This window comes from Maylandia zebra, linkage group LG22 (genome assembly GCF_041146795.1).
Source record: "Maylandia zebra isolate NMK-2024a linkage group LG22, Mzebra_GT3a, whole genome shotgun sequence".
Taxonomy (NCBI): Eukaryota; Metazoa; Chordata; class Actinopteri; order Cichliformes; family Cichlidae; genus Maylandia; species Maylandia zebra.
This window is the reverse complement of record NC_135187.1, coordinates 22,264,921-22,337,009: the sequence shown is the minus strand read 5'-3', so window position 1 is coordinate 22,337,009 and position 72,089 is coordinate 22,264,921. Positions and strand designations below refer to the sequence as shown.

Sequence of the window (72,089 nt, the reverse complement as noted above, 5' to 3'; positions counted from 1 at the left end):
AAATGTCTGTCTTCTTGGAAGACCAAATTGCAAGCACTTAATAAGGGTGGTATTTAATGTTTTTTTTTCTTTTCTTTTTTTTAAATAATTTCCAATGCACTCTCCCATTTTCCAGTCATGGAGCAATTTTCTCACTGCAGTCAGGAATGCAAACTACCATCCAGCTTTTAGTGGCAAACATTTGCTCCAGCCAGCTCGCTTCCTTTCAGGTTTCCTCTCTGAACTGGATTATGCTGTGAGCATTTATGCTGCCTACAAAATGACACGTGATTCTTTTTGTGTGTGTGTGTCTGTTTGTCGCTGTTAGTTGGTTTTATTTACGTATTTATCCTATTTTGCTTTGTGGTGCAGCTTTTATTCACCATTAACTATCAGGTAGAAAGCTAAAAGGACTCTTTTGTCAGTTTCTCATTTTTGTTATTCATATGAAACAAAGAATAAAAATCATCGTCATTTACTTTTGAAAATCCCAAAATACACAGACCTGGAACAAGGAGGGAAAAAGTGGATTTTTTTTTTCCGTTTAAACATCATCAGGTTCACGTAAACATTTAGTCCCTGTCATCTCTCAGCAATTTCAGATTGCACCCAGTGTTAAATGCTAGTTACCATAGAGATGGCTTTGAGGCCCATTCTGCATGCAGGCGGCATCTTGATTAATCTTGACGATGACAGTGCGACTCTTGATGGGGACAGCTCCACATTGATCCATAATGAAGCCATTGAGCCGCATGACGAATGGAGGGGAAGGAAATTTGTGAGCCCGTGATTAATGAAATAATTAATTAAGTAATTGGGCTGAATTAATTATTTATTTCTCAACCCTTGAAGTCGGAGAAAAGTTTGATTACATTTTGAAATTGGGGGCCGAGGAAGTGGGGGGGGTGTCGGTGATGAGGTGAGCTGTGTTTTCATTCTCAGTCAGTGCGAACTGGAGCAGGCATCCCAGTACGAGTGAGAAATTATCTCTCATCCAGATCATATAAACTGATAATTTACTTCTTTTTGGCACATTTCATGGAAGCTTTTTCCAGTCACAGAAAGAAAATCTCTCCATGTGATGAAATGAAAGTGCGGGATGATTTGTTATTTAGATGATCAGATTTATGACCATCTGGGTGGCATGTCTAAGAGCTCTAAGAGAACCAAACACAATTGTTTCTGTTTTTCATTTTGTTAATAACAATATAGATGATTAACTATCTTAATGGCGAGTTAAGCCTGTGATCCTATTCCCACATATGACTCCCAGAACATCTGGGAATTTAAAAATTTCTGATTCCACATTGTCCTATCCATCTGCTGCCTTCTGTAAAGAGGGTGTGTGGGAGGTTTCCTGGACCTGCTGGAAGGAATGGGAGCTTGTCCAGGTAAAACATGCAGCAATTTTGGATTTTCTCTCACAAAGCTGTCACCCTTCACAAGCTCCTGCATATGTTATACGGAAAACCTGTTCAGACTTCCCATAACTTTACAGAAAGAATAATATGTTGGTTCTTTTTGGCCAGCTTTTTAAGCAAAACCTTAAATTTGTAGTTATTGGAAATCACTGGAGATCATTCTGCTAATGATGTATAGCACTCGCGAACATGTCTGCAAATCCCAGTCCGAGGTCTCCTGCTACATATCATCACTTTATCTAGGTCTGCTGAAACACTAATAAAATAAGTCACAACCTTTTATTTCTTTGTGTGTTTTTTTCACCACCATACTTACACCTGGGAGCTACAGGCTGCCATAACAGTATTTCACAACTGGCCATTATTGTGGCAGAAATAACACAGAGTCACTGTCTCCCATTTCTGCAGACAGTGTGCAAGAGTTAAAACATTTTCCTGTGAAATCAGTAGCTGTTAAAATCGCTCCAGTCTGTCTTCTGTCTGTCGCTGTGTTGACTTTTGGACCTAATTAGTGCAAACTGGATCACATCAAAATACACAACGTCAAGGACAAGTTACATAAACTAATGTACAAAATAACTACTGCCACTCCAAAACATTGATACCAGAAGATTCTGCACAGTGGAAACATGTCCACACCTAAATGCCTCAGTGTTACATTTGACCAGGCTTCTAATTTTGATAAACATATTTATAGCCCTGAGCAATCCTGTGTTTTTTAACTAAAAAATCTAGAAGCCCAGTAGCTGCGAAGATTTACTAAGTCCTCTAACTGGTCTCGTGTGACGCTTATTTTTTCATCTTTGCACTGCACTGGCTCCAGATGAAGTTCAGACTTCAGTTTAAGATTCTGGTGATCACTTTCAGAGCTCTCCACGGTCAAATGCCTGCTTACTTTAGCAAACTCCTGCATTCACGTATACCATGCAGGTCATTGAGATCTTCTGATCACACCTGTTGGTGGTTCCTCATTCAAGACTAAAAACTAAAGTAGGCATTAAAGGTTGTGTTGCTCCTAAAACTATGGAAACACTGCATTTGCATTTTGAGATCTGAGCACTCCACTTAAAGTAACAAAAATCAACTCAAGACTGATTTGAATAGGCTTGCTTTGAACTAGTGGATATTATTGTTTTGATTTATTATTTGTATTTTTATTTGTTGATTATTGTTGTCAAGCACTTAGAAAAGTGCTATATAAATACATTTTACTTGCATGCAGTTCATATTCAGATTCTGCTTTTCATTGCATTATCTTTGCACTGCAGTTACACAACAATTAACATTAGGAATTATGCAAAATAAACTCTGATTATCTTCAGGCATCTTGAACACCTGGTTAAAGTTTGGGAAACACTTACAATAAACAAATTAGTGAAAGGAAATGGAATTCAAACTCCTACGGGAAAGTGAGACTTGTTGGATACTCACCTTAATATTTTATACTTACTACATGAAGGCACACTGCCTTCCAATACTAATAAACGCCTTGTAGTGGGAAAGGAAATCAAAGAAAGTAGTGGTATGCCACATTTGTGTTTGATGATGAATGTGCAGAATCCACTGAATGCGTAACTTTTAAATTAGTCTTTTAAAAGGTTAAGAGTTGTAAACACATCATGTAATGTGCATTTATTCTTCATCAAGTGTCCCGCTAGTTTTGCCCTCCTATCATTTTTTCCTAGAATGATTTTATCCCCATAATTGCCACGCAAATAAAATAATATTACAAATTTTTATAATGAAGGTAATGGCAAAAATGGATCCTCTAATGTCTGTGCATTACAGCATGACCATGCATACATCTTGTGTGTGTATTAGCCAGTGTGTGTTTGACTATGAGTATGTGTGACTGTGTCTGTATGCAACGTGCGCAGGTCTCCCTGTTGCGTCGTATCGGAGATCATTGTGCATCCATCAGTATGCCGTTAAGCATTGGCCAGTGAGGATATGAAATGGCTCTCACTTTGGGGCTATCGCTGATCAATGCTCATAAACATTTAATGTCATAATCAGCCATCAGGCGGCACAATAACACATCAGCAGCTTTGGGCAGCGACAGCAGGATGGCAACGCACACGTTCGTCCACTAATGCATGCACAGAGTGCACAGCTTTAGTGTTACATCTCTGGTACATTGAGTATGTATATTTTATGTAACAAAGCCACGGAGGTGGAACGAACTGCCGCTCTGCGCCATACCCACACACACACACATTAAATGTCTTGCCTCACACACCATTAAACAAACACACACCATCAACCATTTAGGCACTAAAATAATGTACGCGTGCTCAGCGTGTGTATGATGGTATGCTATGGTCTGAGTGAGAGACGAAAGAGAGAGAGAGAGAGAGAGAGAAGGTGGGAGAGGGTGGGTTGAGGAGGTGAGGTATTATCAGGGGAGGGCTTTACAAAGTAAGCCAATTTATACAAGGTATCCCTGCACGAATTAGCGGCTAATGACTCTATTAGCTTTCATTTTTGCACCGAGGAGATTTGCCTGCATAAATTAGGACCCGATCATTGGCAAAGTGTCACGGCCAAAGGACAGTTTATAAATACAACAGCCAGGCCCTGTCAGCCGCACCAAGCGCTGATATAGACGTCTCTGCAGACTTTGTCGTTGAGCGCAACAGACTTGTGCCAGTCAGACTGTGACAGGGGACCGTGTGGGTCCCGGGGGGAGCTCTCTCACCATCGTCCCTGAAAAGGTCAACTTGACGCGGGCACAGCCCATTGACCTGCCCCTCTGTCAGCTCCGCTGATAAAAATCAGATAAACTTAAGACCACTTATTGATCCAGCCTGCAGAGCCTTAGGCAAATGTTGGCCGAGCTCTCCTCCTTCCTCCTCTTCCTTGTTCTCCTCCTTGCCCTCCTCTTTTCTGCATATGATTAAACACTAGCAAATTAAAATATAGGGCTGAATCAGTGAGGAGGAAGAGGGAGAAGCAGAGACGAAAAGCAAGAGGAGGGACGGCGGGCAGGAATCCGTGACTCTCTGTGGAGAGGAGGGGAAGGAGTGTTATTAAGAGGTGAGAGGATGAAAAGTGGAAGAAGGGACAGTAAGATTAATAGCAGAAATTTGAGCAGAGACAGGGAAATTTCATTAACTATGAGAGCACTTGTTAGAGCTAAATGGTCAGAGAGAGGTGGGAGGTGGAGACTGGAGAGCAAGACAAGCTCTAAAAGGTGTAAGAAGTAGTAAAAAGAGCAACAAAGACGTAGTAGATGCTCATGCAGCTTACAGCTTCTCTTTACAGTTAAAGAAAAACGGATGTGAACACAGCAGATGAGTGAGAGCAGCTCTGGTCGGGAATGAAGAAATGAGGGGCCCTGCGGCAGGAAGGATACAGGCGAGCAAAGGGCTCAGAGTCAAAGCTAGGGAGAGGAGTAGAGACGGCTGTGGGGAGACAGAATTGGAGCAAAACTGCAGGAGAAACGAGCGAGAGCAACAGAGGTGTAGCACATCTGGCTGGCAACACTTTCACCTCAGTAATCAGAGCACACATCCTCCTCACTCACACCAACTCTTTTGCCAGGCTGGGTGTCTGTCTGCTGCCCTCTGCACCCGTGCTATCTTTACACATTTCCTCCATCCAGTGAAACTATACTTTTTTCAACACACACATACTGTATGCACACTCACACAGACACACACATATCCACACACTCCCGGTGTCTCACTGTCTCCGTGTTTCCCTCAGGAGAATGAGCATTACAGCTCAGGGCAAAGAAGTGCCGATAAGGCGACAGGAGTGTGACGCGAGCGGGGGGCCGATGACCACAGATAACACACTCGCTCGTGTGGCTGTGTGGGTACGTGTGCGTGTGAGGCCCACGGTCGTCAGGGTGTAAGTGGGAATGATGAGGGTAACCCCGTTATCAGCTCTGTCTGTATCAGCACCTCCATCTGGCGTTGGCTCTCTTAGCAGTGGGTGTGTGTCTGTGTGTGTGGGTGCATTTGTCTGTGCAGGTCGATAGTTGTCTGGTGAGAAGGAAGTGCAGTCTGGGTAAAACTGGTGACACATGCAGAGCAGCCTTTAGTGTCTTTCCAGTTCTCTTTTGCATTTGATTTGGATGTGTGTGTATGTGTGACAGAACAGTCGTGCAGTCAGCACAGAAGCAGAAAAACAGACTTTGTATTTAAAATATTCAAGTTGCAATTAGTCCCTATCAGTCTGCTCACAGCAAGGCTTTTGAGCCTTTCACACAGTAGAGTATTAGTCTTTTATATCTTCAGTTTGAACAATTGGTTAAGTGATGAAGCAGTACAATTGCAGCAAGTTGTCAGAATAAAAATGTTGCCCTGTATCTCGATTAAATTAGTTAGAGAAAAATTATACGCTGCATAGTTGCAGGTAGGATGCACTTAAAGAAGTGAGGACGCAGCAGCAGAGGTGTTATAAGTGAGTGCTGGGATAAGAACATGAATCACAGCTTTAGTCCTCTGCTGCCAACAACTGGAGAAAATGAGGAACAGCAGAAACTCACAGTGAATATGAAAGATCCTCCTTTCATGATCTTCTCACTTGTGGGACCTCTCCATTTTGCTCTTTTCTTAGCCACTGTGGAGAGAAAATAAGCACGTTGTTCCAATGCGTTCATATTGCCAGAAAACCTCTGTGCTTCCAGTCAAATATTAATTTAAAAAGGCAAAGCATCACATTTAATAGTGGAGGGCTTTGTCAAGGACTTCTAGGGGTCAGTCATTGTAAGTCGTTGATTGTAATGTTTTCCTTTAAATTCCCCGACGGTTCAAAGATTTTTGTTTTAAATTCCAAACAGTCTTTACTGTATAGCGCAGTTTAACATCCAGAAAGTGATTTGTTATAAATGCAGCATGGCTCAGCTGTATATTATAGTGATTCTGTCCATCATATTTTCAAAGAATAGAAATATTTTCTTTTGACAATAGGAGAATCCAACATATTAAATGCCACTAAATATCCCCCTGACCAGCAATTCTTCAGTTTATTGTTCTTTGTCTCTACCAAATTATATTTACCCAAAGCATATCCAAGATACAGCTTGTTTATATGCACAGTTTGCTGGTGGAAATAAAACTTTTACAAACACAGTTACTAGTGCAACTCATATCAGAGGCAATTTCATCTCTCGCTACTGCACAACAAGATATCCCACACAAAAAAACCACCTCGGTGGCAACACAAAGAGTAAACTTTATCATTCTAAATGTATGTATATGATGTCGAAACATGATTCATATGGACCAATGCTGATATAACTCATTGAAGATGGGTCGTTATGATTACACAGAGTGCTCCCTGCTGGCCATTATCATTCAAGTGCATCTTTACACTGAAGGACACAGCAAAGCCTGTTTGGGCACTGTGGGACAATTTGTGGCTTTTTGTATGCGCGTGTGTATGTGTGTGTGTCTGTGCGAAATTGAGGAATATTCAAGCTTTTTTCGCTCGCTCTCTCTCAGAAGACACGGGGAACAGGTGCACTCAACACTGCAGAATAAGTTCTGGACTGTCTGATCAGTGCCATTAACCGTGAAACAATTCGGTGCACTTCAACGTTTGCACGGGTCTGTATACGCGTGCGTGTTTGCGTGCAGTCACAGGGTGAGCACGTCTATTTCATCATAGGTCGCAGTGGACAGTAAAAAGATGCAAATACGCCCAATAAAATATCTGTTATTCCTCAAATCTAATACTGATGATTCAGTAGCTAGCCTCTCAATAAAACGCGGCAGTAAATGGCAACTGGATTTATTTATAATCATAACTCGACCATAAAGTTAAGTGTTCCTAATAGTTATAAATGACAGGCTGCCCGCTACTTTTGCTTATTGGCATGCCTTCTTTGGGTATCCCTCCTGATTCCCAGTAATATAACATGTCGCTCGCTCTCACCGCGCTGCGAAATGAGATTAAACTCTGACATGAGCTCCGCATCATCCAGCGACAAGCCCGCACCGTGAACTCTTCACCGGGGAACGGCACGGCGGCGAGAAGACGCGAGGATCCAAACAGGAAGGAGGCGTGCGGGCCGCGCGCTCCCTGGAGCGACAGGGCGCGCGCCTCCTTTCCTGAAAGAATTACACATTCAAGCCTGCCATCTACCGACGGGAAAGCGCAATGGCGAATTCAGAAAACGTTGGCGTACGCCCTCTTTGGTACAATACGTGTCAATATAATATTCATATGAAACCGGTTATAATGATGCTGCCTGACGTTTTTATGTATAGTTGCAGGCCTACAATTATGCTGAATATTAACTGATAGCTTGTAAATATGTTGTATTTGGAGTCTGTAACGTTCATGTTCACATTGTGAGTCATAAAGTGCCCTCTTTAAAAAGAAAAACTCCCTAAAAGGGGTATTCAAAAGCTTAGGTCTTTTTCATGACTGTATAATCCAGCAGTACCCAAGCTGCTTTAAGGCATGAGGTCTGAAATCATTTAGCTAAATGAAAGAGAAAAAAAAAGCACCAAAAAAAACCCCCTGAAATCTTTTGTCACCTCCTTGGCCACTAGTTTCATTACAAACCCTTCAGCTATAATATCTGCATGTAGGTGAGCAGTGAGTATACTTACATTCTGGTACAATAACACAGCTAATAAACTGAAAGTGAACTAATATTCCCATAATGTGGTTATCTCAGTAATTTTTACACCATTTACAAGTCATAGCCTGGTCATAAAAAGTGCCCAGTACATAAGAATGGGCATACAGTACACATGCATACAACAGAAGAGAAGGAGCAGCGGGAAAAAGGAAGAAACAGAAGGGTGTTTTATTAGACCAGTTTTATTGCTCTCACTCAGGTCTCTTATCCTGACTTTAAAAGGGCTAAAGGCAAAAGGGTTTAAGTGTATGTATGTGAGAGAGAGAGTGTGTGTGTTTGAGAGAGAGAGAGACAGATTGAAAGAGAAGGGAGCAGAGGAGGTGGGGGTTACTGCCCATTACTGATGGTTGTACATGTAGGCCAAGGCCACATTATGTTGGACTGAGTTGAACACAGTAATTTTGGCCAAAGGCTGTGTTACTGTCTACTTAATGCGAAAAGAGGTGGGCAGTTACAGTTTAATCTGCGGTGGTAGTATTTCATCTTGCACTGAAGGATTTAACCATTATATGTAATTCACTCTTAATGTTGCGTGAAGCACTTTCTGACTTTAATATCAGAATGGAAGAGCAGAAGACTGAAGCTTTCAGAGCAAACAGAGAAGCAGGGTTGGGGTTATCACTTCCTTCTGTTGAGCTCAACAAAAGGTTTGACATGAGCTTTTTCCTCACGCTCCAACTTCACAATATTTACACACCTTTTTAACACGAGTGTTACTGTAACGCACTCACTTGTGTGTCTTTTGGAGTTTATTTGCAGTTCTGTGGATCAGCAGCTCGCACGCACACTCCATAAAGTCTCCTGAGAGATCCCCAGGTGGCCTGAGATGCATTTTATGCTGGAATATTTATGTAATTTGTTTATGATGCAGCCAAACAAAGACTTAATCCTCGTTATTGGACCCAAGTCAAAATCTTTGAAAGGACATCTGAACATCACCGCATTGTTTCATCCTGATATCACGTTGCAGTAATGAAGGTTATGTAAGCAGTGTGTGTTGTGTTGTGTTCTGTGATGAGTTATAATGCTCTTTGATGGTCAAACGTTATCTCTTATCTTGCAACTTAATGGTTTCAAACTCTTTGCACTTCTGAAAATTTATATTCAGGTTTGAACAGGTCAGTCCCTTTGCCGTATTTTCTCTGAATTTCCCCACTTGCATGAGGTCAAAGTGCACAGACAACACAGAAGAATACTTTTTGCCCAGAACCTAACTAAGAAGGCTTGTAAATTTTTACAGAAAATGTGTCAGTCGTTTTTGCCTTTGGCTTTTTTCTTCTATTTGTGGCACTGAAAACCAAAAACACGCATTCTCAAGTTGAAAACGGGACGGCTATGTGAAGTGTTTCCTTCGGAAGTTAAGGCAAAAGGAGACGCAGAATGTCAATTAACAATAATGGCACTGCTAAAATAAAATGAAACAGAAGAAAGGGCAACAGGTGTGCTTTGAGAAACTTATGGCTGGCAAGTAAAGGACGAGAGGAAGTTAAAAGCGTGGTGGACAGATCATGATCTATAGTATAAGATCATGTGGATAGGGGTAAAGGGAAAAGATGAAACTAATTTTTTTTCTTCTTTTTTCCTACTGTTTAGTGAAGGATTTGACTATTCTGATCACCCGCCTCTAGATGGCAGTAGAAGACAAACAGTGGCTGCTGGTCACATCCAACTGGCAGGAAGGTATGTGTGCGTGTGTTGTGGCCAAAGTTCCACGCGCATTAACCATGCCTTAATGTCACTTTTAGGAACCTAAACTTGGTAATAACATTTAGCACAACAAATGAACAAGTCAGATTAGACTACACAGCGATAGCAAAGATAAAATGATGATTAGAGCTGTGTTAATAGGCATGCATCAGTGAACGCTGATAGCCTATAGCCTGCCTTATCATCAACACACACACTCACACGCTCCCACACACAGGATGCACTGCAGCCTATATAAAAGTGTCACACACACACACACACACACACACACACACACACACACACACACACACACACACACACACACACACACATACAAAGGTCCTCTGAAGGCAGTCTCTGAAGTGTATAAAGTGTTTACACGGAGCAAATGTACCTCGTTGGTTTGATGATGAAATTAGGCTACGTGGGCCATCTTGTGTATCAATTCATAACTGTCTAGCTTTGTGTTCCAAATTGATTCCATCTAATTCTATTATACAATCTGCTAAAACCTGCATCCGTGATCACTTACACATAAACCCATAATTGACAATCTTCTTGGCTGTCGTCATATTAGGGGCGGATTAAATGCAACGTGGAGGCGCGTATACCGGCCAGGCTATAATTAATATGAACTGTTTACGGCGTCGACGGGGCCGTGTTGGTTAATGGCGTTGTTTATTGTGTTGAAGGAACCCTGCGTTTCCGGTGCATCAATCCTCGTGTCAGTGGCTGGGCCTCGGTGTCGCCGAGGACTGATGGTCGTGCGGTGATTATAACGGAATAAAAGGACGTAATGAAGTGCTTTCCGCCCCGTTATTCTCGTGCGCCCGGCTGCTGTCAGCCACCTCCACGTTGCCTTGATGCTCCACCACTCCTCCCACACCCCCTCTCCATCTCACCATCATTTCACTGTGCTGCACAGCCGGCTGCCTGATTTGTCTCTTGAATTATTATTATTATTATTATTATTATTATTATTATTATTATTATTATTATTATTATTATTATTATTATTATTATTATTATTTGCAAGGTTGATATCGGCAAAAAAATAAAAAGTAAAAGTAAAAATCGTTGACATACGGAGGTGAGCAGTGCTGTGTGCATGTCTGCTTAGTATTTGTGCGCATACTGCTATTATTTCATATCTGTGCACATATAGTGCCTTTGTGCCTTTGTGTCGTGTGTGCACGAGTAAGGGAGAGAGAAAGAGAGAGAAACTAATGGAACAGGTTGGTAGTGATTAATTGAAGAAATAGAGAGTTGATTGTAGTAATTAAACAAAACAAGGTAAAGCAAACGACTGGGCCGCCATCTGGGCCCGCAGGCAGAGAGCGCATGCATTTACCCACTGCCAAGCACACCATTTATTTACCCATATAAAGATGCTAGGGGACCGGCTGGGGCTTACTGTGCTTGTTTGTGCATGTGTGTACATAAGCAGATTTGTCACAGACAAAGAGAATTTTATTCGTCATACAGCAATGTGTAGCTTGTGCGGCGTGGGCAAACTAATGTTTTGTTTTCAAATAACTTACTTGGTTTCTCGGATGGGGATGTTGGATGTGCCTGTTTGGGCAACAGTGTTGTGTGTGTGTGCGTCGTAGCCTGTGTTTCAGCATATTTGCATCTGTGATGGTAAAGACATCTATCCCCGTGTCACTCTGTTGATCATCCTTTCTGCTCTGGTAGATAAACAACACAAACAAGTGATGCAGCGATGGAGAGTGGATGTGCAGAGGTGCATATCAGAGTTGCTGATGGGACCAGATTAATTAACGGACACACACACACACACACACACACACACACACACACACACACACACACACACACACACACACACACACAGATACAGACAGGGGCCTGCGTATACACACATTGCCGTGTAATTTCAAATGCAAATGCTTTTTTACGCAGGCACACACGAAACTAAGCAGACATCTATACTCGCACACATTCACTGGCTCTGTTATTTTTGAAGCCAGTCAACCATCAGCTAAATCTGGCCTCTTCATTTTGCCGAGCGCTTCAGAGAGAAAGCTGTGAGGAGTGGTGTGCGCATATGAAATTGCTTACATTATATGCTGCAATGTTTTTCCAATGGGCTGGAACATATTAAGCTGAAAATGAATAGCAGGTCTTCTCGACACCGTGTTGTGCGGTGGCTAAGCCTTCACTTCCCCTTCTCCGAGTGCTCCATCATGACGACAGTTGTCACTTTTATAGTTTGCGTATGTGTCTGTGTGTGTGTGTGCGTGTGCGCGCATACTGTGTTGGCGCCATATGTTTGAATAGATCTGCATGTGTGTGTATGTTTATGTCTGCGCCTGTATGCACTGGCCCTCCATAACGGGTCATATGTTGAGACAAAGGATCGCATCTGCCTGACTCCTGCTAGAAGGCAAGTCATGCATATCTATTTGCTCTAGCGTCAGTCGTACAAATCAGGAAGATGTTAAAATAATGTGCATACAGCTGATTATCATAAATATGACATCTTTTATATATCCCAGCAGGTACGCAGTGTGCGCAACTGAGCACGTGCGCGTGTTAGGGTCTGTGCCTATGGGTTCGTCTGTGATCTACGTGTTCACATATGCATATTTATTCCTGCGTATCCATGCTATGTGTGTGTATGTGTGTGTCAGACGGTAGCTCATTGGTATGCTGAGTGTCTCCGGTTCCCCTGTGGTGCTGGGTGGGATAGGAAGCATCTGTCACCTCTGCAGAGATCCAGCACGCTGCCGACTTAACCCTTAAATCGCTGCTTCACCTGAGGGCTGCTATAAAAGAGAAAGAGTGATCGGGAGGGGACGAGAGATAGCGGGGGAGAGAAAGAGAGATTTCTATTGGCAGAGTCACCCATGTGGGTGGGTCTCCTGCCAAGATTTTCCCTTGATTGATAAATTTAAGGGAGGAGCAAAAGCAGACAGGCTGTCCCGGTAGGAGGTGGAGCTTCGTCTCTGCTGTAACCGAACAACTTGACAGGCAATTGGACAACCAAGAAAATTGCTGACATACGACTCTATGTCTTCTACAATTTCTTCTCTTCTCTCTTTTTGTGCCAGCCTGCAGGTGTGTGTGTGTGTGTGTGTGTGTGTGTGTGTGTGTGTGTGTGTGTGTGTGTGTGTGTGTGTGAGAGAGAGAGAGAGAGAGAGAGAGAGAGAGAGAGAGAGAGAGAGATGAGAAGTCAGAGAAAAATGGGTGACAGCAAAGAAATAGTACTTTTTTGGCCTTGAAAAACTAAGTTTAGATAAGTTTATATAGATGCTCAAAAAGACCAGTTTCAGGACTCAATGACATATCAAAGCAGTAAAACCTACAGGTTTTAGCATTAGCACTGTCTGGAATGTATGCATGCCCTGCTGTCCCTGAGGTCTGGACCTTACTAACATTTTGGAGCTCAAAATCAAATTTGTGGGGAAAATACACCAAAAAAATCAGATTGTGCTTGAGAAGTTCTTAGTGTCCACTGAGTTTTTAGTGCTGAGAGATAAAGCTAAGCAAGTCAGTGCAGTTCCTTGGATCATCCGCACTTCCACGAATTTCTCTAAATACCTGTGTGTTGGTTGCACCACGTGTTTGAGATGCTGGCGCACTTGTGTGGCTTACAGAGGTTCAGAATTTCACTTATTGCACCTTTAACACCTACAAACTTTTCCTAATGTAGAAAACTATAAAGTATGGGAAGGTTAAATAAAAGTGAATGATGCAATGTAGCTCATGTCAGAAGCTTTCAGTTCCTTCAAAGGTTTGTGCTGGCAAGAAGCTAGTCAGTGGCGTACATCTGTGGATCAAAGCCAAAGAATTTGTGACCTTAAGAAAAGTCAAAATTTCAGATTTTTGAAGCATTTTATTGTTAGCACTTGTTATCTATGTTTTTGTGGCTTTGTGCCCTATTACACAGTTAAACACGGGGTTAAGACCGTATGTAACATTTTGTAAACAGTCAGCAGAAGAAAGAAATGCAGGAAACACAGAGAGTGTGCGTCTATTTGAGTTTTAATGCGGAGTGCATTTGTGTGTGAATAAGTATGTCCTCTGGGTGTCATCGAGCTGTGGTATAAATCAGCTGGGTGTGTGAGCGTTGAGCTGCAGTAAATTAGCCAGGTTTTAATTGTGTCTGTTATAGATGACTATAATTAGTCAAGGCTCTTCTCAGCCTCCACTGCCCTGACATAATCATCTTCTAGCCAAACTACACATCCTTTCGTATCTCCATTTCTTCATTCTTCATTTCTCTGTAGCCTGGAGGGACAGGAGGATCTTCTGCTCCTCCTCCTAGGTTCCCCCTGTCTGACAGCTTCTCAGAGAAACCCACCAGAGAAAGCCTCCCTCTCTTTCTCTCCACTCCAAGGCTTGATGCGATCTGGCTGAATGTAGTCGTGTTTTGTTTCTCCCTGCTTGCGGGATAACACAACTTTCAAATGATCCCTGTAGTGTTGCTATGGACAGAATTTAATCTGAAATGAGATCATCAGCGCTACACCTGCACTCACACGGTTATACAAACTCAACAGCCCAGCATTAATTCAGTTTTTGTAATGCAATGTTCAAGTTATTCTTAACTTTATGGTCTGGAGGAACGTAATACCCACTCCGACCCTCGCCTTTGTTGGCAGCATAGTGTGGTGAAAGGAAAGGAAAGAATCTTCTTATCTGTGACTCAGACATTTCGTAGCTATTTTGATTTAAGGAACCAAAAACTCTGTCTTTTTTTTTTCTTTTGCTTTAAGAAAATGGGCTACGTTGTTCCATCATGTGGAAATGCATTCTGTGATTACTTCCTCCTCTTATGATGCAGAATCTCTGCTCTTCAAAAATGTTAAATGGGTAGATTAAAGGGAAAAAAACATTATACAGTATCTTAAAGGGGTCATTAAGCTTGAATTGTCTAACAGCATGGAGTTGGAGCGGCTGGCTGACAGTTTCTGTAACTTTTCCAAAACAGACAATCCAACAAGCAAACTTTATGAAAGTGATAGGATGGATGCAACAAGTGCAAAACTGCGAATGATTTCAAGGGGAAATAGTCTGAGCATGTCCACATTTAGTGCATCTGACTCATTCAGCCTATTCATTCTGATTTTGAGCTTTGCATTTTGGAACGTTTGACTTCAAATATGCTTCGAGCACACACCAGCGTTTAGTGCAAAAGCTTAAATCCATATTAGTGCAGAATTCACAAATCTCTTCAAGTCTGTTTCAGAAACTATTGCTTTTCTTCCAAATTATATTTACTCATTTGCTCTCACTTTTTAATACATTGGTTCAATATTGGTGTCTCGGAGGGCAATGTGATTCACATTATTTTCTTACTCCTTAATCTATTCAATGATCCCTGATATTTGTGACATTTCTCCCGTCTATGCATGATTGTTCTTTAATTTGACACTCTTCAGCAGTTTCACGCTAGGTTCGCTGTCGTTTGCATAATATGTTCGTGATTTTTTAAAGCATATGTTCACGATCGGTGCAAAAGAAATTAATTTCCAGTGTTTATGAAAGTGACCAGTAACAATTGATCTGTATATAGTCACAGTCATGCAATTGCATCCACCTGAAGACAGAAATCACAACCTCTCCTTGCTCATCTCTAATGCACCTAATCACCAACGGGTGTGAGTGACAGAGGGGCTGGGCCAAGGAGACCTGACATAGCTGATGGCCTTTACCTGATAAGGCAGGACAAAACTGAAAAATGCTGCATGCACTGATTAGGCTTGTGTTCGATTCCTGCGAGTGACGATTCATCAGTGTCGACCAGCAACCGTTTACTGGGTTCTCGGGTGTCAGTGTGGTCACATTGCTGCTGGGACCTCGCCAATCTCTGTCACACAGAATCAACATCTGAGAGAGCTGGAGCTCACCCCTGCCCCGTTTAAAACACGAACACACAACTGCAACAAAGCCCTGCCTCTTATCACGGCAACAAACATGATAAACTATGTACACTAACACTACCTGTACACATAAAGACCACACAAAGGGTTGGCTGGCTACACACACAAAGACAAACACACACACCGAAATAAGTGCACACTAGTCTATGCTGAGATATGACCCCCCCATGAAGTGCCTTGGTCACCCATCAGGACCACTTTGTCAAGGCACAGGTAACCGTGACGACTCTAATCCCTCGGCAATCGGTCGGCCATTCATCACCGCAGAGGGAAGGCGCACGAGAGGAAAGAGGTAGAGAGAGAGAAGGAAGGAGGAAAGGGGGGGAGAGAAGAGGGTGGGTGTCACAGACAGGGGCAACGGTGCAGACAAATGGCCCCAAAAATTCAGTATTAATCAACAACTGATTTGCTGCCCCTTTAAAGCCAATACCACTTAAAGACAGGAGACACAGAGAGAGGGATGGAGGGAAGAGAGGCATGTGAGCTAGAAAACAGAGACAAAACAAGAGAAGGGGAAAAAAGATGAAAAACAAATGAAGGAATGAGGGAGAGAAAGATTGAAAAAGAGCGTAAAGAAACAGGAAAGCACCTTATTGGAGTCTACTGTTGCATTACGTGTTGGGGTTGTGACATAGTAAAATGCTGTGTAAGGTGCTCTCCACACACACACACACACACACACACACACACACACACACACACACACACACACACACACACACACACACACACACAAATACATGTAGCCCCCTGTTGATTTGTCACTGGAGTTGATCAATAGCTGTGATGGAAACAGAATCAGCTCAGATGGATTAAACGTCCCAGTGGCTCTGACGTTATTTTCCCATTAAGAGAAGGCTAATCATTACACACACACATGCCGACACACACATACACACACAACACTTACAGCTACTCACACAGACACAACTGAAACACATACATATGCAAATTTCTTACTGCACTGTGCAGTCTTATATCATTTTAAGCAGCTACCAACATAGGAATGACTTTACACACATAGTGCCTTAAAAAAACTACATCATCACACTGTTATCAGTCCTAGAACATAAAGTAAAGCGCTAACACTACGACTGTATTGATCTGTGCTGGTTTTCCCAAAGAACAAACACTATGGTATTGAACAAAATAACCCACTTATCACTTCAATTGCCAAGAAACACATTTGTTTCTATATATATATTATTTTTACATAAACTGCCTTGTTATGTAATGACAGTCAACTTTGATTCCAAGTTCAGGCCTCTAATTTCTGGGGGGTTTTTTGTTTCTTTGGTTTTCTTTTTTTCTTTTTTCTTTTTTTTTGCTTTATTCGTGTATAGCGTGCCTTTAAACCAAGCTTTTAAATAGTGTTGTGCAGCCCCTGAGTGCACAGCATTCCAGCATTTTTAGAATTGAAAGAATTTGTGACTTTTTGGCAGCAAAACGATTCAAAGCCCAACCACACAACAAAATATCACAAACCTTATTGTGGATGAGACTTGGTTGGGTGCATTTATATTCATTTTCGTTATCGTCATCTTGCTGTAGGATGCCACAGCTAGACCCTGTGCCTCCAAGGAGGCTCAATTTGTCACACAATTTGTACTTTCATCCAGAACACAACAAAACTGTCATTAGCCTAGCAATAGCTCAGCTGTTAGCAAAAAGGCTGCAAATTATTTATTATAAGTCATCGAGTGTAACTTAGATTCTTCGGTGGCATTTAGTTTATCAGTTTTCAGTCATAGTAGGCCCTTTGTGTTTTATCTTTACCTCAGCCATTGTAAATTCGTTAGCCATTGTCCTGCTAATTTTGACCGCTTTTCATTCTCCTAAATTCTCTTTTTCATTAATACCTGGATGCTTGACTCTTATATAATACCGCATATTAAACATACTGATTACATGTCTTAATGAACCTATCTATATTAAGAGTGAATAGTAATAATATCTTAAGCACTAGCTTGCAGCTTACTAGCATAAACCCATGTTATGGCAAGGTTGCTCTAATTTGAATTCGAATTACAAGTAAATCAAAATACATGTGAATATTTCCAGATACTGGCAATTCATTTTTATAATTTTTTTTAAATGAAACTATGAATTTTTCATGGAAGTTGTTTAGTCAGTACTGTCACCAGTTAGATGCTACTTACTGCGCTACACTCTCAGGTGCTATGAATGAATCAGAAAAATAGAAGCAAAAATATGTGTACTTACCAGAGTGGGCGGACACCTATAGGACTCTGTTCACTCAATGCTAACATGTTCCAGGGGTTTTGCAGGGGCATTTGTCTTTCAGAGCACAAGGAAACCACGTAGAAATAGTCAGAGAAAAAAAAATCTGTTCTTTTAAAAACAACGATCACATTGGCATCAAAACACACCATAAGGAACACACTGCTACTGTTAAGCAGGGTGCTATATCCAGTCCTCAAAAGGACAGTTTGAAGTGCTCTGTGTGAGACCTGCAACTGTGAGGGCACGCATTTGAATAGAGAAGGAAAACAAAATTAAATCGCATTTGCAGATCTGTAGATGAGTAATCGATGAGAATTTTCTACTTTGCACACAGTTTCTTGCATTTGTGTTGTGGATAGCATGCTTTGTAGTCTGCGCAAACTGAATCTAGGTGAGCAAGTAAAAAAAAAAATATTGCTTTATATCTTCATATAAGTTCCTAAGAGTTATTACCATCACCATGGTAATCCAGACCTCATCTGAGATAACAAAATAATTATTTAAAGAATACTACTACGCCTTTCATTTCAAGACTGAACAGACAATCCATTTAAATAAAGGAGCAGTTTTCAAAGTTTTTCTTTAGAAACTAAGGCTCTTTTCACAGTTGTCCATTCTTATATGAAGCACACTGCAGAAAAAAGTGCTTGTACTCCTAACAGAGAAGGCAGGTAGCAGCAGACATGACACCCAGGCTGGCTAGCAAGAAATTCACCAGGAGTTTAGCTGTGCTACTCACCTGAAGAATTGGCAACAGCAGTGTAAAAACAGAAACTGCATGTGTTCTCACATGGACGATTGTCAGGTGGTGTCTAGTGCAAGACTGCATCGCATGTGTGAAAATTGGTGAGGTGTCACTGGAAACAATTTCTATGTAAATAAAGACAATCTGTCATGTCACTTTAACATTTCATTAACATATGTATAATGTCTATTAACCCAAAGGTCAGAGAGAAACATACAAAAAAAATCTAATTTAACAAAACAGTAATCGACTACAAAAGGTGATAGATGGTTTTTAAATATTTTATATCACAGAGTATTTACACTTGGTACGGACGTACCTTGTCAGCATCAATGCAAAGTCATATTAGTGGCATAAATATATCAGTGCTGTTTTTTTATGTGATTTGTGTAAAAATACAGAATTCTTTAAACCTTAAACATAATCCTACAACAATTTCAGGTAGCCATAGAACTGCCAAAGAACATGCTTTACCAATGAGTTAAGCTCAAGTCAGTAAATACCCTACTGTACATAAGCAAGGACGCTGAGGTGATATGATACATTATTAAGTGTGATGCAGGAAAGAACATGAGGCAGGAGTGGAGAGAGAAAGAGGAGAGTGATAGCTCTGCAGGGAAGAAGCATGAGACCATCTGGTGCTGGCTACCTGCTGTTCCCCCCTTTCTCTCTCCACTCACCTTCCAGCTCCCTTCTCCCAATTTCCCCTGCAGTCTATGAAGGCATTCAGTCAGTTAGTGTCAGAGAACCGGCGTATGCACACTGGGGACTCCACACACAAGCACACAGTGCAAAACAAAAGCAAGCAACCAAGACCGTTTCAGTTAATTTGTGATATTATATATTTTTTTATAATGCCCATCCTCTGCATGCTCATTGGTACAGTTACTTCTTTACCCCTCAACACACTTGACTCTTCTCTTTGTCACTAATCATGCAGACATGACTCACACACACACAGACACAGAAATACAGCAAACACAGACACATATACAGAGAGACGCGCACACACTGTGAGAGGGCCTCTCTAATGGATTCTGAAGATTCCAATTTCCCCTCTGCCACCAAAGACAGAAAACCCTCTGAGCTCAATTACCCCTGTCTCACACACACCAGACAAGACTACAAGCACATACACACGAGCACACACTTGGACACATCATCGGTTGTAATCGTAGACATGCACATACACATTTCCCTGCACAGCTTAAACCACTGTGGCATGTTGAGAATCGCACAATCCAAATCTCACACACAGTCAAACTGAGCAGAGCATTAGTCTAAGGTTGATTTTATGTGATAGGAGATAGCAGGACGAGGGAGGGGAAGAAAAATCGAGGGGTCGCTGGGAGGTGAAGCGTGGGGGGAGAGGTCAGAATACACACTCACACACAAAAAAAGAGAAGATGGTACGACAGAAGATGGCAAGATAAGAGGATAGGCTCAGCTAAAAGAGACAGAGAGAAATATGGGAGCAAGAAAACTGCAAAGCCAAAGAAAGATGTGAAGGAGATATAAGAGCAGAGTGCAAGGGAGGTGCAGGCCTCTGGCTTTTACAGAATCCACTCTTCCAGAAACCTTATTAAATTCTACAATTAGCTGAACGTCTCAGGCTATAAATAGGTTCACTTTTCCCATTCCAATGATGTCAGTCAGCGGGCCAGGCTTCGACTGGGGGGGAAACAAAACAATTTAAATTATAGCGAGGCTCTCTCTTTGTCTGGCCACCCTTTTAACGGGATAATTACTAGTCTATTCATCCGCGCTCAGCCAGGGCGATATATCACCTCACTGCGCAGCAGCCCCACTTTCTCTGATAAACGTCCTTTACTGAAGAGAAGGGAAGGTGGGGGGAGGCTGAGGGTTAACGTGTGCCCGTTGATATCAGTTTACTGTCTGCTGCTAGCTTCCACACCAAAAGCCTTGTCCACTAGACTGAATAGCCTCCTGTCAGAATCTGGAGAGCACGAGAAGCACTGCACCTTAGTTTCCCGGAGTGACACTGGCAGCTTCCCACGGGGCCTTGCAATGAGGAAACGGACGAGAGAGCGAATGAAAGGGAAAGAGAGGGAGCGAAAGGCATCTATTATTCAGCACGGGCCCGACCCCTGCATACGCGCGCCATTAAAAATAGGAAATCCATAGCGGAGACAAATGGCTTCTAAATGAAGCGCTACAGGAGGAGAGCGGAGATAGGGACCCCTGTCACATGCGCTTTAATTGTCTCCCGGGGCGATAAAAGGATTTATCAAATTCATCGTGCCAGTAAGGGCTGTTAGGCCTACGACGAGCGGTTGAAGAAACAGCGCAGCACGTGTTTGTTCGTTCGAAGATATGTGCCAAGAGATGGGAGCGGTGAGCAATTAGAGTGATCATAAATTGTGCCAAGCTGAAACAACTCTAGTGCCAATTGACTGTTGCGGTTAAATAAAACCCAATGGACAGGCTTGTTCGTAAAATTAAAAAAGAAAAAAAAATGTGAAGGGCCATAAAAGACATTGTTTAAAGTTACTGTGTAAACCGCAAGCTGTGATTGAAATGTGTCTTCTCAGTAGGCACGTGATTACTTGGAAGGAAGTCCAACCGAAATCTCATGTTTGTCATGTCATGAAAAGCACAAGCAGCGTCGTACCCAGCAAACGTATTATCATCGTCTTCCAAACAGCCTTATCAAAAAACACCATACAAAGATCTGTTTGACCCGTTTGAGGTTCTACTCCTACAAAGAGCCACTGGGAGCGATGTTTTTAAATTTGCCACTGCTGCAAGATGGCAGAAAAACAGAGGACTGTAGCCACAGGTTAACATGTTAGTTGAGCTCTACTCCTTCAGTAAGAATTGAAAAAATGAAATGAATGAAATATATAAAAATACAATGATAAAGGAAATCACTGATATCCTAACAGTTGCCCTTGATAAATGCTTTAGAGCCAATCATATAAGATAACTTGTAATGAAATTTAAGGCCATGAATGTGCTAAAAACACAAAACAATTAAAACTACATAAATTTGCTATATGTCTCAGGGTGACAACCTTTGGACTAAGTCAATCTGACGTATACTTTCCTGCTACAGGAAATGCTGACAAATATATCAATACACTGCCCAAACTAGTACACATACTATAGCATGTGTACTCCAAATTCAGTTCAGTTCAGGTTTATTTATATAGAGCAAATCACAATAACAACTGCCTCAAAGCATTTTTATACTGGAGACAACCCCAACAATCAAATGACCCCTTGTGAGCAAGGACTTTGCAACGGTGGGAAGGAAAAACTCCCTTTTAACAGGATGAAACCTCCAGCTGAACCCAGGCTCAGGGAGGAGGAGCCATCTGCTACAACCAACTGAGGGTAAGTGGAAAGAGAAGAGGAAAGAGAGCATAGGGAGACAGACTAAGGAAGAGAGGGAATAAAATTCATAATAAATATGAACGTTCTGCTTACACAGTGCCCAACTTTTTAAGTAAATCATGTGGACTTTTTAAGTTAAGTAAATGTTTGTGGTTCAGCTATAGGCACGGGAATGAGAAAGATCGGGGTATAAAATACTGATGAAAATTAAAACACTGATGCTTCTGGGTTTTGTTTTGTTTTTTTTAATAAATTTGCTGACATTCTTAGAAATACTTAATTATGATATGACTGGTATACTAACCAGCAATACTATCCTACGTATTTTTGAACACATCCATGCAAATAAACCTGACACTTACGTTACGTTACGTGTGTGTCATAGCCTATGTGTGCCACTCTAGGATTGAACAAAGTGACATTTTGGAAGGAACACCGGTTGGCCAAATTTAATTTAATCCACGCTTATATTATTCTTACTGGGAAGAAATCATAATCTGTACTGGGGAAAAAACAGGCATATATGTGACAGTATTTTGTTTTCCTGAAACTCACAGAGGCTTGCAGCATGCAGGGTTTTGTTGAGACGTTATAAATGACCCCATTAAAATTAATGACAAAAGTAATTAGGATTTAATTTAAAAAAGAGCACTTTTTACGACTGCTGCAATTAATCTCAACATATGTTTCAACTGACCCTAGTTGTGTTTAGATTATAACAATGTGCCCCTCTGCTTCAGATACCAGTGCACTGCTCTTTAGAGATTACATAGGATGCTTTGAACCAGATAGATATGTGTGCTAAGTATTAAATATGAAGTCTCTGGGCAAAATAATAGTGAATTAATGGGGTAATAAACCAAATGTTTTTCACCAATCACTGCTGTCATTTAGAGATAAATTTGGGAGGCAATTACTTCTCTCATATGCGTTCATGACAGTTATGGTCAGCAATTGAGGCAAAGAGGGACGGTAAGAGAGCGGGAAAGGAAAATGTATCGATGGAGACCAAAGAAACATTACATCTAAGTGGAAATGTAAATGAAGGCATTAAAGCACGTTTAGCTTTGTATCCCAAAAAGATTGAATAAGTGAGTGTCTGCGTGTGCGTGTGTGTTCTGTCTTCCTGTGATGGATGAACGACAGTCGGCATGGCAGCTCATCTCCTCTCAGGTGGCTGGGTGACAGAGAGAGATGTTACAGCGCAGAGACAGTACAGCCGTCACATTGGCAGGCAGGTGTCGGGAACGTACGCACACACACGGAAACACACATCTCCAATGCGTGCACCTGCATCCAACATCAAGATTCCCCCTCCACTATTGCTGGCTTTCACCTGGCTCCCATTTCACAACTGTGCCACCTCACTCCACCACCTCTGTCTACCCGTCTCTTGCACCCCCTCCCTTCAGTCCATGTTCCTTGTAAGTGAGCTGTCTCTTTGTGGGCGGCGGTCTCCTCATCTTCTTCGTTGCCTCAGACCAGGGCCTGTCAAATGCTCAGCCCCCTCACACACACACACAGACTCCCAATATTTCCCATCCAATCAATGGGAGCGCCATGAATATTTCACCCACCTCAGGCAGGCGTGAGGCAAGCAGGAGGAGGGGGAGTGTCCCGGTCGCCTGGGGGGTGGGGTGGGAGGATAGAGGAGAGGGGTGGGGGGATATAGGCTGTCAGGGCGCCAGTGTGGTGGAGAGATGGGACTTCTCTTCCTGAGTCAGACAGGGCCAATAACTCATTAAAGAGAGAGAGATGTAGAGGCGAAGATGTGGCAGAGAGGAAGTGAGGAGGAAAGGCAGATGAGAAAAGCTCCTCAACACAAAAGAATGGAGATCTTGTGTCTTATAGGTCTACTTTTGCCTTTCTCAATCCTCATTTTCCTCTGTGCCTTCCCTACTCAAATCCCCCCCCCCCCCTTTTCTTTTAAACGCGCACACATTCACACACACACACACACACACACACACACACACACACACACACACACACACACACACACACACACACACACACACACACCTCTTTCCCTCGGCAACTCCCTCTAACCCCTCTCCTCCACCAGCTCCCCCTCCTCCTATCCTCCCTCCTTCCATCTGTCTTTCTTGCTGCAGTGCCCATGCTGCCAGGCAGTATAAATCACATCTCTGGGCTTGGCTGCAATGGGCTTGAAAATAAAAAGGCATAAAAGTGTCGGGATGAGCTACGGGCTGGGGGGGAGAATTCCTTTATGATGGGTCTAAATCCTCCTCCCACCCTGCTTCCATCCCCAGTGCACACACGCACACACACATACACATAAGCGCACACAGATTGCTTGTAGACACGTGCACATGCCCAACATACAGTGGTTCTCTGAAATTATCCCCCCAAACAGCAGCAGTTTGGTTCCTTCTCCCTTTTTCTCCCTCTAACTCTCACAGACACCTGTACAACCCCCTCGAACACACATAGGCTCTGCCACATATCATATTAAGCCCTTATTGTTTGCCGTGAACAGAATTGAGACATCTTCTCACCATTTTCTGTCTTTAAAGGGACAGTCTGACTGAAACTCTCGCCTATGTTGATGTAACCTCTGTCTCTGTCATCTGCCCTTGCTCACAGTTTTCCATGAGCATTTGCAGTGACCCTGGAGACATACTGTACATTTTTTTCCTTACCCTGAAAGAGCAGAAAGCGATAAAGGATAATGGGGATGTCATCTATAACCTTGTCCTGCTTCATTACAATTGATTCAAATGTGCAAAGGCAGAGTGAAAGAGGAGCTGTGATCCTTTTAACCTTTATAGTAGTTTAATTCGTGTTATCACTTTTGCACCTGCCACAGGGATGAAAATCAAAATATCAAATATCTGTTGGGTGGGGAAAAAATACACCATCTAATATTGTAGATGATAAAAGGATAATGCAGAAGCAGAATGGGGCTTTAGTATTTTGGGGCTATCAAATGTTGAATATTCTCCACAAAATTTGGATAAATGTAGCTCATATAAAGTTGTACTTTTTCTATTAATGAGAGGTAAATTTAGTGGATGTTGGGGGTGGATATGCACCAAATTCCTAAAAGTGGTCTTTAAGGTCTGAGATGGATTTTTCACAAAGGTTTTCACCCTGGATTATGACACAAAGGAGAGCCACTTCACTGTGCATAATGGTAATTGTGTTCAATTTATGATCTCTCCAGTCTCCATCTATGTATCGTTCTGAGTAAATAAACCAATAAAAAAATGATTGAAGTGGCCCCGGAACATATTGAAACGAACCCGTTGGCAGAGATGCATTGTTAAGGTTGTCTAAATGATTATGGGAATGAAGATGGAGGTGAGTGAAAGCACCGTGAATGGGAAACTCCATCACCTGCTAAAATTAACCTATAGCTCAGAGTTTTCCTTTAATCTACGTCCTGATGTGCACTTTGTCAATTCTATTAGATCACGCTGTGTGTGGTATGAGCATACACGCATACACACACACACAGTGATGATGATAATGGTGAGCACCTCCCTAGGTGAGGCCTATTCGGTCACAGTGGGAGCCATCTCAGACCTAATTATGCTTGGTTTGGCGTTTTAACTGTATTGATCAAAACACTGAAACAAACGAGAAATGCTTATCAAGCTGGAAAAGAAGAGCCCTCAGGAGTTGGTGCGCACCACAGGAGTGACTGAGAGTGATGGTATAGGTCTGAGAGTTAGTGAGATATTGGTGGTTATAAAAAATTGCAATTCCGAGCTTTTGAGTTATTAATTACAGCCTCCCCTCCTCCTTTTTTTGTACCAGGGATTAGAAATACTGCCACACGCAGCCACATATTATTATACGAGTATGCTCACATAGGAAATGCACACGCACACACACAATTATGCACACACTCCCTCGCACAAATTAGCTCATCCATACCAACACTAATCATACAATACCCTGCTCTGATGAGCAAGCTCACGTCGACCTTGGAACTCTCTGGAAAGACAATGCGAGGGGAACCATGCTGCGAATGGGCGGAGGTGGGGGTGGTGGTGGGAGCTGATAAGGTGGAGGGAGGGATGGAGAGAGGGAGACAATAGAGGAGAGGAGGGGAAAAAAGAAAGAGAGAGCGTAAGTAGAGCTGTTCAGTATAGGGCAGGAGGGCAGCGCGCCCTCCCTCCTCTCCATCTCAGCTCATCTCGAATGCAAATGTGGTTTCTATACGGTTCCTTTGTGCTGCTTCTAACTGCTCCAGAGAGAAGCAATTACAACTGCTCCATTCACTCAGAGAGAGAAAGACACGCATGGATAGAGAAGGGTAATTAATAAAGAGATAGGAGGGATGAAGGAGGAGTAAAGGAGGTGATCGCGTTTACCTGTGGAGGATCTTCGTATTGATTGCAGAGGCGGCTTTACTATTGACACGTACAAACACTAAAGCTGACCTGGCGCATAATTACTCCACAAAAGGTCAAAGGTGAGAGGCCATTAACATCTGAAGTGTGTGTAATATGATTTTGCACAGAGCAAATATGTTTGCTGGTGTTATTCTCCCAGACGGTGCTTTAAAGATCGGATTTACTGAATCAAAAGAACTATATCCAGATATGACATCACCCTCCATTCTTCCTTCTTTTGCAGTGCCAGTCTTGTATCCTATTGCAGTCACAGTGGCCAGGCAGTGCTGCAAGGTATGGTGGGAGTTTTTATGGCAGTCATTTGGGCTGCTAATATGTCATCTCCATTAGCCGACTTTTAACACTCCCAGATAGATGGCCCTGTGACATTTATCTGTGCATGGATCGTATTTTAGCCGGTAAATGGCTGGCGATGTGCAGAGTGTGTGCAAAACGAATGCGTGTGTATGAGAGAGAGAGCGAGAGAGAGATGCATTGACTTTTAATGATGCTGTATGCATTAGCACTTCAGTGGTAATAATTACAAATACAATGCAAGTCATAGCCTTTGACCCCCACAGCACAAAATCAAAGAAAGCAGAGACGAAGGGCAGTCAGATCCAGACCTCACTTCGCAACAGACAGCTGAGAAAATAGAGTAAAATGAAGAGGCAGTGAAAGGAATGAGTGATGGAAAGACAAGATGGGTGCAAAAATAAGCGAAAGGGGCACGGTGAGAGTTACGCGGGCTAATTGCTCTCATAGATTTTGCCATTGTTGGCTTTTCTACAGTCAAGGAGGTGAAGCAATTCCCTGTGGTGGCTTCGGGTGAAAGTCTAAATGAGCTAATAATTTGGAGTCATAAAATAATACTAATGTTGACCATGCATATTGAAAAGCATTAGAAAGATTTGTACCATAAAATAGCTGTAAATATGATGTACATCACATATAGCAGAACCTTTTCCCCTTAAGCATAAAAGTACCCTCACCCAAACTGCATCAGAAAGCGAAGAACATGTTCTGTGTCATTTTATGTGTTGGCTACAGGAGCCTGGTCACCTGTCCAAAGGCAGTGAAGTTGACTAATGTGACAGAAAATTAACAATTAAAAATATCACACGGGCCCTGAGCCATTGCAACGTGGGCCGTTCACAACTCAGTGGACACCCTAATTGCTTTGAAATACAATTGGGTTTGGGCTTTGTTTGGTGTTTTGGAGGTATGACGCGCATCACTGCACACTGGAAATTGAGTTATAAATTACCAAGCTGAAATAGACATGTACCATGAATACTCAATATCCAAATGCTAGATGTTTTCTCCGAGAAAAAAGAAAGGCAGATGCGCGCATGTACACTCACATAAAATACAAGATGCCACCGCTTGCATTTGCATTTCATTTTGTCAGAAAATTGACCAGCTTTAAACCAAAAAGTGTCTGTGTATGTGTCCCGCTGTATGCTTGTCATGGAGTACGTTGATAAGGTCAACCTTTACAGCAAACAGAGAGATGGAGAGCTCCAATCACAAACCACTGGGACTTTGAAAATGACAGAAGATGAGGAAGGAGAAAATGTTCATTCATCCACAGCTTTCCCACCAGTGTATTCTCTGCGCGTGTGTTTTCAGACACGCCTCTGTGCCTGTGCGTATGTCTGTGTTTGCTATATGAAAACAGCTCAGTGGCATGTGTGTGAAGTCACTGACAGCTTCATTATGGCTTGTGCGCACAGGGAGACAGCACCATGCAGGAGGAGAGGACAGACATAGGACAGGCTAGGCTTAACATTGGGCAGACTGTGCGTGGGTCCAGTGGCTGGCTGGTGGAGAAGGTGGAGGAGGGCAGCTGCTGTCTCCTTTAATGAGCCTTTCCTTCTTTCATCAGCTTTCAATTTACAGAGCTGTCCAACACTCCTGCATAACCAACCACACCTCCACCTGCTCACATTCCTGTAGCACGTATGAAGCTGTCGTTTTCCTTTCAAGTGATTCCCAAGAGCAATCTAATAGTTAAATTAATTTGCTATCTACCTTTAATTAGACAACCTCACCTGGGAACACTGTGACACAAGGTTGAAACGTGACAAACGCTGAGCCTCTCCATGCCCAGCACTGATAATACTTTAGATTTAACATGTATATTCATTTGCAATCATCTGTCTATAGTTTTGGTAAATGGTGGAAACATTATGAAAACGATTTAGGGAGTTCTTAGCAAGTGTACACAGAGTTTGCTAAGGTTTAATAACCCATTTTCCTGTCCTGGGAGGCACAGCTGTGTAACAGTGTATAGCAAGTAAACATTAAAATTTAGCCAGTGCAACTAGATGTTTGACATTTTTTCAGATAAGGACAAGAGACAAAAAAATAATAATAATAATAATAATAATTCAAGGCTGTGCAACCTGAGCTATACGAGTAAAGAAATGCTACAGTTTGTACCCAAAATAACAGCATTTCATGCCATGTACACAATTAACTCAGACGCTCCTTCAGATGTTCCTTCATCTCACACCACTATTTACTCAAGCTCTGGGTGGTGTGATGTCTACACTCCCTCTACTGGACTGTTCAAACAGTACAGTCTATTGTATTGAACTCTGGGACAAGTGACAGGTCACAAAATATATATAAAGTATACAGGAACATGAACTTCAGGTTTTCTACTAATTAAAAGAGACAAAGTACAGTATGGAAGATGCAAGCTTTTCTTTAAGAAAGGGCCATTTATTTATGCAATGACAACTCATAAAATGTATTCTCAAATATTTTCCTTAAAAAAAAAAAGTCTACAATGCAAAACAACTCTTGCCAACCTTAGTACATTTTAGTGCAGTGATTTTAAAAAGTACACATTGGAAATATTTAAGACTGTCAGTTTTTACACATTGTTTTTTAAAAACCATGAAATTTTTTTAAGTACATGATACTTAAATGGTACCAATTGCAGAGGACACAAGGCAAGTTAAAATATTTTCAAAAGGGTCACACTGATGTTAACGGAAGTTTAAAAAAAAAAAAAAGCCAACAATAGCAAGAGTTCAATGAAGTATTGAACACATTAATGCAAAGATGACCTACACATCCACAAGAAAAAGAAGAAGAGTACAGTGTCACTTCTTTACATCAGTACTCAGTAAGTGGGCTGGTAGTCTCAGAAAAAGAACAAAAGGGTTCTGGATCTCCGTCAGACTGAAAGAAGATGGGGCTACCTCGCCCAGAAGTGTCAACACTTAGTCCCAAACCCGATGATGAAGTGCTATTTGAAAGAAAGACTGAAGGGTCAGTTCAGTTTTAAGTCACATGTTAACAAGTAAGCACTAAGACATTTTCTATAATAACTTACCTTTCACAGTCAGAGTCACATGAAACCTTTTCTTCTGATCTGATACAACCAGTTCTTGAACACTGAATGGCTTCAGCTACCGTGTACCTGGTCTTACCAACGGCACACCTTGCAATCTTTGTAATGCTAAGGTCTGACTGGAGGAACAGATGGAGCCGACTATCAGATAACAACAAGGGTGTATGAAGAACACTAGAGGAGAAAAAAAAAAAAAAATTAAATAGATGAGACCATTTCAATCAAATCCAAATAAAATTTGACAGTATTAAGGAGAACAAATCAGATTTCAATGGGAGAAAAGAATAAAATAATGCTTATATCTATACTGATATGTACTGGGTAACGCATTAGGAACAAGAGGATGCTACATTGAGGGAAATTAAAATTTTGAATCTACAGAAGGCTGAATTAAAAAGATACCCCTGAAAATCAAAGTAAAAAAATAGAAATGATGCAGCAGGATAGTCCATTTTGCTAGAGTTACATTGCAGCAACTTAAGAAAAAAAAAAAGTACTCTGTAGGTTGCATGGCCCTCCACGTTCTTTCTCCAGATCTGAGGTGCAATCTGCCAGTGTTAGAGGGACTGAAAATGACGGCCCAGAGGTTTTTCCCTTCAGGTGAGCATGGAGGCCACTCAATAGCAACAATTCATTCATCCTCCAGTATTGCCTACATACTCTCGTACACATGAGGCCAGTCATTTTTGTGCACCAGGTGGAACCCAGGACCCACAGCACCAGCCTAGGGTCTGAGAATGGATTCAAAATTGGGGGGGACAAAATGCATTCTTGTTTTGGGGGAGGGGGGGGGGGTCATCTCATGTTGCCTTTAGTGCATTGGTTATAAATTTTATTAATAACAAAGCAAATGAAACCAATTACCAACCCCTCAGCTATTTCACTCACCCAATTAATATCCCTCAAGTTTATATGACTTGCTGTAAAAGGGATGTGCTAATTTTTACCCCCAAACAGTCTTTGGGAGTATGAAAGGCTCCTCCAGGAGACATTAACTGAACTTCAGAAACTGCTTCAGCAGAAGAGCAACTCACATTTCTAAAAACTTCTGCAGACCCTTGATCCTCTGGATGACTTGTTCTGTGTTCTTCAGACTGAAGAAAGGGTTCCAGGGTGGCAATTTAGGCAAGTCTCTGGACATGGATATAAATATACATTTGTAACTTGCTGGATTATCAATTTACAACATTGATTAATCACCATCATAACAAGAAAACCTCAACATACATTATGAAAGCATTCTGTTCCAGGCAGTGACGCAACCAAACAAACTCACTGTAGCGCCGTCTCACAGAGGAGGTCTTTTTTCGAAAACACAAGCTATTAGTCTGCAAGAGACAACAGTTCATTAAACGCTTATTACAAAAAACACAACAAAATAAAGCTAACAGAACAGTTTCTTTTTTAATTGGCACATACATGTAAACAAATCTCGTAGTCAACATGTGTGTGCCAGCGGCCATCTTTATGAAGCCTTGGATCCCGAACGCAAACTCTAATAAACTCCTGCAAAAATCAAGACCAGAGTTCCATTATTTCAAAATGAAAATGTGAACGTGGGCAAAATGAAAACAGGATTGTCCCACTGTTTGGGTTTATCTATTTGCTATTATAGATAAACAAAACAAGATACAGGAAAAATAAAAAATAAAATCAAAGCCACTTACAGTGTTTGAAAAATTATCCAGAATAGTGTCCATTAGTGATACAAAAACCTGGAAGGGAAATAAACACATTAGTACCATCTCTTTTAGCCTATTTGCTTATCAGGTGGTCTGATTTCAGCAAAATTATAGCAGCCTTTATGGGTTCTCAGAATTAAACAGCATTTTTAAAATCACAGCATTTCTTTTGTCCCAATTCCATTTTATAAAACAAAAGGCTAGCAACTGAGCCTTGAAGGATTTAGGAGTGCAAAGATTTCGAACAGATTTGGGATCAAGTGGGATGAGGGGCAAAGGTGGAGGATTGAGCTTATGTGTGGGAAATCTTGGTTCTGAACACATTAAACATGGGCACATAGCAAAACACACTTGGGACAAAAACAGCCCACTAGAAAGAGAAATACAGTCTAGTGCTTTCAAAGCCAACTCTACAAGGTTAGCTTTACAGTGATATTAGTCATATGCGTTATCCAGTCATCTGTTCATGAACAAACAAACCAAACATGCCATTTGCAGGCCTAAAGTCTAACCAGAGATAATAAGCAAGTTTAAACACGTTTTCAAATAGGGTGATCAGGCCACCTTCAAGAGACTGAACTACACACCTTGCTCTACAGATCACATGAAATCATAAGCCACCACAGACTAATCTATTTGGATAAACTCTGTACTGAGGTGACTGTAGGCTCTTCCTTCAAGACTGTCATTGCTCTTCAACAACAGTCCTGTAGCTGCAATAATTCAGCAGGTCCTACACGTAGACGTGAGGTTAACAGGATGCTGCAGGGAATTGCATAATGGAGTGCACTTTGATCTGAAGTTACACGCACTCAGTGCTCTAAAACACTTAAGAGCATGAAGTATTATAATTTTCTAACCACTATCCAGGACAACACAACAGGGCTTAAACAATGATTTAACGCTCATAATCAGTGCTTATTATACATCTTCTGAATACCCCAAAATCATTTGTAATGTTTAACCTCCTGAGAACAGAGGAAGAAAGACTCTTCCCATTTAACTTTTTGTGCTTTCCTTCCTCTTTGGGGCTAAAACAGGTAATCAAAACGGAGTTCAATGGAAACCCCAGGATGCCCTCTTTTTATTGCATCGGGACTTAGGGTAGCTACTGAGAGGGAAAGACGAAACGCAAAACAAAACAAACCCACGAACCCACAAACATATTAACAACAAAAAAAAAAAAAGAGCGAGAAGGACGCCCGATTTTGCATCTACTTTGACCTTACCTCTCCCATCTTCACCTCGAGTGAAATTATACGATAATGTGAACAACCAGGACCAGCTCACTAACCTGGCTTGAAGCTTAGCCCTTCCTGAACTGAACTAATACCAACCCTGCTACTACTAATTTCCCACTGCTAAGCACGACCTCCTTTCCCGACTGGATCAGGCCACGTAGTTAGAAAGTATACCATAACAAGCAACATTTAAAAAGTAATCGTAAAATGCATTGTTCTTAAATCATTCGTCTAAATCAGGCGGAAAGAAAATGATCAAGAATCTCAGATGAGAGTAACATGTTAAGCGTCGCTTTTCTACGCACCTGTTTCTTACTGCTATTATCCGGAATCAGTTTAAATGGTGTCACCTGGTGGGAGGAGGCCAAGCGATGGCAATGCAGCGACAACCCCAAATAAAGTCATAATAACTTTATATAGTTACTGGTCTCTACAGGACCTCAGAAAAAAAATAGCCTGTGAACAACCCGATTTTGAAACATTCACTTTATTCATTTATTGATTGATGGATTGTAGGTGCCTAACTAATAAAAAGAAACAGATTCATTGTTAAATTGATCTCTTTCTTCTTGAACCCTTCCATTTATGTTTCTTCTAATGCAAGTGCTTATGGGGATTTACCTTTAGAAACATTCAGACAATTTAAAAGTACCACTTCATGGTCTGAGATTTTATGTCTGCTTCTTTTTTGTTCCTACAACCAGCTCTGAACCACAATAACACTGTATGGTGGCTGGGTGGAGAAACTTTAACCAAAACCAAACAAACAAATCAAAATTTAATAACTGTCCATTGTTCTGACTTTAATTGTTAACATAGTTGTCCACGACTGCTTCACTGCAGTTCTAGATGAAATTTAGGCTACGTTCACACTGCAGGCGAAAGCGCATCAAATCCGATTTTTTTGACCCTATGCGACCCATATCCGATCATGCTATGACAGTGTGAACGGCGCAAATCCGATATTTTCAAATCCGAATCCGATACATATCCGATGTTTTAGAAAGCGACTGCTGTTTGAACGGTCAAGTCGCATTAAATCCGCCTTTTACGTCACCGACACAAGACTGAAGCCAATTATCAGCGCCGGAGAAGCGCCCGAGAAGACATCGCGAACGCTTCCTGGCCATCCAGTGTGGATGTCAGTGAAACTGTTGGGAAGACAATGTGAACATTTTATTTGTACTGTAATCTGCAGATTCTGACAGAAATCTGCAGCTATCATTTGAAGCACCGCTCCTCTCTTAAACAGCAATAAGGACCATTATTAGGTTATTTACATTATTATGTAAATAACAAAAGAACTTAAAGCAAAAATTGGGAAACGAAGTCCGAAGTCTGCATATTAAGGGCCATCAGTCAAACAATACTGTTGCTCTGGGTCTAAACAGAGCTCGTTGTGTGTGACAGCTTCTTTTGCGCATGCGGGCCGCTTTGAGCGTTCACACTAGAGCGCGTTTGCTGTCGCATTTTATTTGTAGTGTGAACGAGCAGACAAAAAAATCGGATTTGATCAAAAAATCGGAATTGAGCATTAAGACCTGCAGTGTGAACGTAGCCATAAAGACAGACAGGCAACTGCAGCATGATACGGTACAAAAACAACATCCCAAAACCTTATCTGAGATATCACATCATGGGCTGTGTTATGCTTCGTTTCAACTAATAAATCAAAAGTTTCAAAATTAAATCAAAATCTCAAATCAAGGCATCAGAGCGTCAGAGATGACACTGACACCTAGTCTACGTGAACTCCAGCCCACAGCAAGCATTGTTGTATACAATGACAGTTTTAAAATTGAAGACCAAGAGATCTTACCAAAGCCAGTTGGCGTCTATCCCTCTGACCAGTCCAAGAGTGGATCAAGAAACTAGTGAGACGTCACCTTAGGTTGGATGGTAATTTGCATATAGAGATCTCTTTATCTTGTGTCAACAGAAACTTTCATTTGCTTTTACAGACTGTTACAAAACAGCACCATTTTCTATCCGATTTCTACATTTTATGGCCAATTAAGCAAAATTCAGAGTTGACAAAAGCTGACACGTGAAATATACAGACCAAGATTTATTTTAAGCATATGTTTTATATTACTTGAAATTGCTGCACTGACATTTAATTTCCATTAATATAGCTGTATGTCTATATTGAAATGATTCAAGCACTTAACAGATAAGACATGACTGTGTTGCTGTGATTAGATATTTGACTTAATCAAACTACACACCTTGCTCTACAGATCACATGAAATCATAGCCACCACAGACTAATCTATTTGGATAGATATTTGACTTAAACAAAAAAAAAAAAAAAAAGTTAAACACTTACGAGGAAATGACAATAACAGGCCATTTTCCATCCCTGTATCCTTTCTGCAGGCTACTCACTACTCTTTAGCATTTACAGAACAAACTTTTCAGAGAAATTAGCTGTTTGTTATCAAATTTGTAGGTGAACGTTCATGCAGCAGTTGTTTTTTCCTGCTAGGACTAAAGGTTGGATATCTATCATGACCTTGTCCAAATCACTCAAATAAGAAACTTGAGTGATTTCCCACAGAAATCAGTAATGCACAAAGGTTCACTGTCTTATCTCCCATGCCATTATGCAGTCTTGCATTTAGAGTGAAACCACGGGAAAACCAAAGCACTGCAGCATGAAGACAAAACTGTAAAAAACTTCACCCAAGAAACATCTATTAGGTACATAAGGAAATCCTAATTGTTAACTTCGTTTCATATGCAACTCGCTCTGAATTACTTCCAGTAAAGTCTTACATGTATTTGTAGTTGGGGAAAAAAAACCTAAAAGACAAAAAAAAAATCTGGCATAAAACCTTTATTAGAACGACAAACAATATTTAAAGACAGTATACAAAAAGTATTTATGGAACAAAACATCACTACAGTAGAAAACATGAGCAAGAATGTGGCAGAGTGAGAAAAGTGTTTTGGAATTTAAAACATTTAAACAAAGACGAAGGTGGAAGTGGCCCTAATCAACAGTCCTTTTTCAGCTGTGCACTCGCTCCCATGAATCTGGCTGCATCTGAATGTGTTGACTTCAAGTCTAAATGAGCACCTAAACTAAACCAAGTATTATTAACGACATGCATGCACTGGATTACAACTGTACTTGTATCTTGTGAATCTCTGAGTTGCAAAGCTCACTAGTTAATGCCCTAAATTTCAAATCTATGCATCACATTTAGTCTTAACTTTAGCTATTGACTTTAAATACAGTATCATTCCTCCATGAAGCATTTTTACTATTCACACTCCAGAAGGAAGTGTACAGCTCTGAACGACACACAGTCAGATCCTGTGCTGTTATTGAAAAAGGGTGAGAAAACCAATCAAAACTGTAGTTGCACCTCACCCACAAACAAGCCTTCTGAATGTATGGCTAAATTGTGCGTACTACAGAGCTCTCCTTCACCATCTTGGATACATTTAAATGAAGCCATTAGGAACACAAGCGCAATCCATGTTGGAATAACAGATTGCTGAGCAGACTGCTGAAGCCAACATTGTTGTACATCTCGTGTATGAAAAGGGGCTAAAGAGATCAGTCATTCACAATAATACAAGAAGGCTTCTTTCTTTACTTCTTAATCAAAACACTATCACCTGTTCTCACAATCGGCTAAGCTTATATTTACAACAGAACTCACCGACTGCCATGCAAGTGTTGAAACTTCTTCCAAAATAAAAAAGAAACAAAACAAAAAAAAAGACAAAAAAAAAAAAGACTAATTTAGCTAGACCTAGAAGGCAAGTCAGGAGAAATCCAGTCCTGAGGAAAAGGTTGACAATGTTGATGTAGACTACTGCATGGGTTGCAGAGAAGAACTACTGGGCTTCATCCTCTGGACAGGAATGCCAGGTCAGTCTCTCCTCATAAAAGGATATGACCACCTGAGGACAGCGGGTGTTGGCCTCACGGGCTGGGACCAAATCTGCCTCATCCGAGTCTTTCCTAAAAGAAGGCAGATTGAGAGAGGAACATTATAGAAAGCCAGCATAAATTAATGTACTTTAAATCAACTAAGTTTATAAGTTGAGGAAAGGTTTACAGCAGGAACACAGCCTGGGCAGTGACAGTTTCATAACTGTGGCTCTGTACACCATGTAGCAAGATCTAAGCAGTGAAAGGCAACTGAAGTGTAGAAACTGAGCTTTAAGTTCAAGGGTTTAAGAATAAATATTTAGTGAAACAAAGAAAGTTTCCAATTTTTAAGAGCTCAAATGCAAACAACTTAAAAATAAATCAAAAAACAAAACAGAACAACAAAAAAACAAAAACAAAAAAAACAAACAAAAAAAAAACAACAACATCCAATTATCCAAGTACTTCCACTCAGTTACACTTCCTTCAGTTTAAACTTTCTTTGATTGCTATTACAATATTTCAGGATAATTATTTGTACTGCGAAGGATCCAGAAATCATAGCACTCAATACTTTTGAATTCACTGGCCGTCCATTGTAGCATGAAACACCAGTGACTACCATGCACATCCATCCTATGACTTACACTGCCTAGATTAACAAAACATTACTGCGCAAAGGTCTTGAACTAACAGTCATTTCATTATATTTTGCTTCCAAGGAGACAAAGATATGAGATTTTTTTTTTTTCTTCAATGACCAGAAATATTGCATAAAAATGTACCATTTCATCAAGAACATCAACTCCCCGCTACTGTCTGTTGCGCCAATGATTCGCTCGGGTTCGAGGTTCCTAGCAAAACCACGTGGTTTCTCAGCCTGTAGGTGGTTACAACAGAGAATGTAGGCATATAAGATGGGAAGGAAACAAAACAACACAATTTGATTCATTTAAAATCCTTGCACTTTCTAGCATAAGTTCAGAAGCAGCTGCATTTCAAGAGAATGGTCTGAGTGACTTATTCAAAATTAGGTTTGTCACAATTATACAAGTATAATACTAAGTTAAATGTCTACACACCACCCTAGCTAAGCACAAATATGATTTATTTATAATACATTCATTTATTATAATGCTCGTCTTTGTTTAAGTTATGCAACCCTTTCTCTGAATGGCCCTCATGTTAAGCTTGACGGTTCTAAATTTAAATTGTCTCTAGGACATGCTAATTGCAGAAACTTGTGAAAGCAAAGGAACTCACCACATCCTTCTTCTTAGGTTCAGTCTCTGGCTCTTCCGTGGAGGCCTTCCTCTTAACAGGTGCAGGTTTCTCCTTAACGTTCTTCTGAGCCTCCAAAAATGCTGAAATCAGCTCAGGGCAATCCAGGTTCTCCTCTGGTTCCCAAGTATTATCAGCACTAAACAAGCAGAAAGAGAGTCAACGATTGCATTGCATCAATTCACACTGATTTCCATTTAGGAAAAAAAAAAAAAAAGCCAAATACTAGCATCAGCTAGCTTGCTTGAATGAAGGCACCGTCTTCATGCAACCACAATGACTTCAAACAAAAGTTTAGCACAACCCCATACCAGGGAAGCACTTCCAGCTCAGCAGGAGGGGGGCAGGAGTCCCAGCCAACTCACTCTGTAAATCCTTTCCACTTGAGGTAGAATTCTACTTTCCCATTCACAACACGCTGGTCCAGCACTTTTTCCACAACGAATTCTTCAGGTTCCTCCTGTGTATCCTGTGCATCCTTCTTACTCTTGGTATTCTGCTTCTTTCCCATTTTGTGATCTAAAAACACAAACAAAAAAAGGAATTTGATAATAACAAATCCTTCACATTCATGTGCTCCTGATATCCACATTTAGGATTGGCCATAGGCCCTAAAGCCGCCACAGACACCTGGATCGTAAACGAATTTAACTGTGAAGACTGTTATTTGCCCATTGGGGTATTAAAATTAGGCAACCTTGACAAAGGGATGGCCACCAAAGGGAAGTAAAAACGTAGCATTAGCTAGCTTAGCGATAAACTCTTAAAGTATTCAAAGATAGCCAAATTCTTATAACGTTAGCTCGCATGCTAACTTTAGCTGGCCTTTAACCGTTAGGGAAAACCTACTTCACTTTTATTGTGTCAACTGCAATGCGGAGGGACTTAAAATAGGTGCGCTGGCACAAAAAAAAACGTGCGGGTAACGTTAACGTAACTTGCGCTAACAATAACGTACTCAAGTTTAATGCGACACTCGACGTTTTAGAAACGGATACATAATCTTAAGATCTATGATACAACTACAGCATTACAAGGAACAGACACTGTTACTTTTCGCTTGCCTGTTTAAGTTAAAGTACTGCAACTGTAGTTAACAGAGCGTTTCTCTCTCATTCGAGATAGCGTCAGATGGTAAAACAACTGGCTAGCATATACTGCTATTTTGTTACAGTGAACCAATTAACTCTGACACCTCTGTTAATGATAACCTTTTTTTTTTTTTTTTTAAACAAGTCGGTATCTGCATACATACCCTAAAACAAGAGAATCGCTCCAACGGCACTTCTTTTCCACGCGGTCAGTTGATTCTTTATGTCTACAAAAGTGTGGCTCAACAGCACGGGCGCCAAAAGCTACTCACGCGCATTCTTGTGCGCATACTTGTGCACCATCTACGGAAGCCCGGTTAGAAAACGCTTTTCGCTCTCCAAAACCTGTGGATGATGAAGCCTAGAACTCTACATCAGGGATATCGAAGTCATTTTGAATCGTGGGCCACATGCAGAAAATTTTGTTTACACGTGGGCCGGACCAGTGTAAAGAGGTTTAATTACACCTTTAATGTCTGCAGAATCTTAATATAAGAAAAAGAAGTGCAATTTCAACAGCATATGCTGGTTATTTTTGCATGATAAAGAAATTAAGCTGTATTAAATAGAACTCAGTCAGCACGACTCTTTTGGCTTAGATTGTTTGTTTGTTTGTTTGTTAATTTATTTCAAACAAACAAACAATCCTACAATCTAAGATTGTAGGAAATGCATGTGTAGTTATGGTTGCTCATTGCCCAGACTGTTCTGTAACTATATAATAGAAAGGTTTTGTTTATTGATAGACTATATCCTTATTTATTTATTTACTGTGAACGCACTGCAGAAATCAGAAACGTTTCTGTCATTTAAGTTTTTTTTATCTAATATTACCTATGACTTACTCAAATTGGTGTGAATAGTGATGGGAGTAGGATTTTTATCATTAAGAAAAGCTGTAAAACACGGAAAATACAGTTTAAAAAAAAATCCAAAATGTGTACCATCCATCACATTTTAAAAAGCTGTCCAGTGGCTCAGATTGCATCTGTTGCCAGGCCAATTTTGCCCCCAGGCCTTATGTTTGTAATCCCTAATCTATAATAGATCAATAGATATCTATAATATCCATTGATATTTTAAGACTGCATTTTTTGAATAATATGTTCCTATATGCTGATTTTAAAATCAAGGCCATTCAAAAGTATTTCAAAAGATTTCTTTTTATTTTAAAAAGTCTGCAGGAGCAACTCAAGTTCTGTAAGCAAACGCACACTTTCAAAAATCACAATGGAATCAAACACATTTAACTTCAGAAACAAAGCAAATATTTACGAAAACAAAATTCATACAAACAGCAAACAAAAGGTTCAAGCCAAACAAGAAAATACAAACAAAGAAAAAAAGAAAACCGAAAGCTGCATAAACTACCTCATGGACTTTTCTCAATTTCACTCACTCAGCTGACTTATTGTGCAGCATAACCAGGAACAGGGCGGCGACCTCTATTAATACTTCAACTGCCAAAAAATCTTATACATATAAAAAGGAGGCATCCAAACATCATTCAAACTTCTTAAATATCAATCAGTAATTTATTATTTAGGGTTTTTTTTTTTTAGCAGTTTGTTTAATTGGGGTGACTTTGATAATGAAGGATTTGTATTAAACAAGTGCACTTTAGAGAATTTCAAATTTTAGCCAGGAAAAAACAAAACAAAACTGGGGCCTGAGAATCAAATTTATCCAAAAAGAAAAAAACTCACAAGTACTTGTAAAGAAGTCAAAATTTCAGTTCATTCAAATTGTGCTTCAGATTGATCACTATTCAAATACTTTATGCATCTTTCTTCAGTTTACTCACTCAGGTGACTACTTGTGTGTACACATAAATAAGATGCAGACTTTTAATATCACTTGATTCTACTCAGATAATAAATATTCTTTAAAAAACAAACAAACAAACAAACAAACACATACATTCAAACAGCATTCAGACCTTTTAAATAAAGTTGGTGATTCTATTTTTCCTGTTTCAGAAACTGAATCTTTTATGTGTGATTACGGTCACATTTATAATGAAATTGTTGTTATCGAGTGCACTTCAAAAGACAAAAAAAAAGAAAGAAAAAAAGCAAAGCGGGGTGAGGGCTTTTTTTTTTATGTAGCCAAAATTAACAAAAACTAAGCTGTGAGGTAGAATAATCTTGCCAAAAACTCTAAAACACTTCAAATGAAAGGGGTTAAACTATAGTTGAATTCTTATGCAAGAACTTTTTTGTTATGGATATATGCACTTATGTATGATGTACATACGTATTTACCAAAACACATTAAATGCAAATTAAGGCCAAGTCCTTTGAGTCATTGGTATACTGCACGTCATCAAGACATGTAAGCAAAAGACATCTATTTGATTTTTTTTATTTCAGTTTATTTTTTTTACTCAAACAGTGCATGCCCTCAAATACTGGGAACAAATCAGTAAACTTTGGACTTGTAATAACCCAATATTCTTATCACGCTGACCAAAGTTTACCATTTTGGGAGAGGGGGGAAAACGTCCTTAACAGTTCTATAAGCATTTCATGGACCTAAGAAAGTTTAATAAATACAACCCTTTAACCTCGTTCTTATACCGAGTAGGAAAACACTAAAGGCAAGATTACAGGTAAATACTCCTCTTAGATCTCTATCCTGTCTGGAAATATCACAATCCTGGCCAAGCTGACTTTTAAACATGCGTGATTGCCTACAATTTTCTGTAAAAATGAGAAAGACTATGACTTTAATGTTAACAGGCACAAAGAGACTGCTGGCATTACCAACAGCTTAGCTGTTCCCTTAAACTACCCCATCGGCCACATCCACCTTTAACAAGAAGAGAATGTCCAGTGTGTGATCTACATTTTTACGATCAAATAACACATTTACATTTTTTTTTTCTTTTACTTATTTTTTGAGTGTCTTTTCTTTTTGCATTTAGGTTCTCAACAGTGGTGAATCAACACACACTTTAGCAAAACAGGAGTCCCTAAAACCAGAGTCAGGCAATTAGGTTCCGCAATATCCCAAAACCAAAAAGATCAAGTCTCAGCAGGAAATGCTGCATTATTGCTTTTTTTCCTTCTTTCTCTTGTCTGTTTTGTTGCCAGATGTGGAGACAGCAGGTCGTCTTACAGGCTGAACTACAACCCTACCGTTAGCCCCGCACTGCAGGGTGAATCTGTCTGGGTTCAGGGGTGTTCCTGATTCATCCCTCAGCCGGGACAGGATGTCTCTGGTCAGCTGCCTTATCTGATGGCCCACAGCACCCATTGTTTTTGCTGTAAGGTGCTTCTCCCTCAGCAGTTTGTCTCTCTGAACTTGCAACCTTTCCACCTCCTCCTGGAGCCCAGTGATGGCATCTAATTTGCGCTTGCGGCAGTTTTGGGCTGCCAGCTTATTCTTACCACGCCTGCGGATGTCCCTCAGGAGGGTCACCTGTTCAGGGGAAAAGCCATGACCATCAAGAACTTCCAGGAACTCTTCAACAGGCATGTTAACTATCTGCAGAACAGAGAATGGCAGGCACATAGCACGGGCGCGCAGCTCATCACGACTCAGCTCCCCTTCTTCCAGCCGGAATCCATCATCATCGCTGAGAGGCTCCTCCTTGATGTTTTTGCGAGGCAGCGTTACTGACGGCTGGTTAAAGAAATTGGCAGATGAGTAGCTGTGATCATGCCACACACCCTCAACAGGTGGCCATGCTGTGGTGTAGTCAACAATGCCTTTAGAGGGGATTGAGTCTGCCTCACTGCTGTAGCCTGTAGCTCCACACTCATCCTCGCAGTATGAACTGGATGAGGATGACATCTCAGATGAGCCTGGACAAAGTGAGGAGTTAATGACTGTGTCAGCATATTTAACTGAAAATTTCGTAGCTTCATAAAACAGAAATTAAGACATGTAACTCTTCCAAGTATAGAAAGCAATCTGAACCAACCTGGAGAGACTGGACCTCCAGAGCTGCTCTCCAAAGAGAGACCAGAGTCTGACTCCAAGTCCTCAAGGACCCGTGGGTCTATGCTGTCCAAACAGTCCATCAGGCTGCTGTCAATTGAGTCCAGACCTTCCAAACCAAGCTGATTGATCTGGTCAAACACTGCCTCATCTAGGCAGCCACCCAGTGCACTATTTGATGACACATTTCCTGTTATGTTACATACTGAGGCAAAGGGGAGTGCAGCAAGACCTAGAGCCATCCCAGGTGAAGCATCTGAGTTTAAAGAGCCTATGGATTCCATTCGAAAGAGAGCCCTTTGTTGTTGGGTCGTGGTCCTGGGCTCAGTTCTATCAGATGCCAACCCAAACACTCCAGGACTGGTTAGCATAGCATCATGCAGACTGACATTCCGGCTGATGGCGCTGGTGATGTCAGTGTCGAGATCTGACAGACGCTCAGTCACAAGGGGGTCCAAGTCCTATATTTTAGAGAGACCTATTAGTCGAACTTTATTCTCCAAAACTTTGAAAATCCTCTAAAACAACAGTTAGATCAATGTGGTAAACTAAACCTCTAATCTGCAATACACGTGTCTGTATGCATGTCCCTAAACTAATGTAATTTTATATAAGGCTTAATTTAATGAACATGAAGATGAACATGAAACTTACATCAAGGTCTGCAACAGAAAGTAAATTGTTCCACTGCTGGTCAATATCAAGAGTAGCAGAGGGATGGCGTGTTGGACTGGACAGTGCAGTGATGCCTTCCAGCAGGCTCTGAAAGAGACAACACACAGAAAATCTGATGTAAATTTAAAAAAGTAAGTGATATGTTTTGTTGTCAGTATACAATCATAGCAAAGTAACTGATGAAAAAAAATGAACAAGAAAAATGAATTTATATTTAGCTTCTGCATAGCTTTTTACTATAAGGAACTGCCTGTGAGACTGTAATTACTATGCTTCAACCTTTCTAATCATATTCTGTGGTGTTACTAAAACAGCACTGTCATCAAAATGATGCAATTTCAGTAAATATGTAATGTGAGTCCCTGATTTTTCTAGTTAAATCAATATAACCAGCCTAAAATTGATGCCAACGTTATACATGCATCATTGCAGATGGACAAACACTACTGTGTATTCTCACAAAAAATCCAGCACTGTTACGGTCATTAAAATACATGAAAGAGTGCCAACAGTACCTCTTGTTCCAGTGTGGAACTGTGAGCCAGCTGAGAGACTGGAGCAGGTTCCTCCTCTTCTTTAACTTTAACATCTTCCTCCTGGCAGGGAAAAGAGAGGAGGGAATTCAGTTTAGAAGTGAAGAGGAAAGAAAAGGAAAAACAATTTGTTAATTCTTAGTAAAGAACTCCAAACATCGTTACATTTCTAGCGGTAGTTCATTGATCTCAATTGAGTCTTTACAGTATGACTCTTCTGTCATGAGATGATTCTGTTATAAACAAGATTAGATTATTTATTTATGATTACAAAGCAATCATTGTAAAAGTTAAGCCAATTACCCTCTGATACACCTACAGAAATAAAGGTCACCAGCTTCCAAGATTAGAAAGTTCACGATATATCCAATTAAAGATATAATAGAATTCTCATTTGTTCTAAAAATATATATTATATGGCCTTTGTTTCTGAGAATATACAATATGCAGGAGCTGTATATAGTTATCCTGTTGAAGGTGTATCAATAACTGATTCACTTCCTAGACCAGTTCAAACAGGAAAAGTGGAGACCAACAAGCCCAGACAGAACTTGGGCAGAACTAGACTGGTCTTGAGTACTTCTTGTCATTATTTGGCTTTAGTCTTAGTGTGAAAGAAAACTTTTTGCTTTCACACTAAGACTAAAGCCAAATAATGACAAAAAGTTATTGATACACCTTCAACGGGATAACTATATACAGCTCCTGCATATTGTATATTCTCAGACACTAAGGCCATTTGCAAAACAAACAACAAGGCTTGTAATTTTTTTTTTTTTTTTTTTTTTTTTGGGGGGGGGTATGGCGACCCATCTCTTGTCATCAACAACAAATGAGTCAACATCACATTATACACATGAAAAGCAACCCTAGGAAGAGCAGTGCTTAACTATGGAAAACTGCTTTTGTGTAAGCAAACAGGGTGGGGATCCGAGTCTCACTTCTCCACCCCTCAAAGGGCGCAGCTGGTGGTTGGGTCAGGAGAAAAGAGATATAGTTACACAACTGACAACATAAACTGCCTTTGGGATACAATATCCACCAATCAGCTCTTTCTGCCATGCTCTAGAAAGACTACACTACTAGGAGGACTGAATATAAAGGTTGTAATTACAGTGTTATAATATATTTGTTGTCATAAAGTACAGACATTAGTTACACCTGTCTTTGCATGGTGTTTTCTGCTGAAGTAATTCTATAGTTACTATTCCCAGATTGCTTAATGTGACAAGTACCATAGTGAAAGAGTGACAAGTGCAGCAGGCAGCTGTATGCCGCATATACAGTATATGATGTTTGGTAGACATGTTATTAAGCTTTATGTTTAAGTTACTTACTACACTGATTAGGTGACTTATCCAAGTTAACACATTGTCATTACGGATGTAAGTGACATAATCTGACTAAAGACACATTACTGGATTGTGATTTGTGACAAGGGCCTGACAGAGCCTGACAAAACGAAAATAAATTTGCATTCCAGAATTTTTTTTGACTTGCTTCCTGGTTCACCAGTAAATACTCCAGTAAAATAACGTAGTTGTTGGATAACACCCATCTTTCCAGTTCAACGGTTAGTTATGCTAGTTAGCTAGTAATAGCTTAAGCTAGCTATTACGGAAGTTTTACTCGTTTGTCACCTCAGTTAATCAAGTACTTTAGAGGGATAGACCACCTTCACTGTTGCAGGTTACATTATAGCCTCATTAGAAACAAAGTTTTTACAACTTTATGGCATATTATTCACAAACTTGCCTCTTTAAGAAACCCGCAGGCTCCAGCGCCACAAGGCCCTTGTCCGAGTTCAATGTTTGTCTGGTACACTGCTGGGCCACTGACTGGCAGGTGTTCACTGACATCCCTGGATTCTTCGCCAGGACTTTCTAGCCCTGAGCTAGATTCGGTGTTGTTACTGGTTGAAGGCCCACAGTCAGCCTTGTCAGTTGCAGGCACTTCGTGCACCAGCCATGCGTTCAACTGCGTGTGGAACCGCGGGGAACCGAGGGTCCTCACCTCGTCCAGCAGCCGACGACTTGCAAAAAAATAGTCCAACTCGGGACATTTTGGGTGTACACCATATCCATCAAAAGTGTCTCTCAAAATATGAAACGGTGTCTGGATGTAGGCTGAGCTAGGACCCAAGTTAATCTCTGTCAAAGGCGTATAATAGCCGCTCAAGTAGCTGTCGATATCCACACGAACTCCAATCAAACTGAGCAAGATGGTTAACTGAATCAGGCTTTCTGAAAAGTATTTTTTGGCGATCTGCATTTTCTAAATACTTTCAGAACTGTGGATAATTGTGAAATCCCAACCCAACAGTTCCTCTTTCCCGAAGGGACAAAGGGAAAGCTTAACAAAAGAGCACGCCTTCCCCTGTCAGACAAAGAGGACCGCCTGTACCGGCGAACTAGCAAGATAGCTATGCTAGCTTTAGCAGTTAGCTTTCTCTACCGGTTAACGCAAACCTGTTAGCGCAAACATAACAAACAGTTTGTTCTTCAGCGCCTTGCAGCGGATGAGTTATTCATAAGCAATACCTACTTATCACAACACTCTTGACGACGATAATTAAACAGAAAATAAAACATGGGAGGCTCACTGCAATCACCGTGCTGGTACAGGGGGAACTTTGTTTCGGAATTTGCATAATTCGTGCTGATTGGACCAAAACGCTCACCACAACAAATTCTGATTGGTTAACACACCTGTCGCGTCAGCTTTTGATCAATAAGAGAACGGGGTAGTTGCTTCTATAAAGGCAGCCTCCACCCTGATATTAACTACAAATATTGTTTACACGAAAGTTGAATCACCGCATAAACAAGAGGTACTCCTCTATGTAAGTTCATATTCTAATATATAATGCTTTATTGGTGTAAAGGGGATTTCTCAGAAGCATGGCTGGGCTGCATTTCCTTTATGTTTGTGCTACTGACCTGCATTTGTTCCTTTTTTCAGCCTACTGGTAAACAACTGAATTACACTTTCAGTTGTTACAAAGGTCTGGGCCCTCGTGACTCAACTCACTAAGAAAGAGGAATGCCAAAGGCGAAATCCTTAAAACATAGTACATTGTACCCCCTGGCCTTCTAAAAAATCTGACTTTATACTGGCTTCATGATCAGTGCTGAGAGGTAGCCTACGCAGATTCTAGGTGCTTTTACTTTAGACTATTGCTTTATGACCTATTTTATAATAGAATGTCGAAAAGACAGACCATTCTGCATCAAAAAATATGTTTTGCCCACTTTTGTGATAAAAAATCTCTGTTTATATGTAAGAAACTGAATGCATGTAACAGTGTCACATACATTGTAATATTCCTACTTTCACTGAAGAAGCAATTCTAAATTCAGCAATGTTTATGAATGCTTATTATATAGGAAAGGATACTCATGTCATTTGAAAGAAGGTCTTGAACATTATCTGAAAGTCTGTCACTCTACTTACTCACTCTGTTAGATCTTCCAAGGCCAAATTGTTAGCTATGCGATAGCTAACAATAGCAATACCCCACAGAGGAAAATTGGGAATGCAGCTTTCCCAGTTTCTGAAAAAACAAAACAAAGCTCTGGAAAAGTGTACCTTAACATATTGGAGAAGAAAGCTCAGATAGTTACGGATAATATCAAGAAACTCTTAAAGATACCTTTTTAATCTTGCATTTAACTAGTCCTCCCACTTAGTAATAACACCACTGTGTTTATCTTTGTGTTTATGTCTTTATTTCATATTACTCTGTTTTTTGTGTGTAACAGGATTTTATGATTTATTGTTATGCATATGTGTATATCTGTCTGTGTGACTGTGTATGTATCTCTGATAGGTTTCTTGTTTGTTTAAATGGTTGTTTTGACATAAAGGTGAAGTCATTCCCTAACATGTTTTTCAACCCATGATTATTTGCCCTATACACAAGGAAATGACAATCCACCTCCTGTTATTATTTCTTAGATCTGCTGTAGCTTTCCTTTGACTTTGTAGCCACTATCTTTTCCAAGTGGTCTGTCAGAATATGTTCAGTCAGCCCTCATGTTAACTGTTAAGTTACAATAATTCCTTCACACATTGCTCAGCCACTATGCTATGCTAGGTTCTCCTTTTTCTCCGTCTTCCAGTTGTAAGAACAATACTGTGCAAAGGCACTGCACTGTTAATTTCTAGTGTAAAAGAGACTTTGATGAAAAAACTGTCATTTGTGGTGTATTTGTCTGTGCCCACTTTGTTTTGGTTGTTTTTTTGTTGTTGTTGTTGTTTTTTTGTTTTTTTTTTACATCTTAACACACAATGAGAATCATGTCTACAAAACAACTGATAAAGGTTACAGATTACACAAGGCAGTGGCATAAGAGTTGATTTAATAACACTTGATTGTCTCAGACATCCAGGCTCTATGTCTGGCTGATATTTGCCATGTCTGCTGATTCCTGGTCATCTGAGGTTTAAGGTAGCTCATGTCAGTAGTGTGATTAGAGATAGGCTTAAGTTCAATTAAAGCAACAGAACAGAAATGTTAAATCAAGCAATGACATATTTACTGTTATGTATTGCAGAGGAAAACTGTGAAATATGTGCAAAAGTATTGGTAGCCTGAAGGGGGATCAAAACATTCCTATATTAAGTAAAAACCAAAACTACTGCAAAGTAGAGTGAGACTTACATCAATGTGCTGAAAGTGAAAAGTGAAAGTTGTTTCTGAGTGAGCAGACCTCAGCAATTTGGGGCGAGAGTTGTGGTGTTCTGGTGTGAGAGTTCTTCTTACAGTTGCTGTAAGAAGAACTGTTGCTTCAGCTACTTATTTTCCTTTCTTTTGTCTGAAACTGAAATATTTTGGCTACAGCTAATCAAAATGTAGGCCAGTGTCTATGTGAGACAGTGGATATGCTTTGCAGTCCCACACAAAGTTGGTAATCCTCCACCATCTGGTACACTTGCGACCCCTGGTGTCTAACAGTGGTAATTAATAATTAACCGACGTGTATTAGTATTTTGAATGTGTTTTACTGCTTAAAATGCAGTAATTGATACTAAAGACTCATAAATTTTGCAGATTCTGGTTGATTAGACCTGCAAACTTGTCTATGAAGTTAAATCAAAGACTGAACGTGACACTCTGTAAAGTCAGTTGTTTCTTTTGTATTGATTTTACGTCAGTTGATAAAATGATGACAGACCAAGAGTTTTGAATGATGATGCGTTTTTTAATGTTATCATTTCATTTAAGATTCTATTCCTTTAATTGACGTGACCTTCATAGCTGCACGAGTAGCACCAATATGTTACTCACAGCACACTATAAATAATAGTAGCGACAACATGCTGTCGAAGAATCCGCTGTAAACACCTTCCCCTGGGTGACCATCGCGTAGTACAGTATAAAGACCAGCAGACTGCTGTACTTTGTTTATGTCTGAATGTGGGTGCTGTAAGTAATTGAGTTTTCCGTGGGATGAAAATCCCACCGTAAGCCTTTTGCAAATCTTCCCCGGACAGACATTTTTATGTGGCGCTGCATCACAAAGAAGTCTAGAAAATCGCATTCTCTAACAAGCCTAGTTCAACACCACCACATCAAGTTCAACACGCACTGCCTGTCAGCTGGGCTCTCTCCCAGCAGCAGACAGTCGACCCTCCCTCCCCCTCACTCCCCCTGCAGAACACACACACACAAATCTAGAAGACAAGTGCGATGGTGGGCTTATCTGAAAATTGGCAACATCAAACTTCCCCGAGGATGCAGCTGCAACACTGTTGCAGGATCTACTTCAATGATGTAGGAGTCACAGAATATAGAATAAAAATCAATATCCAAAAAGAAAAACAAACAAACAAAAAGAAAGAAGAAAAATCAGAAAAGGCCCTTAATATGACATTTGCTGTCCATCTTATGTCAGCTGTCGGATCGACTTGGTGGCCGGATGTGTAGAGAATCTAAACGCTCCAAATCACGTCTCCCTAAAGAAGCTGCGAATGGTAATCTGCTCCAATTGATCTGACGCCAGCGTGCAGTCATTTGATTAATCCGCGAGTATTTTCATAACGATGTGAAACACATTTAAATCAACTTTGTGAAGTTCTGACAGTTTTATTGGGGCAGAGCTCTTAAATCACCCCCACATGCTCCTCCGAGGACGACGCTGATTGGTGGAATTAAACGCGATCTGAGGGATATCAGTGCGCGTGCGCACGATTTAGTCCACGCAAAGACTCATGGGAAACGTGAGGGAACTCGCGGTGACTTGAGCGGACTACTTTGTCATTCTTTTTCAGGTTTTACGGGAGGTGTTGTAATTGTTTTGTAATTGTTTTTGCAGTGACCTTGGCCAGATTTTAGTGTATGCAGAGTGCGGGCCACGCTGAAGCCGCTTCACAAATGAAATCTCATATTACGTTTTTAACCTTTAAAAGGATTTGTTGCCTTTATTTTATTTTGTTTTATTTATTTATTTACAAGTTAACAATACCACAGCAAAAATATAAAACATAAAAAATACATTTGGATAGTCACTTTTTTGTGTCTGTGAAAAATGTGTGAACATTGTAAGCAATGCAAGCACAGACTATACCGATCATTTGATTAAATGGCCCAACAGATTTAATGAAAATGTTTAATTAGCAAAGCGGACAGATCACTACTCTGACCCTACATATATATATATATATATATATATATATATATATATATATATATATATATATATATATATATATATATATATATATATATATATGTATATATATATATATATATATATATATATATATATATATATATATATATATATAGATAGATATAGATATATAGATGTAGATATATATAGATAGATATCTTTATATATAATTGTAAAATGTTTTTTTCCTATATAAAAAAACTCATAACGTTTCTATTTAAAAACAGCTCATATATAAAATGACTGAAAAGGCGATACAATTATACACAAAATAATAATTTCAAAATAAAAATTTCATCTTTCAGTAAATGTCTGAAGCAAATAAAATAACCCCTTCATCATAAACTTTTCTGACTTTGTATATTGTGACGATAATTATTTCTAAAATTTTAAAAATATTCCATAAATATGTGTCTAATTAACGGCCAGTGTTTGAGATTTTTGTTTTATTGAGATAAAATAATAGTAACGATTGATCATGATATAGTCTAAATGATAATTAATCGTACAACTAAGTATTTAAATATATTTATTTATTTCAATAACAAAATAGTATATATTTTTATTATTATTATTATTTGAACTTCTTAAATGAAAATGCAATAGAATGTGTCCAGTGTGTGTCAGTGGTCATGCAGTAGAGTGTGTGTGTGATTGTGCCTGGATGGTCTCAGTAGCGGAGGTCTGCTCTCTAGAGAGCAAAACAACCGACTGGCCGCTCTCTGCTTTCAGAGCTCGTTGCTGCTTGATTGACATCCACGTTTGGCCACTCAAATGAAAGAATCACAGTCCCGCATTCCTATTGGTTCAGCGCTCCAGCTCCTGCAGTTCGTCTTAGCCAATCACAATGCGGAACTCGCTTCGGAAATTATGATAGCTTTTCTGGCAGACTCTGTGGCGCCCCGCAGCGGGGACATATGGAAGCAATTTTACATCAGTCTGTTCTCTGTAAATTAAGTTGTAATAATGAAAAATGCATTGCTCTACCCAGCTGTTTATTTCTTTTCCCTTTTCAGTACAGGTTTTGTTTTAGTGCTGCTGGACTGAGCGCTCTTTGCTACGTTCAGTGACCCAGTGGTCTTCCAGAAACTGACTGAGTTATGCTCCAAGTTAGTGGTGCTTAGGCTTTATACCCCGGGCAATATAATAATCTCTTATTCAAATTATTATAGGGCTGCAACTGGTCATTGGCACACTTATCTGTGCATGACACAATAATTCTAACTGTTTATTTCCACGTGCATTGATTCAGTTTTATTGTATTGTAAATTTGATTTACAATGAAATAAAATTCAGTGTTTATTTATTTTAAAAAGAAAGAAAGAGAAGAAAAACGACCGCGCATTGTTGACCACGTGAGGGCGCTGCAGTCCAGATTTTTGCCTCCACCTGGCCAGTAGGTAATTCACTTCTCATTGTGCTCACTAATTGAAGTATGGCATAAGTCTTTCTGTTTAATCGAACGGACAAATAATTATGATCACTTTACATTTCACTCCCAGTTCAAATTGATCACTGCTTTAACTACTAATTCAGATTTCTCCCTTGCGCTCTCCTCCCTCCTTTCCAGTCTCTCCAGAGTCAAGAGGCTGAGGGGCCAGCAGCAGGGCGAGGCACTGACAGTTTTTTTCAGCATGAGAAGCAGTTGTGGATTTGATGTCAAAGTCAGAGATGGCTGCTCTGATAAAGTTAGTCTGGCTCGGCGAGATTGGCATCCTTCTCCTTGGAAAAGAAAACAGAAAGGCCCTACATAAACAGAGGAAAATGGCCCTGGCCGAGCATGAAAACAGCCCTCTGTGATGTGACCTGGAAAATCTGGAGCGATATCAGCTCAGCTGTGTGTTGCACAAAACCAGAGTGTACCTGCATGTGCAGCACTATCAAGATTCGAATGTAGCATTAAAGAAGAAACTCGTATAGGGTAAAGCTTTTATTATTCATGATATACTGTGGTATATCATGCATGTGCCAGCGTACAGGATGTGTGCTATTTTCAGGCCTGTTGTGCACCTCTGTCTTTTTCAGTGCATGAAGGAAACCGCCTTGCAGTCGGTTCTGTTCCTGTAGCTATTGTGTCTGTTTCACTAATGGACTCCTCTCACCCTGTCTCCTTTTCCTCTCTCTTTCTTCCCATCCTTTTCTTCCATATCATATCCATGTATTCCCCCCGGGGCTGATTAAAAGGCTTTCTAGCTGGGGTGCAGGGAGAAGAGATGCAGGGGGGTGGTTTGTGGAGAAGAGTGGTCCTTATTACCCCATATGTCTGGACAGGAGAGTGTGGAGTGGAGGTCCTCTTCCAGTTAATCAATAGAGATACCGTCGTTTTACAGTGTCTGTGTCTCTCTTTCTTTCTCTCTCGCTCTTTCCCTGTCTCCTCTTCTCTCCACCCTCTGACTCTCCCATTAGAGATAATGTGTCTGCTATTGATACTGTAAGGTCTGGGAACTGTGACAGAAATACAATTCTGCTCCGTGAGGCCGAGTTCCATGTCAAAACTCTGTGGTCAACAAAGCAACCTGAGTCATCGACTTGGTGTTTAACCTGGCTGACTGCGTGTTCCATCCTTTGATTGTTGGCCATTCATTATGGGATTCACCACTGAATCAGTTTAGCACTCCATCGTCTTCAATATCTTTGGTAATTACTGGTAAATATGAAGGCTTTTGAAGCATATAGAGATTCCCACGGTTTGCTAACAATCAGTATAATTAATATATTGGAATTATTTTGAATTTAATGGGATGTTTTCTGTGTAAGGTAGCAAAAACGTATACAATACCCAGAAACTAATATGTGTACAATGATTTTTTTCTCATAATCACAGATTTTTAGAACCACAGACTCACTTTTGTGAGTGATTTCATTACACCGGAGAGGGAAAAGAGCAAAATGATGGGGAAACTGAGCGACCACAGTCGTGTCACAGTGAAAGTGATCACGTTATGGTGGGTTTTTTAAGCATCTTTTCCCACTGAAAAGCACAAAGGAAAAACTAAAACATTGGTTGATCCATGGATGAGAGGCCTCGACATTCAAAACTGTGTATGAAAATAATTCTCCAGAGAATCAATTAGCTCGCGAGACAAGACTGACTGGAACAGACCATTGTTTACTAGAATGGGGTTGTATCTCTGTCTCCCTCGGCTCCCTGGGGGTCATGTGGGTATGCCTCTGCATGGCCGCAGGGCTTCAGACGGAGAGCCGGAATCTTCTGAGAGATGCCAGGGTTCGCAGTGGGGAGAATGACTTCTGACCTCTCAGACTCTGTAACCCCTGGGGTCATAGATCTGGGGGCTCGCGCAACGGGGAAAGGTTGTAATTGATGTGGGGAGAGAGGGAGAAAGGCCTGTAGGGGTTGCTGGAAGCAGAGAGGGTGGGAGGGATGGATGGAGGGGAAACCTGAGGCCCCAGTGAGAGGTGGGAGTGTGAGAGTTGATGAAGGCTCTGGTCTGTGTCCACGGGTCTATGGTGCTGGTCTGGATCCCACGAAAGGGAGCGGCTGAGATGATAGCAGGCCGTCCAAACCACAGGCAAATCTAACTAGTTGGACTGACTGCTTAACTGAAAAGGAATGAGGAAAAACAATATTATACTAGAAAGTGCATTTTCTGAAGAAACTGCAGTGTGAATGCTTGAATCTGAATGTATGCACTGAAATGAATTAATTGCTGAATTTTGAGTTAAAAATATTGAATGAAATTAAAAAAAAAACAAAAAACAAAAAACAACCAAATTTAACCTGAAAACAAAGGTGCTGAACTGCTAAAAGCTGAAGGTTACACAGAAGCAGAAGTTGGAAAAAAGCTGAAAATGTTTTAAATGTAAATTAGAAAACCCTAAGAAATGAGAAAAGAACATTTAGAGTCAGAAAACATCTGAATGAATATTAAAAGTTCATATTCTTTGAATCACTGAATGAAGAAAATGTGATCCCTCCACTTTGATCCACACAGTTTAAAAAGTTTAAATGTCTGAGCTTTGAAAGACACTGTGTTGGAAAGAGAACAATAATGGCGACGTTTTGAGGGTAAAATGATGGCTGTAACACTGTGGACACAGCAGCAGTTGAAAGAGAAGTGCTTAAGATGAATCTTGGTACAGTGGCAGGCAGAGCTCGTTAAGCAGGCAGGTGTGAGCCTGGTTGCTATAGTGACCGCACCCAATGGCTCCATACACACGTACACAGACATGCGCCTCACTTTTGCTCCTTAAAATGAACAGAAAAGTCAGGCCGAAACAAATCGTTCCCAAATGAAAAGTATAGGTCGTATTGACAAAATTCTTTCACTGTGAGCGACAGCAATGTCTAGTCTACCAAATTCTCAGTTTTCATGTCTGTGGAGTTTATTATATGGACGTGGTGACAGTGGAAAGACACCATGCTCTTCTGATTTTCAAACGAACCTTCTGAGCCATTTTAACATTAGAGTCTATGGAAGAGTTGGAGGGAGGAGGCTGTGCATTGGTGACATTTATGAGAGAACCGTAACACCTAGGACAATAGTAAACACATTGGATGAAAGAGGACAGCCATGGCTACGTTTTGAGGGTAAAATCATACCTGTAGAGCAAACGCTGCGGACACAGCAGCAGTTTTAAAAAAGATTTTAAGATTATTTTTTTTGCTCCTCTCACTCTAGCAGTTGAGCTGCCTCACTCTAGCCCCAACATTCCGTCCCATACACACCCATTATAAACTCTGAAACGGGTGAAAAAACATCATGAAACTTAAACTGGAACTGAAGAAAAAGTATAATAGATATTGAAAAGATAAATGCAAGTTGAATAGTTGAATGTCTTGTCTTCGTTTTAAAGTTTGAATGGTGGCTCTATGTCAATGTATGTGGAAGTAGTAAGAGTTTAAAAATGAGTAAGTTGAATGAGGATTTGAAGGGTCTCCCCATTGAAATACATTATAAATTTTTGTTGAATAAAGTTGAATAAAATTAAAAATATAAATGTTAAAAATATGAAAAATGGAAGCAGTGTTGTCCAAAAGAATAGGAATCTAACGGTGTTGGAATGGTTTTTCTAAGTTGAACGGTTTTGAAGGAGTAGGATTACAAAAAACGTACGGAATACAGAATAAAATATAATAATAATAATAATAATAATAAAGATTACAACAACAATACTGTGAATGCTTTTCAAGCATTCACACTAATTATTCAAAAATATTATTCTATGTATTATACTGTAGTGGTTGTACTTGGCACACACACACACACACATTCTGAGGCATTTTGTCATGATTTAAGTATATAATGCACAGCAAAGACTAAATAACCTAAGGGGTTTCCACTTTCTGCCACATTCTGCTGCAATCATCTAATGTGCAGCTGCACTCTCTTAAGCCTCCTTTCACTGCGAGTTTTGCCAAACAAGTATTACTGTTTTGATAACACTGATTTGTCCATATACAGCCATGCGGCTAAATCTGTGTTCCCCTTTGAGGTAGATGTCAAATAACTGAAGTCTTTGCTATGTTTTTGGCAGAAAGTCACAGTTGCTCTTTCTTCAGCTGAAGGGTCAAAGGTCAAGCTGAATTGCTGGGGTCTGGAGAAGAAGGGCGGGCCAGGGAGCCAATGGCTGACAGATGTTTACAGAGGCCTGACTGCACTTCTGTGACCATAAGAAGGGAGTAGGATTTCGTGCCTGTGCTATACCCAACCACTGCCACCAAAAAGTCCTGGTCCACCACATTACCAGCTGCAAGGGACTTTGGTAAATGCTTGTTTTCTTGTTTTCTGGATCTTACCCTGGTTCTGTCCCACAAACTGAGTAGCTTGTGTGTGTGGGCCCTTTATACCATCCATCCCATCAATTTCTACCCACCCCAGCATGGCCTGGTTCCCTGACTGCCTCCCTTTCACAAGATTCCTCAGTTCTCCGTTTTCTAGCGGGCTGCTCTCGAGTTACTGGCAACACGGCGCAGATCGTGTCAAAGTTGTTATTTTAGAGTGGGGAGAGAGAAAATGTGTACAATGTTTGTGAGAGATTCAGAGTTTCCTGTCCACATCATAGCACTCTTGAGGATTCTAGTCCTGTCACGGTGTCAAACATAAACATGTCCTCCCGTAGCTATAAACACACGGTCAGAGAAAATCATTTAGAAGTGCGATGGTAAAGGCAGCAAATCGACTGTGTGTTTTGGGTTGCTAGTCATCCTTAAATATTGTGGAATCCAATGTGGAATCTATACCCAAACTCCTTAGAGAGTAAAACTTTTACAGCCCCCATTCGGACCATTTTTTGTTTGGTTTCTTTTTTTCCCTTTATAATCCTTCACCTCTGATGACACGTTTTCCAACGGCAGATTTTTTTGGGGGGAGGGGGTTCATTGGAACAAACTCAGTTAAACTTTCATGAATTAACCTTAAATCGACCGGGACTTATATGAAGCATATGAAGCAGCGTTTAGCAAGCGCACATATTAATGATAATGACGACCCCTTGATTTTCCATGCTTGACTAGAAGAAAACAGTTGGTGTTATAAGGGGAAAAACAATTTGGCTCGAAAACCAAGATCCTCGCTCCAAGACCGCTGCTTCATTAGGCCACTGAGACAGTATAGTTTGCACTTTCCAATCTCTGCATTTTGAGGTGGAAAAATAGCAAAACAAACACACAAACAAAACCTCACTGGAAAATATAACCACAGCCCTGTCTGCAGCAGGCCAGATCAGCTTAATCCAGTGCTTACACTGCTGCTTTGTGTGATGCATTCAAAACTGATTCGAACTTCTTCTCGCAGAAACGGCAAACCCCCCCCAAAAAAAACAGGACCCCACAGGATATGCTGCAAAGTGAAACGAACCATAGAAAGTGATGAAACCTATGATGAAAACATAATTGTACTAAAACACCTGGAAATGATTGAAGTGGATAAAAATGGTGAAAGGTGTTGGGGAGTTTGGAGGAAAAAAAATTAAATGAAATAGAGACTAAAACTTCAAACATATTCATTTGCAGTTGCTACATGATAGCCTACAAAAGCGTACCCCTCCTCTCTTGTTTAAAGCATCTGATCCCCATAGCTAATATCCATGATAGAGCACTCTCTGTGTCTCTTTGGCCTTCATGGGTGACACCAATGTGGGAGGGGGAAGGCAAGGACGTGTATGTGCTGCAGACATGGTGCTGGTTTCACAGAGCTGTGACCGGCAGAGTGTAACGCTGATGAGGACTCCATCGTATCTGCAGGGTTTACGATGGGGGTGCTGAGACAGTGGCCCCTATCCTTCACAGATCTCTCAACCCCACTTTGCTGTCTCTAGACCTTTTCCTTCTTCCTCAATTTCTTGTCCATCTGCTTTCATTCACTTAGCTGCACATAGACTACACACCACTATTCAAACTGAGTCATTTGTACTGGTTTCATTACGGTTTTAATGATGCAACTGATATACAAAGGGTTTTTTTTCTTGAATTCAGAATCACTACTGTGTGCATACGTTAAATGCAAGCATGCACACGGCAGCCATATATTCACAGCATTTACGCTCCCGTATATGCTCTTCATGGAGTGTGTTTCAGCCCAACTTTGTTTGTGAATGGTATTGGAGGAGCTCCTAAAGAGAGACGGAGAGCGAATAAATGGAGGATTTTCAGCTTGTTAAACGGGGCATTAGAGGGCTTGTGACTGGGAGTTGTAGGCTATAAAACTGAACAGTTCGGCGGCATTCATGTTTTAGTGCATTGGCTCATGGGCTGACAGCTTTGCTGTCATGGTGTCGTTGTGGGCCATGTCTCGGGGCATGCTTTACGCTTCTTATTTGGCACAGGGGCACTTTCAGGACACACCGGAGGCAGATTTAGGGACAGACCAAGCTCCACACGTAGTCTAGGTCCCCTCCACCACATCCAAGTGAAATAAAACAGTGAATGGAGAAGGAATGTAACACATTTATTTCACTCTTGTAGTTCGTTAATGCCTTGGAGACTGCGTGTCTCAGTATGTCTTGTGTTTTTATATATGCTGTCCCTGGTTTGAGGCTTCCAAACCAGATGTAAAGTTAATTGGGTTAGTGCTAGATATGATTTACCATTGAGGTTTCTAAGAAACAAGCAGACATGTGTTTGAAATCTTCACATCTAAGTTCTGTACAAATGCAGAGGCATACACGTTGATCCTTCATGCATGCACACACACATTTGTTATTTTTCTCTATGCCTGGATGTAATTTTAGAGGAGCTTAAATGATCTAGGCAGCCATAATGATGTCCGCATGCTGACATATTTTCATATTTTCAGTGAAGTATTCCTCTTGTCTGTTCTCCATATAGCACCAAGCCATCTGGAATAACAATATCACTTTAAGCTGCAGATCCAAGGAGGAAAAACAGATGAGGCAAAGAAAAGAAATGAAGAAAAGAGCAGAAAAACCCAGTACAAATGGCTCACTTCTCTTTGCTTGCATTTGTGGTCGAACATTTCATTCCCACTCAACAGTTCTCACATGAAATAATCAGTTTTGTCTGCGCTGTATAATTTTTTTCCTACTCTATAAAACATTACCATAGGAGTACGAATTTAAAGCTATCATCTTGATTTGGTAAGACGATAGCTTACTAATAAAAGCAACACATCAGCAGCAAGAAGTGCTTTTGTGAGATGTAACTATGAGCAACCATTTGGAGCCCTCTAAGCGTTCATGCTAGGCACTCCAGGAATCTGTGGGCTGTCATGGTGTATGAGCAGCCTCCTGGGTGCTTTTGCCAATGGACTAAACCGTCAACAGGGAAGAAATCGCAGAGGCGAGGATATTCAGAAGAGCGAGCTGATCTCATCAAAGAACATCTGCATGCCTCGGTTTGATCGGCGCGAACCAAAGATCAGCAGGGTTGCACAAAGATCAGTAAAAAAGATTTAATGATTTAGAAGATTCTTTGACTGGAATTTATATTTAAGATTTACTACAACACAACGAAGCTGACAAAGATAATAAACTGATACCGTTTGCTGACACAGTCCCTAAAATGTCACCCAGACATGTTATTCTTTAATCTGCGTTGCCTCAGTGTGCCTCCTTTGATTTTTCTCCACAGCCTTTAAAACTGTTGCCTTTTGACCCCAATATAGAAAACCAGCCACAAGCCAGAGAGTAATTTGCTCTCAGACAGTACATGTGAGGAAAGAAAGGGATTTCCTCTTTGAGATGATACAGTCATCTGTCATAATAGCTGTCACAGTGGTACGGTTCAACAGTTCCCATTCTCTGTTTGCTGTGTCTGAGCAGCATGCCTGCCTTTGTGAACACAAGTCTAATCTCCTGAAATGGAGAATACTGCTGCCTAACTTCAAGTATAAGAATTTTTCAAAAATGTAAAACAACCTTTATTAAACATATATTGACAATCTTATATATACCAGTACAGGAGTACTATCAGAAACAAGTTCTTAAATATCAATAAACTAAGCCTCCATCCTGCATATGATTTCACTGTATACTATTATTAAAGGTTTAAAATGTGTCAAATTGAACTCATTTATCTGTCAAAGCTAATTAGACTTCATGTAATAATCTTGTATGTATTTTTGTGTGTTTAAGTATCTAGTACCTAATGGCGTAAAGTAGACGTCAAGTCAAATGTATAGTATCTGATAAACATTGAGTAAATGTGTTTATTTTTAACTATTTATTTAGAGCAATGCATGTTTGGTCTTCAGCTACAAAACTGACACCTTGATGTCCTTCAGGATTTTTTGGCAGAGAGCAGAACTCCCCCTTTGACTCATTCTGTTCCTCTGACTGTTCTCTTATCTGCTTGCTTGACTGCTGCATAAACCTCTTTTTGTAAAATTGAGGATTTGATTTTGGGAATCTGTTTATGCCTGATACCCTTTGAACAGTTGTAGTAATGAGCAGGTTTTGTGACCTACTGCATGAGTCACCTCAAAGCTCTCAGAGGAATATTGGTAGGTCTGTCTTGTTTGGGAACAGTCAGTATTGTTCTAAGTCTTCACCAATTGTAGATAATGTCTCTCAGAGCAAAACTGCGAAGTCCCAGAGCTTCAGAAACAGCAACCTTTCACCCTCTGCCTCTTTCTTCTCGGATATCTTCTTTTTCTTTTCTTTTTTTTTGCAACATTGTGTGTTATTCATGATACCTTACAGCTTACCTCATACTGCTTGATTTGATTGAACAGGGTTGGTAGTAATCAGGTCTGGGTGCGTCCAGCCCATCTTCAATCAATATCAATGTGTTTGGGTTGTTTGATTTATTAAATAATAGGAGGGGTGAGGGAGGACATTTCTGCACAGGCAGATACGCTTTTTTATAATCATTTTCCTTTATATATCTTTATTATTTGCAACTTTTTGTTTCATTTTTTCATATTTGATCTGGTACAGTTTAGTATGAGATACACACAAAAAATAGAAGATTTTGGAGTGATTTTGGAGTGAAAATCTTTTCCACAGCACTTCAAATGTAAACATTACAAAATAAAGCAGTAAGTAGTACTTTGATGTTGCTCTTCATACAGACGGTGCTCATTTTCACTGCTTTTTAAGGTTTGGGAAATTTTAGCTATTACAAAAAAGCAGATATGTTATTTTTATGCTGATTTTCTTTTTACCATCCTGACTGTGAAATATGAAACTAATGTAAACTACACAATATACTGGAGATCTCTTGTTATAACACATGCATAATCATGAGAAGACAGTGATTGACACGCACTGTGTTCACATCCAAATCAGACCCTGATTTTTCCCACAGAGAATGAGTGAGAGCAAAATGCAAGCGCCCACAGCTCGTTACTTTATCTACTAGAAGAGCTGCTTTGTGCTGTGTAAACCAATAGAGATGGATAAAGTAAATCATACACACAAGAGCCAGAAGTGTTTTCCAGTTGACAGCCACTTCATCATTATTTACAAGATGGGCCTTTGTCCTCTTTGTTTTAGTGACCATGTTAAATTAGCTCTGAACAGATGGGTGCTGTCTTGTTGCCAAGACATCTCTGTGCTATGTGTGTGTGCGTGCATGTGTGTATGCGCCAAGGTAAACAAGACAGAGTCTTTTCGTGCACTGATCTTCATCTATGCTGTGCGTGTTTATGCATGTGCCTAATTGCAGCCATGATTGTGTATGCGCAAATCTGCTTTTCCTGCGTATGAACATATGTGTGTGTGTGTGTGTGTTCTAGTGCACAGATGCCACAGGGTCGTTACCCTGCCAGTAACAAGGACTTTTGGGGTGCAAATTTGAGGGGAGGACAGCCAGAGGATTGGCAAGGCCATGAGGTACAATCTACAGGGAGTCCAGTTTTGTGTTTCAGTGATCTGCGTACACTGAGGTACACAACTGTATGTGTGCTTTTAGGAATCGAAAGGTGTTGATGCCATGTCATTTCCATAGTCTCATTTTTGAAATATAACATGCATGTGTGTGTTTTTTGTCACACACACAGACAAAAGTTTTCTATCCATGTTCCGAACCTGATCTTGGATGATGTCATATGCAGCTGCTGCGTGGCTGACAGACAGTTTCCGCACCACAACATGAGGCCCTATGGTCTCCTTGTCAGGCCGATTGACAGGTGAATGACACCAATGAGAGCCAGCCGTCCCTCCCCCTAGGAGCCAGGCACTGAGTGACAGCCAGTAAACAGCCAGAAAGAGCTTCTCTGAACCTGAAAGTAATCTCTTTTTAACTCACTCGCTTTTTTCTTTTTCTTTTTTTCTGCAGTGCGCTTCACTCTTTCTCCTTCTTGGCCTCCAATTCCCTTTGCCTCACTTTGACTTTCTCCAGTCATCTCAGCCTCTTTTCAAAAAAAGTCTCGCTCTTTTACGCTCTCTGTGGATATTTTTCGCTTCCACTGATGGCCTCTGTCTTTTTTCACTGTCTCTCCACCTCCCCTCTCTTTCTCCCTTTCACTCTGTCTGTCACTGCTCTGTGCTGCTTTCTCTCACTTTGTCACTGAGTCTTAAGGAGCTGCTTGACTGCCTCTCAGTTGTGCCTCTCACTCAAAACTGGGATGAAAAGTGTTTTTAGACTAAACCTAAATAGGCAGTGAACTGTATGAGAAGGAGTTCAGTTTGTTTATTTGGGAGTGTTTGTGTGTGTGCGTGAGAAAGACAGACAGACTGGGTGGCATTCCTCATGTCGAACAGTTTATTGTGGGCATAAACTCAACTCAACTCAACTCTTCTCTTCTCTTCTCTTCTCTTCTCTTCTCTTCTCTTCTCTTCTCTTCTCTTCTCTTCTCTTCTCTTCTCTTCTCTTCTCTTCTCTTCTCTTCTCTTCTCTTCTCTTCTCTTCTCAGCACAAATTGTCCGGTTGTCAAGATTTTATTAGAGCTTCACATTTTGAAAACATTACATGGATGGATTACTTTGATGCTCAGTTTGCTTTAGGAAGTCCTCCAGTGAGTATCTCCACCCTTACCCTCTGGACCTTGACTCTCCCTACATGGCCCTTTCTCCCAGCAGACCGGCGGTGAGCCCACCCAAGTGCCTTTCTGCCTGGCATTTTGCCCGAGGCCCACACTCCCATCTGGCCCCGTAGCATCAGGCCCATTGCCCCAGCCCCCTTTGCACCAGTTGACCCCCTCACCTCTTGACCCACTGTCCCACGCTCCCTCTGGCTTCTTTGCCACCTCGGCCAACCTCCACCACCCACACAGGTCTTCAGACTTTTAAAATGCACAGAGAAAACTCAGGGAAGCTTGTTTTACACATGAGCAGTGTAGATCTTTATACCTTGACTTCATATTATGGGTGTGTATACATATATAAAGATATATCTTGGTATTATTGGATAGGTGTAAGAAGCTTGTTAAATCTGTTTCCCCTTTCTATCTAGCTACTCTCCTCTTATTACCAACTCTCCCTCAATTCTGCCTCCCAACCTCTTTATCACAGCATGTTTCTGCCTTATTTGTCCATCACATCCATTCAATCCATCTTCATCTGCGTGGCATCTCACTTGCTCAGTCACTCAATCTCCTTGCTTTGCAAGTGTTGATGCTGTCTCCCAGTAAATCTCGCGCTGTCTGTTTCTGTCTTCTTCTTTGTTGTTTTGCTCTGTGTGCCTTTCTTTTTTGCCTTATGAGAAACTCTTAAGGGTCTTTGTTGTGAGCTCAAGTCACTTCCATGGTGATCAGCATTGACTGACAGCTCTTAAAGAAATCTCTTCATTGCAGGAGCCAGGGAAGGCATGAAGGAATGCGTATGCGTGTATGCAAAACAGATTTGTTTGTGGCTGCGTTTTACGTCTGAGCGTGTGCAAATCTGCATGTGCAAGCTCTCTCTGCTCACCAGTGTCCATCCTCTTTTGGCTTAGTTTTTCTCGCACAAGGGTTTCTGCGATGTTTATCTTAGAAAAATAAAGTGGAAGAGAGTCAGTTTAATCCACGTAATCAGCGCTGAGCCCTCTATGGTTCTGCAGGTTTGTTTGTTTATCCTCCAAGTTTCCTTTGAACCCTCGTCCCCAAACACACACAGATATACAGTATATGAACTTATATAACCCAAGAGAAAGAACCACAGAAGAGACATGCAGGAAAAAAAATCTAATTAATGTAAAAAAAAAAAAAAAAACACCCCAAATTTTATCTGATGATGGGGTTCATCCAAAGTTACGGTTACAGTATGTCACCACGTAGCTTTTGTGGCTATGGTTATTTCAGTCATGCTCGGCCATCATCCAAAAAGAAAACCCTGCAGGCACTATCTGGGAAATCTGACTAAGTCAAACAGAAGGAAGCTTTTATGTGAGTATTTTGTAGCAATTATTTCAGCCTTCGAAACGCTCAGAACAGCAAAAGACTATGCCCCGCACTTTATGCACTTTATCTTGGCTGGCCTCATTTTTCTATGTCAGCCATTAAAGCCAAATATCTGAGTGGTGATTTTAATCAAAATGATAACATCAAGTGCTTTTTGGAATGGAAAACAGAGTTGCTGAAATGAAAGGCTGCACCATAACTGCCTTAAGTGGTCTGAGTGATAATAGGAGGCAGGACAGGACACGGTCAGAGGTTGACCTTTTAACTGACAGGAAACCTGAAGTTTGATGGACAAAAGCGATGAACCTGAGGGATCAACAATTTCGATCTGAGTTTCGAACCTGTTTCATTTTCCATGTTTTTCCGGGTCTGTGCTACGTCTTAAAGATGGAAATATGTGTCTGTGCACCTCATATCAACCCAAGTTAAACATCAGCACCGTGGCACTGTGAAACTCAAGGCCGTACAACAACACGAGCCATAGACATTCCATAGCACCCAGTGAGAGGGCTTGACCTATTGCAAAAACATTCACATACAGGGAAACCCCAGGAAATACAGAAATATGGCATTTGATATTTTAAAGAACATTACTTTAGAAGTAATTGGAAATCAAATCAAGTCTTTGCTTTCTCTGACTTGAAGCTTGCAAAACCGCATTACCAAAATACCCAACTGCCGAAAGAGAAGATTGTTTTGCGGCAAATGGCTGACAATCAAAGTGGTCAAATGTCTTCGAAAAGCAGCAGGGAAAACCATCTTAAACTGGCAGAGGTTACGGCACACAGCACATGTGGTCATTCATTTCAGTGTTTTAGTTTTCAGTGGGAACCTCAATAATTTAGAAGTAATGAAGGGAGAGAACGGAGATGGGCAAGCAAACAAATGAGAAATGTAGTCCCGTGTACTTTATATTTTAAGACTCCCCTTGTTATCGTGAAGTGTTTTTGAAGTCGGTCGGCATTCTTTGAAAAAAAAAAAAAAATCCAGCACTGTGTTTTGGACAAAGATGGAGTGGGAGGCCAAAGAAGAAGAAGATGAGTGTCACAGTTTTTTGAAAGTGACAGGCTGCTGCCCCATCTTGCTGCACTATCAATCTCTGGGGCATTCTAATTATCCATAATTGGTTATAATTGGATTTAATTGGCTTTGATTGGCTGTAATTGGGCCGATAGGCTAATCTGATTCGAGATCAGAGAACCGGGGGTCCTGTGTGGTTTGCCAGCGAGTATTCTGTTGCCCCTTCACTGAACCAAGATGTTCACATCAAACAGATTTGTTTGTAACACAGCTGATTGCCACCGGTCATCGCTGAGTGGTTTGGGATTTGAACTACACAAGCTTATGTTGTTAGCTACAGCTGGCAATCTTGGAGGGGTCATAGGAAATTTATATAGGAAACAAAATAAATTCCTGGGTGTGTGTATACATTGTACTTGTAAGTGCATTCATGCATTCACACACTAACAAATACCCTCACGAGACAGCCTCGGAGAGAAACTGAAGGGGTGTGAGATGGCAGGCGAGATCATGAGTAAATAGTAATGCAATACAGCACTAATTTGAATCACATTTTCCTGCCCAGAGCTGCTGAATTCCTAATTGTGCATGATGCTGTCCAGAAGTCAGTTTGAATTATAATTTCCTGAACAGAAAGCGAAAAGTGACTCCGCAGCATTTTGATTTGTTCTGATGAGGGACTATGAGAGGAGGAGAGAGCAGGGAGGGGATGTGTTTGTATTGGAGTGAAAAAAAAATCCTGCCCTCTTTTTTCATTCTCGCTCTCACTGTCTTTTGTTCCTGATCTCGGTCTACCCGGTGGCTTGACAGGCAGATGGAAGCGATTATACTGTAATAATAAACCAAGTGAGGAAACCATGGAAGAGATGAAGGGATGACAGAGGAGGAGGGAGGAGAAAGGGAGATCTTTGGAGCACTCACGGGCCAGCACACGTGTCGATCGGGCCCGAGAATCAGCGCCCGTGCTCATTTCCATCAAAGTGACGGCTCAGACCCACAACGAAACACCACGAAAGAAATCAAGAGTACTGTCTGGTACCCAAGATATGCATCTCCTTTAGCGCAGCTGTAAGATCACACTTCGATCACACTTTGATTAGAATTGATTCAGCGTGTAAATGTTTCGCACTTATCTTGAAAGATGAACTTTGTTCTCTTTGAAGCAAGAAATTCACTTCCCTCCCTTCCAACCTCTCATTCTCATCAACAGTTCCTGTTTTTTTTCTTCCACTTTATGCAGCGATCGTGCTCTGACAGTAGCCCTGTCTCTTTGCTGTCTCTCCTGAGTCACAGTGTGTTTAACATCTGCCCCACAGGCTTACACCTCTTGCAGCCTTTCAGCACCCACTGCATCTCCATAGTGCCCTTCCACGGCACCAAAAACACCCCGTATCAACTCCAGCTAGGCTGCTATTCCTGTTCTGCATGGCATCTCTTTTAAACATAGACCAGTCCTCGGTTAATACAATGTGTCACCCATCACGAGGAGCCCAGCGCGCTGCTTAAATGTCAAACCTTGACCGCAGGACAGATCTGGAAAAAACAGGAAGCACCTGCATGAAAAAAGGGCTGTGGGGGTTGTATAATGCTGGCATCAAATGGTGAAAAAGTCTTTGTTAGAAATGGTTAGTGCTCAGGGGGACGGAGGTTGAGTGGGTTAATGTGTAGAGTGTGCTTACGCATGAATGTCAGCATATGTATGTGTGCATGAGGGGCAGCTGGTGTGCGGATGAGGGAGAGCGCCATCATCCAGAGGCACATCGCGCCCTCCCCCTCACCTATAACCTCTCACCTTTCACCCTAACAGCAGCATAATACGTCTGTTGAAGTAGGCAAGGTTGCTTTCTGCTTGCATCAGCATACTCTGTGTCCTCCACGTTGCCTTTGCAAGCAATGTCTGTGACGAGTGGGTAGTTGGTACATCCTTATTTGCCTGTTTTCCTTGGCTGCTGCAATACCACAGATAGCCTCTGTTTACATGAGCTGTGGAGTCTGCTTCGTAATCGTACTAAGTGCTACAAGGTGTGTTTATCGGTAGTTTTTAGAAGTGCCCATGTGTATCATTTTTTTAAATGAGTCCATGTGAAAAAATTTGGATTTGCCAAAATGGTGTGTGAGCCTAGACGACCAGATGTGGCACGCAAAAGATAAGATCTACACCTGGTAACATTAACTGTTTGCATTTAAGAAGTGCGGACTGCATAAACAGTAGAGCTGGTACTTGAGAATTTGCTTTGTGTCATAACTGAAAACTCCTTCAAAAGAGAAGATTTATCAACAAATGGATAAGAAACACAAAATAATTTTTTCAATGTTTGAAGACAAGGACAGGGAATGCATAACAATATTAACTGTGCTATTCACACATGGGTGCATCACATGGGCTTTGTACTAGGGAGCTTGTGAGTTAGAGAGTGGACAGTCTCTATTTCGATTGCATCTGACATTTGAGTTCCCAAATGCACATCTACTGGGCAAATCATGCAGTGCATATGTGAAAACAGCTGTAGAGAAAGCTGAGACACAATAACTGTTTCAGTTCAATTCAGTTCAGTCCTTTCTTATTTATATAGTGCTAAATCACAACAACCGTTGCCTCGAGATGATTTTTTGTAAGATAAAGAAGCTACAATAATAGCAAGAATCACAGGACCATCTATAAGTAAGCAGTTGGCAACAGTGGGAAGGAAAAACTTCCTTTTAACAGGAAGAAATTTCTGGCAGAACCAGTCTGAGGGTGGGGCAGCCCTCTGTCATGACCAACAAATGTATGTAAATAAACACTTTGATTTGTGTATTGACTTAATTATTTAAAATAATCTTTTTTACCAGGCTGTGAAATCAATTTCCACTTGAAGACAATGGCGTGTAAGCATGGTGGGATAATAGCTACAGCAATCAACAAAAGTAACTGTCCTGACCCGCTCAGACTCCCAGGTTCAGGGAGTCACATCAGTCATCACAGTAAAACAGTAATGATTTCACCCAATAGTCCTGTCATGTTTCAACAGGCTGTTTATTAAAAACCCTCGGCCAGCCAGCAACCACACTCGCTCTACTCTCTCAGCTACGGCGTCCAGAAACACTCTCCCACATCACAACCGTCACCTCCAATCTCTGTCTTTTCCCTGTTTTCATGCTACAGCTCGTATTTTCCCTCCTGCTGTCCCTGTGGTGGTTTCCTAAGTATGACATCATCACTCAGCGCCTGGGTGAGGGCTCAGTGATCCGTGATGGTCTTCACCCAAGTTTGACTGGTTTGAAAAAGGAAAATTTTTAGAAAATTTTATGCACGGGTGTTGAGTCACGGACCGTAATCGGTGTGTATTTCTGTCACATCCATCAGCAAGACGTCCCGGACTCAGCTCAAAACAAACACTCTGAAGACCAAACCTCCCATTCAAGATTTGACAGTAACTGGATTTCGGTATGGCTAAAGACAAGAATGGTTTTCCTTTTCCTCAGTCCAATGGCTGTCCGAGTGGCACTAAGTCCATGCTGAGGCCAGCTGCACAGTGCCAGACAAGCACTTCCAGGAAAAGGGTTTCCTTCCGGTTATGGCAGGCCCTCAACTGATTAAAGAGCAGGAGAATAAGGCACACCTGAAAGATACAGCAGTTAATCAGATTGGAGTCACGGACACCAACACACAAAAGCGAGTTCATGCAGCGGAAAAGTTAACATGTCCATACACGCTGACAGCACTGGGGAAAGAAACATGTCATCAGCAGAAACATGCATCAAGCACAGAGCCTTTAATCAAGACGGGTGCTTCTCTTGCCAAATGTGTGTCAAAAAATGGTTTGTGTGTGTGTGCGTAGGTGTGTTTGTGTGTGTGTGGGGCTGGCTGTTCAGCTGAACTTGATTTCCCAATGCCTGCTGCTCCGGATACCACAAAAACATAGCACTGCCTCCATTGTCTGCCTCCCAAGGAATTTCCAAACTCTCCCATTGCTTGATTAGCAGTTCATCCAATCGCGTGATCCTCGCTTGACTGTCAGAGTTTCCCCATGTGGAGAAAAACACATGTTGTTTTAACTATACATGACCCCGAATTACAGAACTTTGGAACAGCGTGATGTCTCATTCCCCCCCACAGATACGTCAAACTACATGGGACAAATCAGGAGTTTCAAGAAGTGGAACGGAAGAAAGTGTTTTCTTTTGCACATTCAACATGATGCATGACCAAGAATACTATTGACGCGTGCCTAGATCCCTACATTTATAAAGCCGCTATCGACTGTTTAGCAACTGTGTCGCCTTAAATGCGAGCGTTTAAGACTAGATTAAGACAATGGAAATGTTTAGCTTTAAAACATGAGTCTGCTCAGCTCTATGATTTCTCCATGTTGCTCTGTTTTAAAGACTTTTTTCTTTCTCCTCCCTAATTGCGATTTACCTCTTCTTTTCAACTCTCAATCGTTCTGTCCCACCAACCATCTGGTACCCCTTTCCCACTGAGCTGAGTTCACTACTAACAACCCACAGCTGGGCTCGCACACATGCTCACCCACACACACACATTTAGACCCACATTCATTTATTCTAAAGTTAGCAAAGATGGCCAGCAGCAAGTGATTCCCAAATCTATCTCTTAAATGTTTAGCTTAGGAAACAGGATGACCTGAGGGTTGGGGTGGCACAGGGTGATGTTGTCCCGCTGTTACTTAAGGTTTGTTGGAGTTGATCGCTGGCAGATGCTGTTTGTGTAATGGCAGAAGGTCAGAGCAGGGTAAACCAGAGGCGACAGGAGAGCGGCAGATCTGCAGAATGTAGAATAGACTTTGCCACAGAACATAGAGCAGGTCTCTTCAGTCATGAGCTGAGATCCAAACCCTGGTTCCTTCTCCTGTCAGGACCTGAGGCCTGTACACTGTCAGCTTCTGGAGGCACACACACACATAAACAGAAAGTGTAATTTAGCTGACTGAATACTTGTTTGAGGCCTTTCGCACCTCTTAGAGCCATTTCCCCGTATCCAAATCTAACGTGTCATGAGGGTAGAGGATTAATTGTTAATCTTAACAGCCATCATTATCTGGAATAATTTTAAATTCTTTCAGTCTCGCCTTGCCAGCACATGTGGTCTGTCTGTTTGACTGCTGAGGAGATCCAGAACACTTTCTTCCTCCCCAGCTTCACCCGCTTTCTTACAGTCACGTTTTTTTGCCTTTCTTTAGGACTTTGTCTCCCTCCTCTTGCTTCCTGGAGCTAATTTTCAGAATGATTTCATGGCCGCAGAATGTCCTAATTGCGGAGAGCTGGTCTCCTTCGCTGCGGGGCTACTTTTTAGGCCTAGTAATTCAGCGTGTGTGCGTGTCTGTTTCGGCGCGTTTGTGTGTCTGCAGAAAAAAAGGAGGGAAACTGGGTTTTGGGGTGGGTCACAGAGTTTTAAAGCAGGGGTACCTGTCATTTTGATGGACGTCGGAGGGACCTGACTGCCCTTGCGCCCCTGACCTCCTTCTCCAGCGCTCCACTACGCCAACATCTCACTCTGTCAGACAGTTAAATCCAGGTGGGGGGGGGGGATAAGATGTGTGTGACTTTATGTAAGTTGTGCCAAAAAGCAACATAGAACAGGGGCTCCTTTATAGAAAATCGACCTTAAACTCTGCTCATAGTGTCTCAGTCAGTGCCATAGACTATCAGTGGGCTTGTTTTGCATGTTTTGGACAATATTCTGAATTCCCACTTGATAAAATCAAATAAGAAGTCCAACTATTATCTTCTGTTTGTAATTATGTCATTTAGAGGCAAGTTTAAGTATTCAGTTCACTTTTTCCAATCGCTCAGTTTGAAGGTAATGAGTTCTGTCTCGCAGCTTATGCAACAGAGTATGTGCTCGTCCGTGTTTGTTCATGTGTGTGTACTCCGTGTTACACGCCATTATTTACAGACGCTCTTTCTAATTTCACACTTCACACGCTTTCTGTCATCGTCTGGAAATAGAAAAATGAAAAAACAGGCGGCAGCAGTTGATGAAAGTGAAATTGAAAAATGAAACGGAGTCAGGTCGCAGGGAAAGAGAGTGCACGTTGTCGATGGTTTAGCCCCCGGACGCTTGATGGAAACCAATCACCGTGGAAACAGCACAAATCAGCAGACCGCATCAAACCTCTCGCAAACACACGCACACACGGAGGGTGTGCATATACGTTCACACGTGCGTAAAGGAACAGTAACCTCAGTATAGCTTTTCCTGAGATCTGTGCAGTTGAATGAACACGATGGGTTTCCCCCGGCTGCTCAGGGGTTCCCATTAAACATCCACAGTCAATCTGACACAGATGCATGCACAAACATGAAACCGGCACACCGCATCAACCACTCCACCGTAGGCCATGCATGTATCTCCCTATGTGCCTTTCATTGGTTGCCTTTTCTCTTTCTCAACCTCAAATCTGCTTGAATTACTTTCCAACTTTTTATTTTCCTCTTCTGCCTGTCCTTCCCTTTCTCCTTTTGTACCAAACTTTTCCCTGTCATATAGTTGTAGCAAGGACTAGCGGCCTAGTGGTTAAGATCCTGTGGTGATGAGAGAATGGAGGTAGTGGGGGTGGGTGGGTTTGGCAGTCCATGTCTGTGCCTGACAGGAGCAGAGCTGCCTATACAGTGTCCAAACGGGCTGAGCCGTCACTCC

General features: G+C 41.0%; 3 protein-coding genes across 5 annotated transcripts; all 3 read right to left on the bottom strand.

The window, feature by feature from the left end:
* Positions 1-29,006: 29,006 nt before the first annotated feature.
* On the bottom strand, positions 29,007-32,978 carry snx10a (sorting nexin 10a). 3 transcript variants are annotated; one of them, XM_004547857.4, is made up of 7 exons: positions 32,905-32,978; positions 31,344-31,391; positions 31,096-31,182; positions 30,904-31,004; positions 30,711-30,809; positions 29,659-29,850; positions 29,007-29,571 (listed from the first exon to the last, which is right to left on the bottom strand). In XM_004547857.4, exons 2-7 carry the CDS (start codon positions 31,374-31,376, stop codon positions 29,439-29,441), a joined length of 645 nt encoding a protein of 214 aa, XP_004547914.1. In that variant the 5' UTR covers positions 31,377-31,391; positions 32,905-32,978; the 3' UTR covers positions 29,007-29,438. The 3 variants fall into 3 exon arrangements, with proteins under 3 accessions (XP_004547914.1, XP_004547912.1, XP_004547913.1); XM_004547855.4 differs by lacking the exon at positions 32,905-32,978 and adding an exon at positions 32,588-32,893; XM_004547856.4 differs by lacking the exon at positions 32,905-32,978 and adding an exon at positions 32,653-32,893.
* Positions 32,979-35,423: 2,445 nt separating this feature from the next.
* cbx3a (chromobox homolog 3a (HP1 gamma homolog, Drosophila)) lies at positions 35,424-39,181 on the bottom strand. Its single transcript, XM_004547858.5, has 5 exons — positions 39,025-39,181; positions 38,135-38,288; positions 37,752-37,908; positions 37,274-37,368; positions 35,424-36,578 (listed from the first exon to the last, which is right to left on the bottom strand). Exons 2-5 carry the CDS (start codon positions 38,278-38,280, stop codon positions 36,452-36,454), a joined length of 525 nt encoding a protein of 174 aa, XP_004547915.1. The 5' UTR covers positions 38,281-38,288; positions 39,025-39,181; the 3' UTR covers positions 35,424-36,451.
* Positions 39,182-40,007: 826 nt separating this feature from the next.
* Positions 40,008-46,664, bottom strand: nfe2l3 (nfe2 like bZIP transcription factor 3). The gene is made up of 5 exons (XM_004547860.3): positions 45,769-46,664; positions 43,996-44,076; positions 43,460-43,567; positions 42,789-43,266; positions 40,008-42,669 (listed from the first exon to the last, which is right to left on the bottom strand). The coding sequence occupies exons 1-5, from the start codon at positions 46,282-46,284 to the stop codon at positions 41,912-41,914; spliced, it is 1,941 nt and encodes a 646-aa protein (XP_004547917.2). The 5' UTR covers positions 46,285-46,664; the 3' UTR covers positions 40,008-41,911.
* Between the last annotated feature and the right edge of the window lie 25,425 nt (positions 46,665-72,089).

Bases quoted from the DNA above. Each gene is read 5' to 3' on its own strand.
- cbx3a (XM_004547858.5), bottom strand. From the start codon at position 38,280: ATGGGAAAGAAGCAGAATACCAAGAGTAAGAAGGATGCACAGGATACA. The intron at 37,909-38,134 runs GTGAGTTGGCTG...CTGCTTGTTTAG, and splicing joins AAGTGGAAAGGATTTACAGA to TGCTGATAATACTTGGGAAC. The intron at 37,369-37,751 runs GTGAGTTCCTTT...AACCACCTACAG, and splicing joins AACCTAAGAAGAAGGATGTG to GCTGAGAAACCACGTGGTTT.
- nfe2l3 (XM_004547860.3), bottom strand. From the start codon at position 46,284: ATGCAGATCGCCAAAAAATACTTTTCAGAAAGCCTGATTCAGTTAACC. The intron at 44,077-45,768 runs GCAAGTTTGTGA...TTTCCCTGCCAG, and splicing joins CCTGCGGGTTTCTTAAAGAG to GAGGAAGATGTTAAAGTTAA. The intron at 43,568-43,995 runs GTACTGTTGGCA...TGTCTCTTTCAG, and splicing joins GTTCCACACTGGAACAAGAG to AGCCTGCTGGAAGGCATCAC.
- snx10a (XM_004547855.4), bottom strand. The intron at 31,005-31,095 runs GTATGTGCCAAT...TGTCTCTTGCAG, and splicing joins ACTACGAGATTTGTTTACAT to ACTAATAGCTTGTGTTTTCG. The intron at 29,851-30,710 runs GTGAGTTGCTCT...TTTCTCCTCTAG, and splicing joins CTGCAGAAGTTTTTAGAAAT to TGTTCTTCATACACCCTTGT.